The following is a 72089-nucleotide window of genomic DNA, read 5'->3' on the forward strand; positions in this document are numbered from 1 at the left end:
ACCTGAGTCTCAGCCTGCAGAGGTTGGGATAGGGTTTCCGCTGGATGAAACGGAGCGGGACCAGGAAGCCTGTAGGGCACGTCTGTTGTAAACAACGGCTGGGGTTTGGATGGTGTGGCAGAGCCAAGACCCGGCTGACGAGAGTTCTGGAGTCAAACTGTGTTCCACCCTCTCCCACCCTCGCTCCGACTGAGTCTCATATTTTAAAACAAGTGTGTGTGTGGATCAGAGAAGAGAAATCTCAGGTTTTCCCTTAGAGGTGAGGGGCATGGGGCTGGAGGTAAATGGCAATGAGATGATTGCACCTTGGGGTACAAATTACTCCGGGGTGGCATTCCAAAAGCAGCTCGAGACAAATGGGGTGTGAAACTTCCTCTGGGAAGTGCCAGGTGGAGCTCAGCAGACCATCTCTCAGGAGTACGTGTGGCCGGGCTTTCTTGTGGCTTTGGAACAGAGCACTGTTTCTTTCGTTGAGCAGCAGATACAATAACTGGTTCATGTGGTAGCACCACGCTGAGTATTTAAATACCGGAAGAGCTTCATGAGGGAACTGAGAGGGTTCAGGTCACAGCAGCCTCATGCCTCCTGTCTGCCCCTGGGGAGGCTGATCGTCCAGGGTGCTGGAGGCAAGACTCTTTTCCCATCTCTCTTTCTCTCCCAAGCAAGCATAGCTGAGTTTGCATAAATTATTTAAGATAATTATTTAATGTGATGATGCCTCTACCTATCAGCCTCGGTCTGGTGTTCGTCGCTACTGTCAGTGTGCCCCATTGCTCCCTCTGCCTGTCCCAGCGATTGGCTGACCTGCACTTATCTGTTTTTGGCTGCTTTACAAAGCTGCCAATTCAGGGACTTGTGGCATTTGCCCTTTTTCACTGTTCAGGAGGGTTATCTCTACCAAGCTATTGAAACAAGACTATCACCTGTATATTTTTCTCTTGGTCTGTTTCATTTGGTTCAATAAAAATGAGTTAAAGAAAAAAATTAAGCAAACTACCACAATTCACTTCTACCCACTTACGTCACACAGACAAGATCCAAATTAAGAGAGCTGCTGGAGACGGTGAAGGAATTTAGGACAAGTTCACAATATCATGAAGCTGGAAGACCCTCTGTTTAATTATGAGCAAGGATTATTCCGATTACACATGCATCAACTTCTAGGGGATAAGAAATAAGAAGATTAAGTTGCCTTTTTCTAAGCAACACGTTACAAGCTTAACTGAGATTAGTCACATTATAACAACTAAGATTAAACATTCACGATTCCAGTTACTTAAATATTTCAAAAATTGAAGCCATCTCCTCAAACTAAAAAAAAAAAAAGTTTTTCCTTTGTGATTGTTTTGTGCATTGTGATTGTGTTTAATTAATTAAACACAATTCTAAATAAGTTTTCTCTTTCTTTCTTTCTTTTTTTTGATGGGGAGGGACATCAAAGTTATAGGAGAAGCAGTTGAAGTTGAGTTTTTCTCCCAATAGCATTCCTGAAGTGGAGACTTCTTGAAAATTCTCAAAGATAACTATGTCCCCCAAATTCTCATCTTGGCCTCAATGCTAGTACCATTACGCGCTTTAAGTAGACTTCTGAGAAATCTGCAAAGTTTAGAAATGGGGAACATGAATTCTTTTCCAAAAAAAAAAATAAGACCTTAAAAGTACTGCTCCACCTGGAGGACTGCCAGGGCTCCAATTTTCAGCAACTTTTCGCAAATAGGATAACCCTTACTAATAACTAAGTTCACGTGCATTTGGGATAGAATAACTGAGCCAGTCCACTGGATTTAGTATCAGGGATTAGTTGCTTAAATAACTGAAGGACTACTTTTTTAAATGGACATTTAGGAAGGAAGTAGTTTTCTAAACAGGAGTGCTATGATAACCTGAAAAAGTTTTAAACCCACTTGTAACCCAGACATGGGCCAAGGGAGTGAGGAGTGATCCTCGAGAGCAGTGCTCACGGGCACACACAAGTCCTTTAGAATCCACTGTTCAAAATGACCCGGAGAGCCGGGTGTGCAGGCCCTGGAGTGACACCTGGGTCGCGGAAGCCTCTGCAAGTCCTGATGCTCCACACACGTCTGGAGAAGCAGCAGGGCAGTCTTGCCGGCCAGAGAGTTATTTGCAAGAGGAAGCACGGAGCCTTGTGGGAAGGAATTCGCCCTAAGAAGGTTGAGGTGTGCAAGCTTGGTCCAAAGACAATGGGTCGTTGTCAGAAGGGAAGGGGCAATCTGAGGTTAGCAAGGCTTATGTTGCTCAGATTTCCCTCTGGCCCTCACAGCATCCAGAGCCCGGTGCCCGAGCCTGGGGTGGAAGAGGGTCTGATAAGTAGCTGCTCCCCAGCATCGTTGTAAAATGCAGGCAGGCACGGTGGCTTTGTGGCCTGTAACAGAATGTAACCCAAGTGGGGGCGGGGCAAATTCCTCAGTGCAGCCTAAGGCGATTGGCACACGCTACAGCAGCTCCACACTGGAAATGCCATTCAGGTCAGCCTCCTGGGATCCCCGTGGCCATGTTGTAGGAGTGAAAGAGCAAGGACCACGGCCACTTGGTGGCTGGGCATCAGCCCAACAACCTGACACCCGTGTAAGTCGGCTGGGGAGAGGAGCTCGAAGGCAGGAGGATGAAGTCTGGAGTCCACGTCACAGCACACCCTCTGAGGATGCCCTCAGCTACTCCAGGAGGCCTGGGACAGGCAGGGCTTCCCATGGGTCATCTGAGGGACCAGACCAGTGGACACTCTTTCGTTAAAACTCTTTTGATCCTCTTGTCTGGCTAGCCTCCCCAAGGCTGGTGTGGCTGGGGAGATACAGGTTACTATGTAAGTGCCTTTTATTAAAAAAGCCCAGCTCTTCTGCGTGCTCTCTCCTCTCCACCCCCACCCCGCCCCCTGCACACACATGCTCAGTGCCGCAAAAGTGATAATGCTTAAGAAGCACCTACAGCATTCGGTAGGGGACCAACAAGAGGCACGATGGCTTTACCTTAGAGCTGTTTAACCTAGTTAGGGAGATATCATTTCTTTTAAAAAATGAAGCAGAATGAATCAAAAAGAACAAATTACGATAACGCATTTTGAATAGCCATTGTGTGAGAACGAACAACCTGGTGGATTCATTCAGGAAAAGTTTCTTGGAAGAAGTGAGGTGACACTAACATTGGAGGGAATATTGCTTTGTTCTTCCTCCTTGTGCCTGTGAAGTCCCAGCCGCCTCTGTGCAGTGTTAGTTGAGGCAGTAGTTATATATATATATATTTTATACATACACGCACTCTTGCACACACACACACCGAAAAGGAGTTATGTGAAGTGGAGCAAGGCCACTGAGCAACACTTCCAACAACTCCCCTGGGTGCAATCCACAGTTCCTTGCCTTCCTCGGGAGATGACAAAGTAAGTAATAGCCATGAAAACTTTAAGTGCCCATACTTGAATCTCCTGGGCACTGTGAAGAGGGAAGCAGGCCCACAATTCATTCAAAATTCATGCCATAAAAGCCAAGCACCTACAAGGTGGGAGCTGGAAGCAGCCTGGCTGTGCGAGTCAGGACCCAGGTCGAAATCCAAGTTCTCCCCCGTGTGACTGTGAACGAGGTCCTTCTCTTCTCTCTGAGCCAAGCTCCTCATTTGCAGGAGGGGACCAGCACGCCCCTTAAAGAGAGGCGCAGGTGGAGTAGATATACTCTAGCACAGGGCCTGGTGTGTGGAAAGTACGCGGTGCTTAGGATTACAGTTCTGCACGGGGAGCAGGTGTCTCCCCAGCCAGAAAACTGGGGAAAGCCAGTGGTGCGTGGTTAAAGGAAATGTAAGAATTCAGTGAAGCCAATAGTTCCTGACTGCACCCCGAAGACTCATTCTGGACTCAGCTGCCCTCCTGCCCCGGCCGGAGGCTCTGCTGTTTTCTTCTGAATCAAGGGATACTGAACGAGCGGATAGGTCACTGGTTTGACCTGCAGCAGCCAAGAGCCGATGTCAAGGTTGAGTTGGCTGCACTAAGTGCCTGGAAGTCGGGAATCTGAGGAATGCTGCTCTCCCTTGGGAATCTTCACTCCCTGGGGCCTCGCTGGGGCTGCGCTGGGGCTGGGGGCAGCTGTCACTGCTTCTTTCTCTTTGATGCTTTTCCCATCAGTGTCACGTCATGTGGGAGCCTCTACTGCTGCTAGCTCTGGGCTGTGGCTTGATGCTGGGTAGGGTTAGGAGGGAACAGGCAGGTGTCTCCGCCTTGGGTCGGACTGGCCTCTCAGGGCTGGGCTGAAGTCTGGCATGGGAACGGCTTCTCTAGTCTTTGGTGCTGCTCAGTAGCCTCAGCACTTTCATTTCCTTGAAAGGAAAAGGGTATGTTTCCAATTAAAATAGAGAAAATTCTAGGACATTTGCATGCCCCATCTCTTCTTTCCCTAATCCACCATTTAACAATGCTTTGAAAATTATGTCATTTAATCCAAACACTAGAACATGGATATTATTTTCCCTACTTTATATATGACAAAACCGAAGACCTGACAGGTCAAGCCTTTCACGGCTGATTGGAGGCAGAGGCAGTACACAAACCGAAATTTTCTGGCTCCAAAGCCTCTTTGCTTTCCATAAGTCTATAACTGACACAGAACTCTCGCTGGGCAAAGATCCACAGCTATGAGTTATACCCCCAATATCTTAATAGTCCCTAATATATATGAAGTGCTAAATCATAGTTTGTTGAGTCAATGAATGCATAAATGCATATTGAGAGCAAGGACAAGGCAATAATCAAACTACTTGCTCAGCGATAATAGGCTGCCCCATTTCCATTAACAATGTTCAGAGATTTATAACACAGGGCACAGGTTGCTTCTGAATGCTGGAGGCTCCAGTGGATTTCACAATGCCTCGCAGAAGGACAGGTGAGTCCTGGGCGTGGTGGCATGTCCAGTCTAGGACACAATATACACGGAAGGCCTGAGCAAAGACAGGTATGGCTTTGTGCACGGCAGCTTGGACATGAACCAGCGATGAGAACACACAGGAGTAACAGTAGCTGGCAGGCCTGACAGGCGACTTTGCAGTGAAGCACATTGATATCAAGCAGTGCAAGAGAGCTGAACTGTAGAGAAACAGCTAATGTGCTAAATATCAGGGAGGAAATGAAACATATTGTGGTGGAAAGGAAAAAAGACAGAAACAAGCTCATTGTGTAAGGGGGAAAGGAAGTTAACGGATTGCTTTATAGATCAGGAAATTAAAAGAAATTCTTTTCAGAGGCTTCTCTTCCTCTGCCCACACTACAAAGAAATGATAAGATCCCCCTAGCATTGTGGACCCAGCCTTCCCCTCTTCGTCCTTTCCCCCCTAATAAATTACTTGTTTGAAAAAGATACCTTAACAACAGCTTTAGAAAATAGAAGTGTTTCTCCACCAACAGAAGATCTGCCATAATAGTTAGATTACAGGCACAAAAGAGCTCAGGAAAAGACCCAGAAATCTGAGTAACAAGATCAAAATGAAAGCTCCATTCTATCTCTGGTTATTGGCAACTGTATGTCTTAAAATTTCACCCTCTCATGTGACTCATTCATAAATTCATCAGTCACCCAGTATTTACTAAATCTTACTGAGTAACAGGTGTAAGGCTGGTAGCTTGGGACAACGTGGTACTGTCTTGCCTTCAAAGGGCTCAAATCCATTCGGGGATGTAATTCTATATCTCATTACAAATAAGACATATAAACGCTTCTCTGAAAACACTCTGCCTGGGAGATGGGTAGGAGTGGAGGCTGATGGGTTTCACAGAGAAGGCTACCTGTGAGTTATGCCTTGAATGAGAAGTAACAAAAGGGGGTGGTGGCAGGTGCAGGCACAGGGAACAGCTTGAATACAGAAGACTTGGCAGCCAGCGTGAGTACTGTAAATTCTAGAGGGGCCTGGAGATGATACATTTGGGGTCTCCTCTTTAATAAAAATTATGAATATAAAATGAAAAAGTAAAGTGAAGATTTATTTAGAGTGAGAAAGCCAGTGACTACTTATAAATGTAAAAGCTGACAAATATCACAAACCTCCCAAAATCCAGAAAAACAAAATAGCATTGACTTACAGAGCTGCCCAACAGAACTCTCTAATACTTTTCCCCAACATTTTTAAGGAGTTTATGCTTCTTGCTAGCCTCTTCATATGGCAACAATTTTATAACATAGTACATGTGGAAAAAAAGATAGAGAATTCATTAATTTTTCTAGTATGGCTGATAAAATTTGACTTCTATTGTTATCTATTTGGAAAAAAATATGTTTCAATTTCACAACTCTTTGTTGTTAATGTCATGTTAAATTTTTAGGAGTGTTATGAAATTTGAGGCATTATCAAATTTCTTTCATATATGAACTGTAAGCTTTAAGGACATTTCAATTTCTTTTTGGCAGTGACTCATCTTCAGTTCTCTTTGAATTAATGACATTATCATCCTGTTGTCATTAATGTTGTCCTTGTGCTGGCATATCGTGAGTTTTATTTTATCTTCCTTGATGTCAGTTATTTTATGTCAAATCAGCAAGAGATTTAATATTTATTTCACTATATTCACATGCTTCACTCCGCTTCATTAATTGGATTATCAAAAAATATCCATGAGGAGCTGGCCCTGTGACACAGTGGTTAAGACTCCCTGCATCCCACTTCGGCGGCCCAGGTTTGTGGGTTTGGATCCTGGGTGCAGACCTACACCACTCATCAGCCATGCTGTGGCAGCGACCCACATGCGAAATAAATGAAGATTGGCAATAGATATTAGCTCACGGTTAATCTTCCTGGGGGAAAAAAAATCTGTGAGTCTGTTTATTACTTTTATTCAAAACTTATCTCTTCCTGTGAATGACTTTTCATATCAGAATAATTTCTATATGTTGTATCACGTTCCATATTTCATTAATTTCATCTGAATTTTTTACTTTTCTTTAATAAATAAACTTAAATATGATAAAAGGAGGTACCATTTATGTGCATCCAAATCAGGAGCTCATGGCACATATTCTGCAAACTTATTAATGATCAATAACAAGATCTTTGTTCTCAACTTTTATGACAGCTGTGTTGTCGCATCACAATGTTTGATGGCAGATGTTGCTTAGTGGCAGATTACAATTGAACAGATTTGTTTCACTTTGTTAAATAAAGTCTCACATAAGTGCCCTTCAGGTGGCAAAATAAAGTTAAGTATAAATATGTAATATTTATTCAACATAAACGTATTCCACTATATCCAAACTAAATATAACTGCAAGTCATCTTCTCCTTAGCTGGATCCCAAAAATGTTGATGGCTACTCCAATGTCACTCAGCACTAGGAGTCACATGACAGAGGGGAAGCTGTGGTGGGAAGAGACAGTGTTCTTACCTGATTGTGGTTAAAAATATCTTACTTTTCCAAATTTGTGAAAGCATAAATATCCTTATTTTATAAAAACTCTTCTTCTCTCCCTCTCTTATTTTTTGAGTAATTTAGTCAAAAAAGCATTAATTGGAGCGAAGCAAGGTAGGCATCTGTGAGGAGCGGTAGCAGTGGTGGGGCGGCAGCATAAGGTATCAAAGCGGGTGAAGGAGGAGAGTGTGTGAGGGGGAAGCAAAATAGATAGATGTGGACTGTCAGAGCCCAAGAAGAATGAGGACGTTGTCTGTGAGGCCCAGTGCAGGACATTGGAGTCTGACAGCGGTAAGAGGAAATCTGAGCTCAGGGTTTGGAGCAGGGAAATTACAAGGTAAGCTTGGGAAAATTGTTATTTTAGAAAGCAAGAGGTGCTGGGGCAGATCGAAATTCACAGAAGCCAGCTTGAAGGGGCTCCCACTGGCCGAATCTAGGACAACTTGAGATCAAAATAAAGTATGATAATAATAGATTATTGCTCATTGAATAAAATAACAGTCATGAATTTACACCAATATAAGTTAACTAATGAATAATAAATGGGGGGGGAAGAAAAAGCTTTTACTTATGGTAGAATGCCAACCAATAAATGTAGAAGGAATGAGGAAATTAGAAAATCATCTTTGGGCAACCATTATAGTGATGACTCAAGTCATAAATGTACACTAACAACAGTGGGTGGAAGGATGGGAAATTCACATAGTCTCAAAATACCTCCCCACAATACATTAATTACAAAGGGGAAAAGAGTGACTTTAGACTAGAGAAACCCAATGAACACCACCTGATTCATCGTCAGAGTTGACAACCTCAGTAGCAGGACAAGCAGAAATCATGCACTGCCTGAGAAGATGCAAGGAGAAGAACATGGCATTTCTTGTGTGGCGTTCCTCTCAAAATGCATGAGCTGACTCTAATCATGAGGAAATATCAGATGGACCCAAACTGAGGGCTATTTTACAAAATTACTGGCCTGTAATTTTCAAGAGCATCAAGGTCATGGAAGTCAGGAAAGGACTCAGGAGCTGTTTCAGGCTGAAGGCGTCGAAAGAAACTTAAAGTGCACGCGATATATAATCCCAAAGTTGAATCAATTTGCTATAAAACACATTATTGGGCAACTGGCAATAGCGATGTATCTAATTTTGCAATTTTTCTGTCACTTTTAAATTATCAAAAAATACCCACACCGGCACATAAACGTACAGCAGTGGCGCTGCTGTGAACTCAGAAAGGACCTGTGCCCGTGGACTCCTTGTGCTCGTCAGCTTTGTTAGCTTCATGGTAAATCTGTTCTGCCTGCAAGATCACGAAGATGGGATGCCTTCCTAGGAATAAAAGCACTATCTAAATTGATAAATATGGGTTATTACAGCATAAATTTGGGAAGATATTCTTCCAGTATCATCCCCCAGCTGTTTCTCTTCATGTGTCTTCAAATCCCTGAAGTCATGATATGTCTCCAACTTAAGCGTGTTCGGACTTCAGTCAAGGCTGATTGATCCTCCTGGTCTGCAATGACATTCATAGCGCTTCTCAAATGTCAGAGGACTTTCCCCAATCCCAAATTAGCTGATGATTGCTACTCTTTTTCCCTCTATCTCCTTGAAGGTGCTTGAGCCTCCTTGTAACCTGCATTTTATACTGTATGATCCCACTTATATGTGGAATCTAAAAAAGCTGAACTCATAGAAACAGAGAATAGAATGGTGGTTGCCAGGGGCTGGGATTGGGGGAAATGGGGAGATGTTGGTCAAAGGGTAAAAACTTCCCATTATAAGTGCAACAGGTTCGGGGGATCTAATGTACAGCATGGAGACCATAGTTAACAAAACTGTATTATATACTTGAAAGTTGCTAAGAGAGTAGATCTTAAATGTTCTCACCATAATAACGACAACAAAAAATGGTAATTATGTGAGGTGAAGGATGTTCAACCAACCTTATTGGGGTGACCATTTCACAATATACACGCATGGAGTCATCACAGTGTACACCTTAAAGAAGTACTGTGTTGTATACTTGAAACGTGCTAAGAGAATAGATCTGAAGTGTCCTCCCACACGCAAAAATTCTAACTATGTGAAGTGATGGATGTTAATTAGCTTGATTGTGGTAATCATTTTACAATGTGTGCACATATCAAAACATCATGTTGTATACCTTAAATATATGCAATTTTGATTTGTCAAGTATACCTCAGGAAACCTGGAAAAACTAAACAAACAAACAAAACCCCTGCATTTTAAGTCCTGGGAGTTATTTTCCCCGTGCTCTGTTGTGATCAATCCAAGAGTATAACGTGCATGCCTTGAGTTAGCCATCATGGTCCAAACTATTCGCCAAATCACGAAAATAAATTACAGACAGAGAGGTCGTGGTGGAATAAACCATACACATTGCAGAACAGCCATAATTTGGGAAGGCATATCAGTGTCTCATTGGCTGAAAGTGTTTGGCAACCTATGGAACAAGAGGAAAAATACATATTAACAGCATATTGTAATATATTATCAAAACAAAAATCACTAAATGAATCGGTTCTACCCGGCTTCTCTAAAAGGATTTGGTCTGATATGATAAAGTGCAGACAGTTGGCTGGGGTCACAATATCGAGAGCTTTGATTGGCATACTAAATGGCTTAAGCTAATTTGAAAAGCAATCCAGTGCTATTGTAGTTCTTTTAGTAAATCAGAGTTAAGTTTGAGAAAGAACCTGAAGGTAACGTGGGGAATAGACCGAAATAAGTCTGGATACAGAGAGGACTGGAAGGAAGCTATCACAAGAGTCTAGATATCACGAAGGTCAGATCCAAGGCAGAGGCAGTGGAAATGAGATAAAAGAAAAGGTTTGTTAATCTGTTGCAGACAAAATCATCAGGGCTCAGTGTCCTACTCAATGTGTCAAATGATAGCAAGCAATTAAAGAAGATGCTTGGTTTCTAGCTTGGATGGCTTGGGGGATGAATGGTGAAAGTAGCAGACACGACTGGCTGCTTGTAAAACCATTTATCCCAAAGCAGACTTACTGGTTGCCTCCCAGTAGAACTTCTTCCTTGGTAACAAAGCCCTGGACAATGTGTCAAGTTGAAAATGAGATTTACCAGCCTCCTTTGCGATATAAGAAGAAGTCTTGCCTGGGACATCTGGGAAGTTTCTTTCTCTTATTTCTGGAACCCTACTGCCTAGAGAGAAGACGCTGGCTGGACTGTGGCGTAGAGCCTCATACAGACAAGCAGAAAGCTTAGAGGGAGCTGGATCCTTCATCACTTTGTGGAGCTAATACAACTGTCCTGGATTGTCTGCTTCTGGATTTCTTTATATATTTAAAGCACTGTTGAATTGAGTCTTTGTTAATATCAGTTAAACCTAACCGTAACTGATTCAACTACCTTCTCTCTTTTCTAACAGAACTCTGGCTCTGTTCAGACATCCACATCCTACAGACAACCACGCAGTGTGGGAGAAGCGGGTCTGCCACGTGGTCCCCCTCCTTCCATTTTACATTAGACCATTTTGGAAAGTGCATGTGACACAATTCCAACAAATGGGATGAGAGAAGTGTTCTAGAGGGCTCCTGGGAAAGGTTTTCTTTGTTGAATTGAAGACAAACCAAAAGAAATAGCCCCAATCTTCTTCCAATGGACACTGCCCTGTCTTGATATGATGCCAGGAACTGCAGTGTGATCTCATAAGAGGGCAGCATGAGGATAAACCAATGGGCTGAAAATGGCAGCATGGGGACCATGATGTTTTGATATGTACACACATTGTAAAATGATTACCACAATCAAGCTAATTAACATCCATCACTTCACATGGGATTTTGCGTGTGGGAAGACACTTCAGATCTATTCTCTTAGCAAGTTTCAAGTATACAATACAGTACTTCTTTAAGGTGTACACTGTGATGACTCGATGCGTGTATATTGTGAAATGGTCACCCCAATAAGGTTGGGCAGGAAGTAAAAGTAGAAGCTGGGTCTTGCTTGATGTCATTCAGCCTCTGAGTTAACCAATCAAGGGATTGACCTATCTCCAGAATTCCCATTGCGTGAAATAATACATTTTCCTTATTGTTCAAACTGATTGCATCTGGAGTTTCTGTTACTTAAGGTTGAAAGCGTTCTCATTGATATCTCGTAAACTCAAAAATAGAGAAACAGGTTTGGGGGGAGAGACTATGGAGAGGATTCTATTTTTTAAATGTTGACTTTGATAATTTGGAAGGTTGGAAGCTTGAACCTAAGAGGTTCAAGCTAACAGGAAGCTTGAGATAGAGGTAGAGCAGAACACGGGTGTTGGGGATCATAGTGTACAGATGGGACTTGGAGCCATGATTTAGAAGAACTCCTCGGGAGCACACGTAGATTGAGAAAAGGGTCATGGATGCACACCTGGGAAGCAGTTTCATTTAAAGCACGAGCAAGTGAAAAGTCAGAGAAAAGGACAGAGAAAGAGGAGACAAAATAAGGAGGAAAATCCCCAAAAGGTGGTGATTTCAGAAAACGAGAGGCTAGAACTCTAAGAAGGGGCAACCGCTGCCGAGAAGAGCCCATGGGAGTTGGCAGTGTGGAGTTCTCTGATGCCCTCGGAGAACACAGCTTTGGTAAAGAGGGGCTGGGAGCTTGCTGACAGGGGACTGAGGGGAGCATTGGCTGCTTCAGTGGTTCTCAAATCTTACAGCAGCTTCCTTTTAAGAGACAAAAATGAGAGATTGCCACACAGATTTTGATTCATTAGTCCTGAAGTTGGAGCCCAAGGGGCTGCATTTTAAACAAGGACTTGGGCGACTCCTATGCAAGTTGTTCATGAACCACACATTAAGGCACACTGGGCTACTCTTGCCGTGAGTTATTGGTGAAAGAAAGAAGGAGGGTGGCAGCTTGAGGCCAGACAAGGTGGATGGAAGGCATTTATATTGGGGAAGATTCAGCATCGTGGAAAGGATACAGGAGAGACAGAGATACAGGAGATAAAGAGGTGATAAATGGTAGCAAAAGGTCCTGGAGAAGGACGTGGTTGGTAAAGGATGCAGGATTCCCAAGACATAAAAGAGACATGTAAGGAGGGTAAAGCTATCTGCCCAAACAGCTTGCAGCTGGATTTTCTGTGCTTTTTCCTGTACTGCTCTTTCTGCTTTCTCTGTCCACCTGGAGATGTGCACACTCTTTCTTCTTCTGGAAACCTTTAGAGTTACTCTTAAAGATTCTGCCCAACTGTTCCCTCCTCAATAAACAAATAGATGAAGAAAATGCCACAAGTACAAACTAACAGAGGATTTTGATTCAATGGAAATAAATTCTTTTAAACAGTTATAGTGAAATGGGCTACCTCCAGAGGTAGTGAATCTCTAATTTTAGGAGATTTCAAGCAGAGGTTGGAAAATATTTTGACAAATGTTGTAGGCAGAATTGATGCACTGGATAGAGGTTTGAATCAGATGAGCTTGTGGTCTTTTCTAGCTCTGAGATTCTAGGATTCTAGGCAATATTGGACTAGAAAAACCTTCACAGGGGAAGAGAAAAGAGCCTAGGGCATAGAGCTGAGAAGGAATTGGGAACTGTGGACAGCATGAGCACCCTGGGGGAGAACACAAATAGAAGGTATATGATTTTTGCCTCGGGTTGGCTCAATATTTCCCCAACCCCCAGCTAAGTGGTGGTGCCAACGTTTGATGTAATTTCCAAGACAAAACTTGAAATTGCCTCAGGTTATGTCTATGCCTCCATTTGGCACTGAAGAGAATTTTCAGTCCATCACTCAGGCTAATCTTAATGTTTTCGAGGTGAGTGAATTGTTGCATAAGACACGAAAAAGATAATCAAATGCTGTTGGCTTTCGGTCTCAGATTTTTATGGGCAGAAATGGCAAGAACAATTATCAACAGCCACTGCATTAAAGCATGGCAGAGAGAAGACTGGGAGGGAATATTTTTTTCTCAAAAATAAAGGAATATTTTTAATGATTGGTGACTATTTATGTGTTTCTTTCTCCATGGGAGAAGTATGTATGGTTGATTACAAAGTAATCAAAGTAAAAGCAAAGTAGAAGGCTGAATGCGAATAAGAAGTAATAAAGACAAAAGAGGTGCTGGGCTCATTTGAAAAACAAAGTGAGTACTACTAATTCTATTAATTAATTGACTTGAATAAAGTAACAAGAAGAGAGGCTGATTAATATCAGTAGTGATGAACTTAAATTACGTAACGGTCTCTTCAAAGCATTCCCCAGATTTCACAGACACTCTTTTACACACATACCTGCCTCAAACCATCAGTTTCTAGTTTATAATAGAAAAACAGGCCTGGGTGGGCAAGTGTCTTGTGAGAAGTCGTGCAGCAAATGGCTGGCAGAACCCAAGCTAGCAACAGAGTTCAACCACCATCCTGCCTAAGCCTTCAAATGTCAGTTTGTATCTTAAACTCTTTTCAGCAAGGATTGTACTATTGGAAGGATATCAAACAGTTGGCTGAAATAGGAGTGATGGAAATACTTGAAATGGCTTCACAGCACCTGATGGACTAAAAGAAATGATTTCCTGGTGGAGTAGCTTGGTGAGCTAGTGCTGAAAATGCTTGGTTGATTTCTTGCCCATCATTAATGGTGTGAAGCATGAGTACATAATGGGCACAATTGAACTCAATCTATTTTATGCACCCATGCCTGACATTACAACAAGAGACCTGGATGCTATTTCAGAATATGTTTCAACGTCTCCAGCATACTTCTCTGTCTCAATGGATTCCAAACATCCCCAGAATCCTTGAGGGGGCCATTGATGAACTTCCTTGGAGCAGATGATTGTCCCCTAGAACAAGTCCAGTAAATTACTTTGCAGCTTATAGACTGCTGTGCGGCGGCGGCTGAACGGCAGAGTTTGAAATGAGTTTAAAGGAAACAAACCAATTATAAAATCAATCCGAAAAAATATGGCCCCCAAATTTTGTTGCTAGGCTAGAATGAAAAGCTCCCCATGTCTGAAATACTGCTTGGAAATATCCATGGCTCAGCAATAGGGAGGAGAGAAGGGTTCCAGAGTATGTACCTTTCTAGTCTAGAAGAAGACAGTGGTCTTGTAGCAGAGTAGAGTGTCTTCAGCACAGAATGGACGGCTAATCCATTTGGTTGGAGAGCAGGCTATGTGGGGGGCAGGTAACAAACATATAGTAAAGAATAAATGCAGGTGGGATTAGAACATGAGAGTTCGGAAGAAAAGAAGAAATTTGGATTTTATTTCCTCTCGTAATTTTTCTCTGATCGTCCCAACTAGGTTAAATGCCCCTATTAAGTGCTCACATGATACCTTTTATCAAACACATATCACATTTTATTGTTTCTGCTTCTCAAATTGTGTGATTTCCCCATCATACTCACATGCTCTGAGGACACCTTCATTTCCCGAAGCACCCAGCAAAGACTCTGGCACATGTAAGTGCTCAATGCAGATTTGTTAAGTAAATGGAGGAATGGACAATGGGAAGCCATTGACGGTCTCTAAGTTGGGGAGGCGTGTGCTTTAGATGAGTTACGGGGTCTCTAAGTTGGGGAGGCGTGTGCTTTAGATGAGTTACGGGGCAGTGAAATGTAGCACACCTGGGCAATAAGATCGAGGATTCTCCCACCCCTTGACCAGCTGCTGAGCTAGGGTGTATCTCACCTGGAGTCAAGCCACTGGCAATTGTGCTGTCACTGAGGAGAGTGTGGGATCTGAGGGAGTAGGGGAAGCTACAGGGATGCTCCTTCCATCCCTTCCACCACTGGGGGACTTTATTGTGTTCCTACTGTGACTTGCTCTTAAAATCACTGGGAGGAAACTGAGTCTTAGGGGAGTTTGTGAATTCCGTGAGGTCACACGGTTTGTAAGGAGCATAGCTGAGACAAGATCCCCAGTTCCCAAATTCCTAACCGTGAGCTCTTCTTGTGATGCCTTTCTGCAGCGCTTTAGTAACATTCGCCGCCTAGGATGATTGAAGATGGGTTTGGGGAGGCGATATCGTAAGCGAGAAGTGGACTGTCTCCAGATAGTGCATGTGGAGGGTGCATGTGGAGGTAGTTACAGTGTGAGTGAAAAGAAATGTGCGACTCAGAGATTTTACAAAGAGAGCTTGTCACGTTGACATTAGGTTAGATCTAGAGGGGAGGCTGAGGGAGCAAAGTGACTGAGACTGTGCGTTCCTGAGCATCCTGATAAATGTGAGGCAAGAAGATGGTGTTTTGCGCCCCGTGTTCTTATATAACAATAACACATATGGAGGTCTCTGTTGAACAAAGAGTTTAGGATGGAGACTGTAGTAGAAGAAGAGAAAGGACAGGAGAAAAAGGAAAGATTGTGGGGTGAAGAGCAAACAGTCAGTGAGGGTGGCAGATAATACTAGCGTCATGAGGTGCCTCCAGCAAGACCCCTAAAAGGAAGACAGCATAGCCATCGCGCACCGTGCTGCCTGGAACATGACTGTGCTGGCTGGAGCTCCGTCAGCTGTCTTGGATCATGGAGTCAAGGACACCCTCCAGGGATGGCAGAACGATGAGTTGGAAGGACCTTGTGGAAGTTTCTGAAGACCTTGTGGAACTCCCTTACTGGTCCGTGGACTGCCCGCCTCTGGACTCTGTAACTTAAACTTCCCTAAAATAGCCAGCGCTACTTGGTGTTGTGTTTTCTGTTATCTTGAACCAAAGCTAATCCTGACAGACGTAGGTGGATAGTGATAGGAACAGGGACTCTACCAACGACAGGAGTATAAGTCAGGCTCTAAGAGAATGAGCATTGGAGACAGGCACTTGCACAGGATGAGCCGCAAATGCAGGGCTATTTATTGTAAAGGGGAGAAAAGTGTCACTAACTGCTATTGTCAAGGACGTCCTGAATAACACTAACCCAATATGGGTCCCCAAGTCCCCTAGGCAAAAACTTTATAGAAGTCTTGTGTTTAAAAATATTGAAATACATAACATCTCTGAAATTTAAGAACAACTTAAGTTCAACATGAACATTTTTTTACACACGACTGCTACCTCTTTCACTTCCATTTTATTAAACAAATATTTGTTGATCATCCATTAAGTGCTTGGCACTTAAAATATTATCATTTTGTTATTATCGTTATTATTATTAACATTATTTTATATCTGGTGTTTAGGCAACTTAAAACAGTTAATACTAAAAGGTATTAAATAAATTATTAAAATAGGTACTGCGTTGTCTTTATTTCTAATAAACGGAAAACATTTCTTCTGAATATTGGCAAATCAACAAAGGGCCATTATGTCTCTACCCCTAATCCTATCAGAGTCCAAAGGAAAAGAAATTAAAACGACTTTAAATGTGGCACGGCGTTAAGACAGCTACTACCGGGAAAATGCCTTCTTGACATGGTTTCCTGGTGATTCTATCTGCCAAAAGGCAAGGGGAGCAGTGATGGGAAAATGCTGCCGTGGATCCAATCACAGCCTATGCAGGAGGGTTTGTTGATAGAGAGTAAGAGCCAGAGCTTTGGAAGAATGAAATGAAGTGGTTCAGGTTCCCCCACTATCCGAAAGTTCGCTTTCTGCCACTTCGCCTTAACGAAAGACCTACATTGGTACCTGTTTTATCAAAAGACATCCAAGGAAGGTTTTCACTTTTACGGAAAAAGGCAACAAGTGAAAATAGTGTTGAGTGTTTGTTTCGCAACAAGTGCTCTGGAGGCAGCGTGCATCCTGAGCAGAGACAGCAGTGCCACCAAACTCCATCCCTGGGGACCACTTGCAGCATCTCAGCATCCAGCTGCCGCAGCTTCCAACTGTGTGAGCATCTGTGCTTTATCTCGATTTATTTCGCTAGGTTACTGTTTGGGTCCAGGAATGCTCAAAAAATTTTCCCATATAAATTAGTGGTAATTGCTTCTTCACTTAACACCATTTCGGCTTACAAAATGTTTCATAGGAACCCTCTAGTCTCAGGTAGCGGGGAAATCTATGGAATATTTTGTGATAGCCAAGGAGGGGAAAGCTGAACATATTCAGTCATGTATCAGATTATGTTTTTATTTATGATGATTATTATTTTTATTACAAAATAGGTGTTCATTGTAGAGAAATGCAGAAAATTACAAAGGAGGAAATAGTATGGTGACTAGAGATAATGCTGTTAATGTTTTGATGTACATTCCTGGCTTTTTAGTACCTGCATCATGTTTTTTCCTGTTATACAATTTGTATTATATTTTACGTAAAATTTTATACCCTGCTTTCTCCCATTAACAGTACATCATAAACGTTTTCCCATTTTATTACATGGTCTACTGAGACATTATTTTAATGTCTAAATGATACTCTATTAAAAGAAAATACTGATAGTTAATTTCCATGGGCACCGTGTGCTAGACACTACATCATGAATGCACGGTTGCATTATCTCATTTAACGCTCATGTCAGTCATGTTAAGCACTTTTAGGATCCCCATTTATACTGAGATTTAGGGTAAATTAGTAACTTGCCCAAGGCTCTAAAGGTAAGAATTATAAGATTCAGCTTTGAATCCAGCTAATTTAAAACTAGTCTGTTCTCTTATTGTAGGAATTTATCAAAATTGATTTAACCAAATCTCCTGTTGTTGGACTTGTGAAGCGTTTCCATTTTTGGGCTATTACAAATAATGACATCATTAACAACTTTGGCCATACATTTTTGTGACTATCCATTGTGATTGCCTTAAGATAAAGTTATAGAAATGAAATTGCTGGATGAAAGAGTATGCATACTTCTTAGACATTTGATATAATTAAAAATATATGTGCCAATTTGACAGGAAAAAAGTCATTTTTCTTTAAATTTATGTTTCTTAGATTACTAGTCAGGTAATATATTTATTGGCTACTTAGATTTATTTTTAAAATACCTGATAATGTTTTTAGCATAATTTCTACTGGCTTTAAAATTTTTCTTGTTGACTTGCAGGAACTCTACATGTTATTGATAGCCAAATTTATCATGAATTTTTCTTCTAAAATTTGGCCTTCAAATTTGAATTTATGGTGTCTTTTCATGTATGAGATTTAAAATTTTCAGTAACATATCAATGTTTTCCTTAATTTTTTTTGACAGATTTTTAATCACCCTTCACTCCCTGTAGTCCCAGTGTGAGGCTTTTTTTCCCCTTTTTTTTTGTGAGGAAGATTGGCCTTGAGCTAACATTTCTGCCAATCTCCCTCTATTTTGTATGTGGGACACCAGCACAGCATGGCTTGAGGAGCAGTTTATAAGTCTGCACCTGGGATCCAACACGCAAACCCTGGGTCACCAAAGTGTAGTGCAGCAGACTTACGCACTACGCCAGCACGCCAGCCCCTCTTAATTGGTTTTCAATTTGCTGTTATGTTTGGAGACTTTGTGCTCTCTGAGTAAGACAAATATTTAACTCTATTTTTTTGAGCAAATTTAAAAAAACTTTATTTAAAAAATTGCATTCAGTTTTTAGCTATGTGAATCTCACATTTTAAATAATATGACCTGCAAATTAAATCATACACAGCAGCACAGACGAGAAGAGAAATTGATTTATATGTTATGACCTCATTGTACTTTTGACTTTTTATTAGTGGTTGGTGAAACGTAATTAGGGTTATATTTTTGCTTAGAGAAAAGTCATTTTCACACTTTTCATTTGTTTCTGAAAAACAATATGGCGCACCTCTGGAAGGATTGCCTGTAAAGCCACTCTGACCATGCAGTTTAGAGTGGACGTCTCAGGGAGTGACAGACCCTTCGCTTTAACAAAATATCTTGGAACTGCCTTAAGAGGAAGTAAATAATTCCTGTTCCTCACAAGCATGATGATGCTTCTATTGGCGTGATCTTTTCATCCTGTCAGCTATCATTCTACATGTCCATGTATGAGACGTGTAGCATTATTATAAACCACGAGGTGTCTGCTCCTCAGAGGTGGCATGCTGACAGTGTAGCTCAGCATCCCCCTTATGCCACTGCATCCCCTGTCAGTACCTTTGTTGTTTTGCCATCAGCTTGCATGTGTCTTGTTGAAACTCTCTTCCAGGGGAGCTGTGGATTTCTGGATTAAGCTCCTTCAAGTGAATTGAAAAAGGACATTTTCTCTATCAGGATCCTACTTGTTGTCATGGATGCCTGCAAGTGGGTGATGCTGGGAGGTGCTGCCTTGGTGGGACCATGGAGAATTGATGTAGTAATAATCCAAGGATCAGACTTCCTGAAATTCAATTTTTAAATACATTTGGAATTTTTTTGGTGTATGGTGTGAAATGGGAATCTAACCTTATGCTAATTTTTAACAAGTAATGATTTATTTCCTCGATGATTTGAAATGCTGCCTCTTTCATACATTACATTTATATACTGATGTACACACACATATGTACATACACACACACACACCGGTTTCTGAACTTTTTATTTTCTTACTCTCTTCCAGTAATCAGTTTCTTAAGTCTTGTGCCACTCTCATATTGTATCATTATAGTTTTGAAGCATATTTTAATATCAGATAGTGATAATCCAAATAACCTTCTGTGCCAGTAATGAATTTATTGCTTCTCAGTTCTAAATTCACCCTTCATCGAGTGCTCTGGGAAAATGGAGCGGGGTCCTTTAAATATTTCCTTTGCCAGCTAGCATGATGTGAATCTTTGTCAGAAGAGGGTGCTCAGGAGACGCTGCAAGAGGAAGAGGCCTCCTCCTCAGTTCTGGAGTGCTCGTCCCGGGTCCCTGTGCAGGCACGGCTTCTCTAGTGCCTGGCTCCCACCTGCACAGTAGTCCGAGGTACCCAGCAGCCGCCAGACTCCCCCAGCACTGCCCTTGGGCAGTTTTGTGGTACAAGGCGTTTAGTGAGGCATCTTCCAGTGGACAGATTTCCCCAGCACTCAAGAGTGCAAATGTCCAGGCAGTTCCTCTGGAGCTGTCCCATGGGGCCTTCTTTGCATTTCTGGATATTTTGTTGGCTATTATGTGAACGTGATCTTTTCCCATTATATTTTCTATCTGGCTCCCTGAAATGCAAAGAAGTCCCAGTGGGATGGCTCCAGAGGAACTGCCTGGACATTTGCACTGTGGAGCACTGGGGAAAGATGTCCACTGGAAGATGCTTCATTAAATGTGACTATGCTTGCATAACAAATTACCCCAACATTTAGTGGCATAAAACACCATTTATTACACTCATGGATGAGAATTTTGGTCAGGACACAGTGAGTAGAGCTTCTCTCTGCTCCTCAGCGTCTGGGGCCTAGATGAAAGACTTGAAGGTTGGAGACTGAAGTCATGGGAAGGCTTGTTGACTCACATGTCTGGCAGCTGATGTTGGCTGCTGGCTTGGGGGCCTCCGTTCTCCACATTGGCCTTTCCATTTAGGCAGTTTGGGCTTCCTCACAAGGTCTTGGCTGGTTTCCCCAAAGCGAGCATCCCCAAAAGAAAGCACCAATTGGGAGCTCTGTCCTATTGTTGCACTAGCCTTGAAAGTGACACAGTGTCACTTCCTCTGAATTCCATTGGTCAGAAAAGCCACCTGCACTCTCTGGTTCAAGGGGAGGCAGATGGACGCTACTCTTGACGGAGCATGGCAAGGTCCAGAAGAGCGTGTGGGATCAGAAATACTGCTGTGGCCATTTTTGGATAATAGAATCTGCCACCGTCCCCAAATAATATCACAGGAAGGACTGGTGCTTCCCAAACCGTGAATGCTGAGGTGGCAGTTGGTGATGAAGGATAACTTTCTGTCATAATCTTGATCATGCTTGCTGAGGGACGGTTTCCCAGTTAAGCAGTTTATAAGTCCCATATCCTTAGGGCCAGGATCCCTCTCCTAGTATGTGACACCTGGCCCTACTAGATGTCTGTGTGCTTTCTCAGAACGTGAAGGGCAATATTGATCTCACAGACCACGCCGCTACTGCCATGTCTTCTCTGTGAGTTTCCTCAACAAATGTCATTGCAGAGGCCTGACTGTGTGCTCTCTCTGAGTTCCCTTGGCATGCATCGTTGTGGAGGCCTGACTGTGTGCTCTCTGTCAATTTGCCTTTGTTTGCTCAAAGCAAGATTTTTCTGGCATATGAAAATCTAATTTTTATTTGTTTATATTCACATTGCTGAACTTTTTTCTCTCTTGTAAAATCTTGTCATGTGATTCTCTTGGGTTTTCTCGGTAACGGATTCTCCAAATAACCATAGTTTTGCTTTCTTGCTTTTCATTGTCTTATACCGGCCAAAATTTGCAGAAAAATGGTAAATAAGAGTGCTGATAGAGGAAGTCTTTGCCTCTTCATTAATTCAAATTAAGAAATCTCTGTTTAGTCATTAAGCATGATATTGGTAGTTCGTTTCAGAGAGATTTTTCATTATAATTTTAAAGAACCACCTTCCTAGTCCACATTTGCTAAGAGTTAAAAAAAAAAAAAACAATCAGATTGAAAGTTTTCTGTTTAGCTTCTTTGGAGATTTTCTTTTTCAATCTTTTGGTGTGGATGCTTTATACTAGCAGATTTCCTAACATTAAATCTTGCTTGGAACAAGCTTATTTGGTCACTGTGCATTTTCTAGGAGTAAGTCCAATCAGCTGTTAACAACTCTTTGCCTATAGGGTTTGCAGCATTTTATATATTTTTATGATGTCTTCTCATTGTCGTCATTTCATAAATAGTCTGTACATACATTTTCTTCTTTACTCCAAAATTATTTTGGAGTTGTTATTAAAAAAATGTTATTGCTATTTCCAAGTAGTCGAGATTTGCCTGAAATTCTGTTATGACAACCTATATGATATGAAAATAATATATTAGTTTGTAGAAAAGATGTATATTATTTTAGGCTGTGTTAGTCAGATTAGGCCCTGTGTCCTGCACTAACAAATTAACTCCCCACTCCCAGTGGTTTTACAGAACATACGTTTATCTTGGTCACATTACCTGTTGGGTGGCAGGTTGGTAGGGAGCTCAACTCCAAGAACTCAGACTGATGGGATGTCCACCATCTCTTGGGGCTGCTATCTCAACTTGTGATTTCAGCTTTCCCTGGAACAGTGAAGAGAGAGAATAGAGAACTCACTCTTTCTTTTAAAATCTTTGACTTAAAACAACATGTCACTTCCACTCATAGCCCATTCCTTAGAACTAGTCTCATGGCCTGTGTAACCATAAGGATATGTGGCCAAGCAAACGGAAATCCAGAGGACAGTACATGTCTGCCAAAATATCCACGAGTCCAAATGGAAGATAGTCTCAGAGTGTTATAGTGATGGAGAGATTAGATGAAGTTTTAGATAGAGAGGTTATAATGAAGTTAGATTAAATTTTAGAATGAGTATTTGCAGAAATATTTTACCATAAATGAAGAAGACAAGTGGGAGGCATCTAAAAAGATAACGAGACTACAGAGGAATTTTTCTGTGACTTCAGGATTGATTTCTGGGTGCTTGTCACTGTCCTTCTGGTGTGGAGATTTAATATATTTTTTCATACTGTTTTATGGCGTGTATTTATGCTTCTGCATAGTGATAGTATCTGTTCGCAGATTCCACCTGCCACCACTGGGGCATCAGGAACTGTGTATTCTGAGCCCGCCATGATCCCTGCAGCTATGTCTGTCCTTTGGGGGCTGTGCTGACAAGGTCTGTTTGTCTTTGCTCGCTGGCCACTGCTGCTTTACACATGTAGGGTGCTGGCGCTCTGGCGGGGGACCTCTGCTCCCACTGGTGAACTGGTGTGCCAGGCAGGGGGAGGAGCGCTTTCTCACACGCTGCCTCTGCCCTCACTGTCTGCCCACCTGGGCTGCTGGGCTTGGTGAAAATGCCCCCACAATTTCTTGGCCTCCTTGGTGTAGAGCATTCCCATGGTCTGGGAGGCAACTCTGAGAGTGAAGGGCCATTCCATGGAGGGCTGCCCTTGTCCCCTCTCCTCTCAGAGCCCTGCCAGCTGCTGCATGAGATCCCATGCCCTAGATAGCTGCCATTTGGGGAGGGAGAGGAGATCCCCTTATCTCCTTGCACTGCCTCCCAGGGGCCCAGCATCTCGACCTTCAGATGTGTGGCTGTGTGGGCATCTCAGACATCTTTTGTCTCGTGTGAATGCCGACTGTCTGTTTATGAATGTTCTTTTTATTGTGTCTTAGAGGGGAGAGTCTAAGGGAAGAGCTCACTCTGCCATGATGCTGATGTTACTCCTCCCAGAGAAATTTTTCTAACGGGCCATCAGAGAACATTTTAAAAATGTGAAAGAAAGGATGGAGTAATAAGGACTGGAATTTTTCTCTCACCTAAAACAGGCAGACTAATGGACAAAATACATGACAAAGCTGTTTTCAAGAAATTGGACATCAGGCAACTAAGAACAGTGAACCCTGAGAGGTAGGTAAAATATGTGCCGAGGCCCCACAGTTGCCCCAGCTTGCTTCCCTAAGAGCATTTTCAGGCTGCAGTTCAGAAGGTGGAACCCAGGTCAAGTCTGAATTGAGGAGACAAAGTGAGGATTTTGGAGACTGGGTGTTTAGGATTCGTAAGATAGAGTAACAGAAAGGAGAAACCCACACAGAGATGGACCTCTGGAGGTCTGCAGAGCTCCCCTTGAGTACCCAGCAGAGTACTGATCAGCACACACATGTGAGGAAACTACCTGAGGCAGAGAAAGGAACCACTCAAAGGATGAGAGGTCATGGTGCCCAGTACCAGCACAGGGCTGGGCATGGTGCCTGTCCTCATCAGCCAGATGGGAAAACCTCATCATCGGTAGAGTGCCCAGAAGACTCTGCTTCTGTAGTTAGGAAAAATCAGCCCTAGACTAAATGCCGTTCTGGTGCTGCCTAATCAATCATAAAAACAAGAGCCAGAGGATCAAACTCTTTCCAAGTAACTTAACTGCATCCCAGAACAAGGTGCAAGAATATTTATAGGGATACGAAAATAGCCAATTCCCAACAAGGTAAAGTTCACAGTCTCTGCCTTCCAAAAAATAATTACCAGACGAGAAAAAGCAGAAAAATATGGCCCATGATGAGAGAAAAATCAATAAATTGAAATTGACCCTGAACTGATGCAGATGTTAGAATCAGCAGACAAGGACATTAAAAGAGTTGTTAGATGGGGCTGGCCCAGCAGCACAGTGGTTAAGTTCACATGTTCTGCTTCGGCGGCCCGGGGTTCGCTGGTTCGGATCCCGGGTGCGGACATGGCACTGCTTGGCAAAAGCCATCCTGTGGTAGGCGTCCCACGTATAAAGTAGAGGAAGATGGGCACCGATGTTAGCTCAGGGCCAGTCTTTCTCAGCAAAAAGAGGAGGATTGGCAGCAGATGTTAGCTCAGGGCTAATCTTCCTCAAAAAAAAAAAAAAGAGTTGTTAGAACTGTATTCCTTGAGTTTGAAAAGTTCAGCAGAGACATGGAAGGTATTAAAAAAAGACCCAAACAAAATTTCTGAAGATGAAAACCACAATGTCTGAGATGAATAATATGCTGGATGGGATTAAGGGTAGATCAGACACTGTAGAAGAAAAGTTTAGTGACTTTTAAAACATAAAGCAGTAGAAACTGTCCAAAATGAAACACAGAAAGAAGACAAATTCTTTAAATAAGCATAGCATCAGTGAGCTGTGAGACAACTTCAAGCAACCTAGTGCACATGTCATTAGTGTCTCCGAAGGTGAGGAGAGAGATGGAGGAACAGAAAAAATATTTGAAAAAATGATAGTAAAAAGAAGTTTTCCAAATTGATGAAAACTATAAACCCACAAATTCAAGAAGCTAAATGAACCCCAAGCACAAGAAACATGAAAATAACCACACCCTAGTACTTCATAATTAATTTGTTCAAAGCCAGTGATAAACAGAAAATCTTAAAAGCAGCCTGCAGAAAAAGATACATTACGTACAGAGGCACAAAGATAAGGATGTCAGCAGATTTTTTGTTGGAGATGATGTGTGTGAGAAGACAGTGGAGACAAATCTTTAAAGTGGATAGAAACATTTTTGACCTAGAATTCTATACCCAGCAAAAATATATTTCAATAATGAAGATGAGATAAAGACTTTTTCAAACACAAATGCTGGAAGATGTCACCTCCAGCATACCTGCACTACAAGAAATGATCAAGAAAGTCCTTCAGGCAGAAGGAAAATAATTCTGGACAGAAACATGGGTTTACACAAAGGAATGAAGAGTACTGGAAATTGTTAATTATTCTCATGGACATAAATGGCTGGAACAGTTCCTTGCATCATGTTCAGAAAAGATAAAATCCAGCCAAAGTAAAGGATCTTTACGTTTTTCATCTTTTCCAATGAAATTCTTTAAGAGCAGGAATTCTTTCCTAGAAGCAACCCCCATATATACCCACAGACTTTTTCATAAGTCACACTGGCCAAAATGGCAAGAAGAGGACCACCATGATTGGCTCAAATTTAGGATTTACTCCATAGTCAAGTGGGAAAGGAATGGAGGAAAGGACAATTGAACTAAATTGGGAGCTGCTGTAAGAAAAAGAGCAAATGACTGTTAGGTAGGCAACAACATTGTCTGCTATTGAGACCACGATATACATCTTGTGCCTAGCGCAGGGTCTTATGAGTGGTTAAGAATTAAATTATGTATGCATATATAAAACTACTTGTGATAATTGGATTATAGTATAAACACAGATTTGAAACCTGTGTTTTTAATATGTTGCAAACATTTCCTACACCATTAAATATTTTTCTGCAAGATTTTAAATTTAACAGGTTTGCATAATTCCATAGAATGGATGCACCATAACTCATTTAACCTAACTCACACTCCCTGCTGTTGGACATTTAGACTGCTTTGAATTATTAACAGCCCTATGATAAATATGCGTCTAGATGTAACTTTGCGCACATAACTGATTATTCTCTGAAGATAAATTATTTGAAAGGGAAGAGCCAGATCAAAGGTATACATCAAATGTTGCCTTCTGATAAGGTTGTAGAAGTTTATTTTCCCACCACCAGAATAGAGTAGTTTCCATAACCAACACCCTTACCTACACTAGCCGTTAAACCTCTCCAAATTGATTGGTAAAATGTGTCTTTTCATTGCTTTAATTTGTATTCCTTTGACTACCAGTAAGATAAACCATGTATTCCCATGTTTTGTCCACATTTGTATATCTCCTTTTGTGAACTACTATTCAATATCCTTTGCCTCGTAAATAAAATGGCATTTTAATACAAATGAACAAGCAAAATAAGAAAAGAAGAACACAGAATTTAAGACACATTGAAGAATGGCATGGACCAAATTATGATAATATCAAAAAGATAAATGACCAGAATGAATTGAGGCTTATAAAAAATAATCAAGGGCATTCTTATTGGATCGAGCTTAAAGAGAAGAATAAGAGTATATTGATTTTACTTTATATTCTCTGTGATGGAGATTGATGGCCAGACTGGAAATGTAGATTAGACACTGGCAGAAAGAATTGAAATCTGACCTAGATTAAGAGTTACCAGAGAGAGCTTACTTTCAAATGAGTTTAATCCTCTGGGGCCCTTTGGATTAATTGCCCAAGTACTGGTACTATGAATTAGATAGCTGAACTTTAAGGAATCTTGTAGAAGAGGAGAGTTCCTGGATATCTGGAAACGGGTAAATGTTGCCTTGAGTTTTATAAAAGAGAAAAAAAAAGAATTTGCATGATATACTAGTAATAAGGAGGTATGCAGATTTCCATAGGATTATATGAGCGACTACAAGCGTTGGTCTCTGGCGGAGTGCTACAGGACTCAGTCTTCACTTTATCCTGTTCAAAAGACGGATTACATGCTAACAGAAGGAAATTTAAAGAGAACATATGTGCTAATAGAATCAAATCACCTAAATAATATAAATTACGTATGCACAGCATTTGGGGTGGAAGTGTAAACCACAATATACTTTAGAAAAATTTATGTTTCTTACTTAGTCTTGTTTAAGTATAATATGACAGAGATTGTTTAAATAAGCAAGAAAAATCATTTAAAAATCTATCTTAGAGCTACAAATAAACAACTCTGCTTTAGAACGGGAAAGGGGCTTCAACATTATCTTGTCTAAGCCTTCATTTTATAGTTGTCAAAACAGACGTCAAGAGAGGTAGAGTGCCTCTCCCAGCCTCTGAACAGTTGGCTGTACGATTTCATTCTGCATCGTCGGTCACTGGCGTTCTCTCTCTCTCTCTCTCTCTCTCTCTCTCTCGGTTACTGTCTCTCAAAATCCCCTCTTCAGGGAAAGGCTGAGGTTTCCTCTGCTGAACATAATGGGTCTTTTCAGAAGAAAAATATGGCAAACGTCTTACGCTGAAACATGGATTTCCAACTTTGGATTTCCCACTGGATTTAGGATTTCTGTAAAAGGGACTAAATCAATGATTGGCCCAGTTGGTCTGACACTTGGTGTCACTTGATCCCCCCTTGCGATGCACTTGGCTCTTCCCAAGGAAAAGGAACCCTGCAAGGCAATGACCCTGGCATTCATTCTCTTCCCCCGGCACAGGATGCCATCGGACAACCTTTCTTCACACCCGCTGCTCCCTTTGCCTGAAGGCTCTGCCACCAGAACTTCTCAGGATTGACTGGGGCTCAGTGTGGCTGTGACCTCCCTGGAGAAGCCTTCCTTGATGATTCATTCTAAAGCATTTGCTCACCTCCTGGCTCCTTCCCATCCCATTTTTGTTTTATTTTTTCATAGCATAAATCACCATTTGAAGCTGTACTTTTCCTTTAATATCTTTATGTGCTTATTGTTTGTCCCTCCACTCATTCTAAAACGGAAGCTTTTCCAGAACAGGCCCTCGGACAGTCTTGTTCACTGCCGCATCTGCAAGCCTGGAAGAGTAGCTGGCTTACAGGAAGACCTCAGTAAATATTTGATGAATGAATGAATTTCCCACTTAGATTCCCTGTCCCACTTCCTAAGTGGGAAGCATTATACTCAGCTTTGTTTGGACCCCCTATTTATGTGCACGCAGGCACATATCAGAAATCAGGCACAGTGGAGGGGTTCCTCTTATTAAACTAGCAACTGTCAAACTAGTACAGACCTTTATATTTGAAAGAGAAGCCAGGATTTCAGAGCTTGGAAAACTTCAAGGATGATGATGACGGTGCTGATGGACAACTTAAATCCAGAGAGTAAAGTGACTAGCTCACAGATGTTTCTGGATAAAGTGAAGACATAATTCAGGCTTCCTGACTCCCAATAGCACGATTTCCTATTGAACTATACTCCCCCTATAAACTGTGAGACCATACACAACCTAACAGTGGTGGAAGGAGGGTATTTGGAAGGAAAGGCAGAAACATGATAGGTTAACAACGCCTGCCACAGAAGCAGGGGGTGGTGGTGCACATGCCTCTAGTGTAAATGGGGGGTAAACTAGCCAACAGACCATACTGTCATAAACCAGGAAACCCTGAGAGAGCACGGTTAGGTCAGTTATAAAGGGTGTGAGGGAGTTTTGTTCCCGTGGAGAAGAGCCACGAGCCTCCTGTAAGCAAAGCTACTCTGTATAAGAGCTTTGAGGGGTTTTGTGGCTTCCCCCCTGTTTTGATAAATCAAATCAATTTTCTATGCTCATGGAAGATCTCCTCTTAGGAGAAAAGTAATGCAAATGTAAGAAGCCATGATTTTTCACAATTGTCACATAAAAGTCTATGTTTTGTATAAATGTCAGGGTTGTAAAACTAGAGATAATCACGGATAGAGGGCTGGGTTCATTCCGCATGACTTGGGCAGAGATGAAGGATATTTGACGAGATGGATATATGTGCTCTCTGTTATAACACTCCGCTCTAAAATGATTGTTTCCAAACACCTGAGACTATGCTCAAAAAGTAATGTTCTTGTAACTCGCATTCCTGGCAGGGCTTTCTTAAGTTCATAAATGATTAAACACGGAATCTTTCTGATAAGATTTTGTAAAGATGCAGACTGCATTTTCATTTATGCCATATTTTTGTAAGCTCTACAGTGGTTTGACTGTCTTCAAAATGATGAATTTAATGTGTTGCTTGTTTACCACATCATTTTGGACAGAACCTAAGGATGAGAAACTGTATTATTCAATAAAAGCTTAGAAATAAAACAGCTCAGATCTCTCACACATCCCGTGCGTAGGTGTGGGTTAAGCTGGGAATTGAGTAGTCACACAGCTGTGAAGGAAACTCCTGACCTCCATTTATGTCACCTGTGCCCGGAGAAGTGTCCAGCCAAGTTCAAGGACCAAGGCGCTTTCCTGTGTGGAAAGTGAGGAGCTATGGAAACAATACTAGACTTGGGATTGTAGGCCCTTAGTAGCAATGTGACCTTGAAATACTCACTTAACTTTCGTTTCCTAGAGCTTTCATTTCCCCGTCTATAAATTGATGGTAATGATATCGCCCTGGCCCTATCAGAGGATTGTTATGAGGGTCAAAGGAGATAATATCCATGAAAATGCCTCATAAACTATGAAGTACTCCATAACTGCATTTACGTAGGTGGGAAGATCTGGCTAGGGTACCAGGGGCAAGCTTAGGAACATGGAAGAAGAGCAGTAGAACAACAGGAAGCCGTATTGTAAAATGATGCTCTCTCGCCTCCGGATGTCTGTGGGGTATCTATCTATCCATCCATCTATCCATCCATCCATCTATCTATCTATCTATCTATCTATCTATCTATCTATCTATCTACAAATTTTCATCTCAGTTCCTCAAAGGGCTAGAAGTAAGGGACCCCAGTAACAAGGACCACACATGGGCCCCAAATTTGGTTTTTTAATACCATCTTCCACCAAAAGCAACCAGGGTACCTAGGAGAAAGGTGATTTCAGGCATGCAGCAGAGAAAGTAAAATGTGAGTCTAGTCCACCTTGTGTGAAGGTAAGGAGGTGCCAGAAATTATGGATCACAGCAAAAGGACACAGAGGCAGCTTCAAGGGACTTCCGTTGGCCAAATCTGGGGGGTACTGAGCATCAACATAACTAAGGAAAACAATGAAATTTTGATCATTGAAAACCTATGGGTTCATACTGAGAACAGATAGATGGATACATGAGGAAGAAGGAAGGAAAAATGGTATAAAGCCCATCATTGAGAAAACTGATAAAATTAGAATATGGACTACAGACTAAATAAAATTATTGCATTCATGTTAAATTTCTGGAATTTGATAGCTGTACTGTGGTTTATATAAGAATACATTTTCTTAGAAAAAACACACTGGAGTATTGAGAGATAAAAGGGCGTGCTGTATATAACCTACTGTCTAATAGTTCAGAAATATATTTATAATAGAGCCTGAAGTCTTTTATTAGACAAACATGGGATATGGGTTTGCTTCCTGGTTTTACCACTTATTAGCTGTTTTAATTTTTTCTCATTCTTCTTTTGCACTCAAAGTACAAAGGGACATGCGAATTGGAGGCATACGAGGTATGGAAAGTCTATATAGAGGAAATATTACTTTCAGGTAGACCTTTTAGTTAAAGTACAACATTCATGTGGAAAAATATACACATAACAAGTGCGTACCTCAATGAATTATCACAAAATGAACACAGCCATGTATCACAGCATCGACATCAAGAACTGGACCATTACCAGCCCCCAGAAACCCCTAATGTTCCCTGCTAGTCACGACTCCACCAGAATAATCACCATACCGACTTCTAACCGCATAGTCGCCTGTTCTTGAACTTGAAACCATCAGCTTCTTTCTCTCCACATTGTGTTTGTTCCACGCTGTGTGTATTTGTAATTCATTGCTGTATGACATTCTATTTTACGAATCAACCACAATTTCTTCTTTCATTTTCCTGATGATGGATATTTGAATTGTTTCCAGTTGGGGACTATTATAAGTAGTGTGACTAAGAACACCATGGGACGCGTCTTTTGGTAAAAATGTATGCATTCATTTTGGTCATGTATCTAGGAGTAAAATTGCTGAGTCATAGGAAACATATAAATTCAGTTTTAGGAGATGCTGCCAAACAGTTTTCCGAAGTATCTGAACCAATTTACAGTCTCTCTGGTACTGTATGAGAATTCCAATTGTTCCACATCCTTGTTAACACTTGGCATTCTCTGTGTTACGTTTTTGTCATTTTGGTGGGTATATTAGTTTTCTATAGCTGCATAGCAAATTATCGCAAACTTAGCAGCTTAAAGCAATCCACATTTATTGTATCACAGTTTGCCTACTTTAGGAGTACAATTGACCTGAGTCCTCTGCTCAGAGTCTCACGAGGTTGCAATCAAGATGTCGGCCAGGTTGCAGTCTCACCTGGAGGCTTGACTGGGCCAGAATCTGCTTCCAAGTTCGTTCAGGTTGTTGGTAAAATTCATTTCCTTCCCACTGTAGGACTGAGAGCCCTAGATGTTTGCCGGCTGGTGGCTGGAGACTGCTGTCAGGTCCTCAAAGCTGTCCACAGTTCCTAGATGCCACCTTCAGTTCATTGCTACGTAATTTCTCTAACTCAGCTGCTTACTTCTTCAAGCTCACAACATCATCTCCCATATGCAAATAGAGTCTTATATAACATGATGTAATAACAGGAGTGACGTCCCACCATCTTTGCCGTATTCTATGAGCCAGAAGCACATCACAGGTCAGCCTGCAATTGAGGGGAAGGGGTTGCACAAAGGTGTAACCTCCAGGATGTGGGGGTCATTGGGGGCCATCCTAGAGTCTGTCCACCACAGTGAGTATGGCATGGTATTGCACTGTAATTTCAATTTACATTGGAAGACTATATTCTCATCAGAATAGAATAAGAAAACAATGTTTACTTAGGAATTTGTTCTGAAATATCCACATTACTTTTTCTCTCCATCTGGTGAATTTAATTTTCTGTCTTGCTTTGCCAGTCTGGATATGGGCTCACAGCGTAGACTTCAACTTTCATGTCCCGGATAAAGCCAGGCTTGTATATAGGTTTGACATTCTGCCAGCTCCAGGACCCATGCCATTTCCACTGGACACAAGGGACAGAACCTTGAGTCATAGCCTGAGCTACTCCGGAGATTCTGGAGACATTGCTGAACTATAAGAAATTCTTATTCCATTGCCTGGAAATGTGACTCGGCCCCTTCTTTCTTGCTCACTTCCTCTAAACAGCGTGAAACATCACTCTGCACTAGTACGCAGTGGCAATTTCACCCTGGGGGAGACAGCCTTCTAGGAGTGGATGCTGTGATCCCTGAGACTTGTTTATCTCGTCTCTTCACTTTACAGAGTGTTTGGAACCTTCCCTGGGAGGAAGGTACCTAGTAACTATCAAACATCATTATGGATAGGATGCTTGCTGAATTGCATGTTATAGTGGAATTGCCGATGTTGACCACAAAGAAAAAAGTGATCATTACTCCTTCAAAATTAACAATTTATAGCCACCACTAGATAAGGACTGCATTTTAAGTGTTTTCTTCACTATAGAGAACACAGATTAAATAATACAACCAGCTACAATAATATACAATAGAGTGAGAGGTTTTGAACAAAATTATACTAAGGAGATTTGAGAAAATAATTGTTTGAGTGAGCTTAAGGATTCAATACTTCCTAAATCCAGAAAACACAAAATTTCTTCTAATATAGAGATTTTTTTTTTTTTACCCCTAATGATCTTTTAATCTTTTGGAAACTTATTAACAGAAATGTACGGAAGGAAATGAACATCACTGGAAATAAATCCCCAAAATCTAGTGATATCTCCATAGGAGAGTGATTGCATCTAACACAGAAAATGTCACAGGGGTAATTTCACCTGGAGCTGTCTTTGAGTCATCTTTATAATCAGACTGAAGAGAAATTCATTCAGATTTGAATTCCTTTGCAAGGAAGTGGAAAATCTATGCCAAAATATTCAGCACTCTGAAAGAAACACCTGAAAATTATTTATACTGAATAAAGTTCAACTATGATGAGCGATGACTTTGAATTTCTGCTGAATAGGGAAATTTTTACTCCTTAAATCTGATTTTATAAGTAAAAGTCATAGGCAACTGTTTATCCGTGCAGCAGACCGGAGGGGTGGCATGAGCGATGATCAAGTTCTCTTTTATTTCTTATACAACTCAAGTAACCAATCCACTTGAGAGTACATATTTTTAGCATTTTACCTTCTTTTTTGCTTTTTTGGAAAAAAGCCCTTGGAAGTAATTTTTCAAGATGTATTTATTCTATTCTGTTGGATATGCCAAAAGCAAAAAACTTCCTCTGAAATATTGCTCTTAGGCAAGACTATAGGGGTAGAGCAAACAATTTGGAAAAAAAGTCATCTTGCTGAGGAATAAGATGAAAACCCAATAACCAAATGTAAATCTCTCTTTTAAAATAATGGCAATTTTTATTAACCCTGGCAGAGTATGCTAAGGGCTCTGCCACCATGATATGGCGTCAGAAAATGGGGCTTAGGGATTGAAATCCTCTCATTTTCTAGCTAAAGGCAAACTAATGTTGTAGACCACCCAATATGGCAGGATTATATACATCCTCATCTATTTATATATACATATATATATATACGCATTCTCATCTAATCTTCTCAAGGATTTTGCAAGATAAATATTATCTGTGTTTGCTAGATGAAGAAACCAAACCTTGCAAAGCCCCAGAGTCACATGAGCAATCAGTACCAGAGCCAGAATTGAAGCCAGCTGTGCGTAGTCCTCCAGCGCATCTCATTCCACTGCTCAGGAAGGTCCTTATTTTATTGGTGGGTATCAGGTGAGGTCCCTGTGGAGGTGATCCCCTCCCCGCCGCCCCATCCTATGTCCCATCACCTTATCATGAGAAGCCCCTGTGATTGGTTTAAATCAATGAGTATAAATTCCAACATTGTTTCCAAAGGGCACTGAGGGTAAGCCTGTGTTCACGAGGTCCTTGAAGCTGGCCTATGCTAACCTGGCTCTGAGAGTGCTCTTCCATTCAGCTCCAATTCCTCTTGCCCCTATTTAAATAGGGTAGACACCAGGGGTGAGATTATAGGAAACACGCAGACTAGTCGCTGCCCCCAGTTCCTGGCACGAAGCTCCTGAAACCCTTGTAATCTCCTGAGTGACAGGAGTGACTTTTGTTCTAATGAGGTGACTCTGGGTGATCTTCTGGGTGGTTCCTGGATGAGGGCTGATCCCCAAAAAGCCAAGCCGTGATTGGAAGCTTGGAATTTTCAGCCCTGCCTCCATTCTCTTGAGAAGGGAGGTCTGAAAAGGGAGTTAATGACTGATCATGCTTATGTGAGGAAGCCTTCATGAAAACCCCTAGAGCACGGGTTCCAGGTGGGGGTTCACATGCACACCAGGAAGGGGGATGCACCCCAACTCCACGGGGACAGAAACTCCTGTGCTCTGGACTTTCCCGACATTGCCCTAGGTATCTCCTCATCTGGCTGTTCCTCTGTATCATTTATCACATCCTTTAATAAACTGGTCAGCATAAGCAAGTGTTTCCCTGAGTTCTGTGAGCTGCTCTAGGAAATTAATGGAAGCTGAGCAGGGGCTCATGGTACCCTCCCATCTCCAGCCATCAGTCAGAAGCCAGGGGATAAGCCAGGCTTGCCATTGGCATCTGAAGTGGGAGTGGAGAGACAGTCTTGTGGATGGAACCCTTTCCTGTGGGATCTGATGCTATCTCTGGGTAGATAGTGTCAGAATTGACTCACATTGTGGGATACTCAGCTGGTATTGGAGACTTGCTTGTTGTTGTGGGGAAACCCCCACACATTTGGTGACCAGGAGTGTCAGAAGTGAAGTGTTCTGTGTGAGAGTAAAGGAGATGCACAGGATAAAGAAACACAGGAGGGACAGCTGGGTTTTCCCTGCAGAGGAGGTGGAAGGCTCTACACCAGCTCTGTCACGGATTATAAGAGCCTCTTCCAACGCTTCCTCTTCTCACCTTCCTTCTAGAACCAATGTGCGAAATCCAGGTAAGGGAGGTTGCAATATTTTTAAGTATTTTTTTATCTTTGGATTTTAGAAGTTTGATTATGATGGGCCAAGATGTAGTTTTCCTTCTATTTATATTGCTTTGGATTCACTGAGATTGAGTTTGTAGATTCATATTTTTTCACCAGTTTCAGAAACTGCACAATTATTTCCTCAAATATTGCTACTGCCACATTCTCTCTCCTCCTTGTTGGGACTCCAACCGCAGGTCTGTGCGGTCTTCTGGCCTGGTCCCACACGTCTCTAATACTCTCCATCACCCATTTTTAAACATTCTCTTTGTGCCTCTTTTTGGATGTGTTCTATTGACCTTTTCACTAATTTTTTCTTTTTCTGTGTACAATATGCTTTAGAAATGAAAACAACTTTATTGAGATTTAATTCATACACCATGAAATTTGCCCACTTGAAGTGAGATAAGCTCGGGAGAGAACGTCATTTGAGAAGAGGATCCCGGAACGAGCCGTGTTCACAGGCAGAGCTGGAGAGCCTGGATCAGCCAGTGCATCATGCCCAGGGACCCATCACTGCTCCTGGGTGCAGAGTCTACGCGGGACTTGTGCCTTTCCTGGTACCTTCACCTTTCTGACACACTGACACTCCTCGCCAGGCGGCGCTTGCTTTATACTCTCAGTCTATCCTGACTTCTGCCTTTTACTCCAACAAAAGATAGTTTTCCAGATCCCTCTCTGCCAAGGATCTTAAATGACCATCAAAACTCATAATTGATTCACATGAATGTATAATGTGTTAGCCTGCTCTGGAGTGTTTAGAACTCAACAGAAGATTCCTAGAGATGAAATAACATAACCTACATTTTCTCAAAGAGAGATTCCCGGACCGTCTTCAGTAGGAGTGAGTAGAAAAAGGCAGGCACCTGGCCCTCATTCTGGACCTACCGAGTCAGAACCTTTACTATCTTAAGCTCTCCAGCTGTTTCTTATGGACCCTAGAGTTTGAAAATGAATGCCTTAACCCATCAGTATAAATCTCAAATATCTGCGGGGAGGACTTCAAGCTGAGGGTGGACTGGCACAATGGAATTGCAGGGGTTTCCTAGTGTCTCAGCTGTGTCTTTCCAACCACACTCTAGGACCCCCACGGATTTCAACATCAAGAAAAACTAATCTAGTTTTAAGGAAATGAATATTTATGTAGCATGTGTACAAAATCCACCTTTATGTGGACTCTGGTGAGAGATGTGGAAGCAAATGAAGATAGTTTTATTTGAGTGGTAGAAAGAATTTGCAACACCAGACTTCTATTCTGGACCAAATAGATATGGAAAGAGATTTGGAAATGATTAATTGAAAATGACACAATCCATTTGAAGCCCCAGCCGAGAGCACTGATGCAGTGGCCAGAGCACATCACACTGACCATGAGCAGGGCTAGCACAAGGTTGTTGGCAGCTTTGAGCTTCCAGAGATTTCTCTATGCTGCTCCTTCATTCAGTACTTAACCTTCAGCCTAGAATTCTCCTAGGGGAAATTAAACCTAATCTTAGGCAGACATAGCGCTATCTCCTGAATTGCTGACCCCCAGCTGTCAGATGGATACATCTAAAACCTGTGTGAGGGGTGTTGGCATGTGATTGGAAGGGCTTTAAAAAGGCAAGACACTGTGTCTACTAGATACTTCACAAAGGCCCTAGGAAGCTGGACGCTTGCCAGCCTGGATTATCTGTCTTTCCCGATCCTCTGCCTCTTTGCTTCCTGTGTCCTAGTGAAATGGCGTTGCAGTTTCTGCACAGACGATTCTGCTGCACTCATTGTTAGTAAGCCAGCAGCTGAGAAATAATGGAAAGTTACTATTGCTGTAACCTTTTTCATAATTTATTTTTAAAAATCATGATCCATATCGTAAAACACTAAAATGTAAAAACAGAATGCTTTCAACCTCTTAGGAAAAAAATAGGATAATGTATTTATGACCTCAGGATAGGAAAGAATTTCAATGAGGCACAAAAAGCCTGAGAAAAGAAAAGCCTAATAAATTGGATCACATCAAAACGTAAAACTTCAGCGTGATAAAGGCACTAAAAAGTTAAAGGCAAGTGACAGACTGGGAGAAGATATGTGCAGCACGGAAAGCCAAAGTTGAGCATCCAGAATATATAAAGACAGCCTACAACTCAATAAGAAAAAGGAAAAGAACCCAGTAGAAAACACACAAAAGCTGCTAGCCAGCGATTCACAGAAGGCAAAATTCAAATGACCAACAAACATGAAAAAAAAATGCTTAGCCTCACTAGCATTGAGGAAAATGCAATAAAATCCATAAGATACGATTTCTCATCCATCACATTGGAAAAAATAAAAATATTTGAATAGCTCAGACACGGTTCTGTAGTTGCAAACTACAGAAACCAATTACAGTCAGTTCAAGCAGAAAAAGAATGTATTACATTATGGTAGCTAACATTACTGATCGCTCACCACCTGCAGGCACTGTTCTAAGTGCTTTATATGTATTTGCTCATTTAATCCTCACAACAACCCTATAAGACGATGCTCTTATTTCCCATATGGTACAGAAGAGACAGCAGAGACTCTCAGGGGTAGTTTGCCTGAGGCTACACAGCTGGGTTGCCAAGAAACAATGGCTTAAACCTGGGCAGTTGGTTTCCAGCATCCACCCTCTCTAGAGCTACATTCAACTGTCTATTAGAAAACTCAGTCTACGGAAAGACCAGGAGCCGTGTCCCAAACCACATCACACCAGGCCACTGAATCTCCACCACCATTCAGAAATCCTAAATCCCGGCTACTGTTTGTGTCACCAATACTAGCACAGAATCTTATTCCTGGAACCTCTGTTTCTGAGGTCCCTGAAAAGTGGATGTAGCTGCAGCCGATAAGAGTGGATTCTAAGAAGCTCCTGTTTCCTCTTAGGACACTGGCTCTCCATTCATGATCTGGTGTGAGTGAGTCTGATTGGCAAAATCTAGGGAGGGTGGGAAAGAGAGTGTTGATGTCTATTGCAGGAGGTGAAGACTCGTAATTGGAGAGTCTCCAAATATAGGAAGATGCTCGGGGTGCTGGGTAGCCAAAAAAGAATGACAAATGTTCACTTCACTGACAGTAGCATGTGCTGGAGAGGATGCAGAGAAACAGAACTCTGGGGTGGAGCTGTAATTGTACACCTGATGTGGAGAGTTTTGGTGATTACACCCACCTGGCAGTATATATTTTTGGAGAAACTCCAGCACATGTGGAAGGCATGCAGAAGACACCAACTGCAGCAGTGTTTAAAATAGCAAACTATTAGCAATGACCCAACTTTCCACTGGTGAATAAGTAAGTTGTGTTATGAAATGAAATACCTTATGGCAATTAAAGTGAATGCCCTACATCTACTAACCAACAAGGATGGCTCTCAATAACAGGAGGGTGAAAAAAGTTTCAAAAATGATAGAGACTATATGAGAGCACGTGTGTAAATTAAAAACAAACAAAAAGAGTGCAAATGTGAGCATAAAAGCTTGGACTGAAGGATACACGTCACGTTCACGATAGTGAAGTAGAAATTGCCTCTGGGAAGGAAAAGAGATTGGAACTGGAGGAGGAGACAAAGGAATTTTAACTTTATTTGGAACATTTTATTTCCTTTATTAAATTTTAAAAACTGCAGCAAACATGTTAAAATGTTAACAGCATTTGTTAACTTTTGGTAATGACTACATAGGAGTTGGTTAATGATTCCCTGTATTTTAATAATTTTTGAAAGGAAAAATCATGGTTATTCAATTATATTATTTGAGGTCTGGGATCCAGCTAATTCAATCCATTTTTTTTTCAGGAATTTCTTATTCTGTTCCATAGGTTTCTCTTTTGGACAAATAAGGGGCACAACTTTATTACTAATGCTGAAGCTATATAATTCATTTGATTAGCATTCCTCTTTGATGACTACAGAGATTTGTACATTTTCCAGGTTATTTAATATTAAAGGTTCAGATATAATCTTTCTCAAGGGTATAAACTATATTTAACTCCTTTCTCTTTGTACAATCTGCCGAAAGTGATTTGTCTGTTGCCTCTGGCTAGTGAAGATAGAATCCATTTGGTAACAGAGACTAAAACCATTTTTCTTTAATATGGAAAAGATACTTTCAGAATTAATTTTATTTCAGTTGCAGCAGTATCTAAATCAAACATCATTTCTTTGAAGAGTCTATTTTAAACAGCAGAAAATTGAAAATATTTTCTCCTAAAATATATATTTAGATTATCCTTGAAGCTACAGTGTTAAGGACAGATCTTGAGCTGCTTATCTTCTCCCAGGTAATCTATGTTGTTGATCAAGTCCTTTGAAGAATTTGAGATTTCAGTAGAATCAACAGTTCCTGAACATGGGAAAATTTAGTCAAGTCCTACTAGCTTTGGAACAGACAATTTGTGATATGCGCAATCACTCAGGGCTCCTCAGGAAGCTCACAGAGATATCTGCTAGATCCGGCTGGGAGACGAAGCTATTAACAGACTTCCAGCGGCGCAGAGATATGGGGGAAATTTAATCTTCCCAGGAGAGGCTCACCTCACCAAACTAATATCACCTCTGATAATGGGAAGTGATTACAGTTCTCATGGCTCAAACTTCCTGAAAAGAAAACACAAAATGGTCGTGTTTAGTACCCATCCAGACTGGTGAAGAGATATTTGCACAGAAGATTTAAACCATGTCTTCAAATTATATGAAAAGATTACATCAGAAGGGGGAGAACAAGTTTTCTCCATTTCCACTGTTGTCAGTTCTAGATTTAATTGTCTTAGTTGATAATAGTAAGAACTTAAGCTAAACATTAAAAAAAAATCATTGGAAGGAATGATCATGAAAAGCTGGAAACAAAGATTAAGACCTATTACCTGCACTAACTCTCTTCTGAAAGGTTTATAAAAGCAAGATACTTAGTTATCAGCTTGAGATGGCATGGGCAGCAAAAAGGATGATGAAAAATGGTCTATGGTGGCATAAGACATACATTGGAATGGTAAACAGTGATTCTCATTCTGTTGATGACAACGGGACTGTCCTCCAGTGATCACCTCTGGAGGGTAAGAGGAAGAGGCTGAGGGGGTTTATATAGGAGGCCGTGTCTATTTGAGGAAATTCTGTTTAAACTTGGTGATAGGTACACAGATATTATTTATAATATTCTTTATGCATCTTATTTGTCTGGAATATTTCATAATCACTGTTAAAAGGAAGATGTGTTTTGAAGTCCTGGAAGATCATATGCCATTGTGGAGGCCGTACTTTAGGAGAGATTTAGACAAACTAGAGAGCATTTAGAAGATAATGACCCAAATAATGATGAGACTGGAGACCTGATGTAAGGAGAAGCTGATGGATTGGGAAGGATTAGCCAGACAGAGAAAACTTGGGGGTAGAGGAGGGACTTGGCACAGCAAGGGACATGACAGATGGCAAATGCATTTGAGGAACAGTGCCGTGCAAAAGGAAATAGATTTGTTCTGGATGAACACAAGGGGTTAAAAAAAAAAAATAAAACCACAGGACAGATTTAGTAGAATCAGTGTAAGTAAGAGTTGTCCAGAGACAGAGGGCCCACTTTTCCACACTGGTCGTGCAGACACCTGTCTTGGAGGACCACTTAATATGCTTGTAATGGAGTTAAATTCAAGTAAAGTTGAGCTGCTCCAGAGTTTTCCAATACAATTAGTTTTTTTAAATGGTAACATCCACATTTTTCATCTGATCAGCACCTCCCCTGTGGGGAAGGTTGTTCAAAGAGTTGGCCAGGCTAGTCGTTCCCACAGTACTGAGGGTCCTGAAGGGTGACTTAGCCACCAGCAAGATGCTCGGTGCCTGAGGACTAAGAGGGAAAATGTCAGTCTAGCCAAATTAGATTATTCAAAGGCGTTGTCAGATAATGTAGAATCAAACAGAGGCTGGAGAACAAAATTAGTTGAGTGATTGATCTGAAAAGAAGACATCAGATTAAGTCTAAAAAGTTCTGTACATATAAGCCCATAGACTCTTCTAGCTTGTCTAATGCTTAGCTATACAGCTGACTTGAACTCATTTGAAGAGCTCACGATAGGATGGAATTACTGTTCTGGAGAGCAGCTAAACTAATTCCCATCACTAAGAAGTACAATGGCTTTATAAGAGTAGCTGACATAGTATGTTACGGCATTCATGAGCCTTGACCTCAGTCTGAACCCAAATCTGAGCCTTAATTGCATTATCTGCAAAATAAAGATATTGTTTTACATGCCTCATATGTTAAATGAGAACGTGTGTATACATGTCTATGTATCTATCAGCCTGGGGCCTGGCACATTGTAAGTGCTCAATAAATGGGCTCAAAACTGGAGTGGGGCAGGAGGAAGGCATGATTACCTTTATTTATTGCTATATTCTTGGTGCTAGGTAGATGCTGGGTGTTCAATCAATAAAATGAAGAAAATAGCAATTGTTAGTGTTGTGTTGGGCCAGAGGTATTCTGTTGGGGAAGTAATGCAGAAAAGGAAATGTGTCCTTTTTACAGAGAGGGTGCCCATCTGTAGAGTGGAGTTGTGGCTATGGAAAAAAAATGAGGTTGGAAATGAAGGGCGATGACGTTGTGGGGGCATTTGAGTTTGTGAGCAAGTCCAGTGTCCCCCGACTCCTGACAGATATGGCAGAGAACAATGTGCTAGAGAGTTTCAAATCAAGTGAGAGACCACAAAAAATAATAGTGGATTACGTTATAAATTTTAAATGTCTTCTGTATATTAGATATATTTGGTCTGGGTGTAGAGGTTCACCATTACTCCATGGCTTAAGGACGATCCTAACATAGAACTGGGTTTCTGCCAGACGCTGCTGCCCAGGCACATTATCTTTATTAACTGCGCTGGTGTCAGAGGATTTCCTGGGGTTGGGTCTTTCTTCTGTTCCCTGATACTCTGACTTTCATAGTCAAGTCAGGCAGGTCTATTTGCCCAGCATGTAACACAGATAACAGCATGAAGTGGTCCATTTCAATTGGCATGAACTGAATTTCCAGGTTTGCCTCAGTTATTCATGGTTTTCTAGGAGCATCCTTTAGGGTCTCTGAGAAGACCCACACATTTCAAAGGTGGCTGTGACCGCTGATCCCACTTGTTCCCAAGCAGAGTAATTGGTCTAGGCTGGGATCAACTTCTAGCAGAATCATAGAGCAGAGGCCACCAGAGCTTGGATCTGCTTCTGAAAGAATATGCTTTCTTCCGCTGATGTTTGATGCATCATCAAGGTTAATGAAGAACCAGAGTAGATAAGGTTTAGAGCTGAGATGAATGAGATTTTCAATGACTGTGAGGACACAGTCTTGTCTAGGTGAAGAAAATCTTTCCCACATAAAGAATTCCAAAGTACAGTCAGGTTAGAGCAGTGGTTCTCAAACTTGACCACGTATCAGAATCATCTGGAAGTCTGTTAAACACAGATGGAGGGGCCCTTGCCACCAGAGTTTCTGATTAAGTAGGTCTGAGATGGAGCCTGAGAATGTGAATTTCTAACAGCTTCCTAAATGATGATGCTGGTATGAGAACCATTGGATTAGAGAAATGAAAGACAAATGACCAGAAAACCCTGAAAATCACTTGTAGCCAGAAAAAAACTTGGAATCACCTTTCTCGATTTTGTAGGGCAACCCCATATTAAAATAGCGGTCACTTTCTCTGACGTCATTGGATCATCTCATTTAGACAAAACCTGATAATCCAGCTACAATAGTGAACCAAGAATTCATGTCCGTAAACAAACCTTCCTATCTAGAAACTCATTGGGAGGCGGGGATGTTGGAACAGCTGAACAATATCACCAAGTAAATGAGCTAGTTAAGATATTTCTGCAAAGACGTCATCACTTACTATTCTTTCTGTTTTACCCAAAGCTGTAGATTCCATGAAAGTCTTCCTTTGTCAAGCCTGAGGTTTCACAGAGCTGGTCTATAATACAGATTAGTAAGAGTAATTAATTGTCTCAAATGGTATTGCTGGGCATTAGCAATCCTAACAGGACTCCATCGTGCCTATGCGCTTTGGCCTGACAGACCGCCACCGCAGTGAGTGCCTTTGAACTTGCAGAAAGCCTTGGTTTTGAGCAATGAGAGTAAACGTGTTTGCCTTGCTGAACCTGGGTACTAGATCTAATGTCCAGTTACACATTTGAACAATTACCCAGAAGCAGGTCCCTGCCTCTTAGTTTGCTGCAAACTTCCATAAGTTTTAGTGAATGGGGAGCAGGTGAAGTGGAGACTCAATGAAGGTGTAAGGAGTGCTGGTGGCAGAATTTCAAGGTAAAGAAGAGGATATGGGGGCGTGGGTCTTCAGTCCTTTATCTAACAAATATTTATGCGCTAAGCTCTTTTCTAGGAGCTGGGAATATAGCAGCAAACAAGCCAAAATTCTCTGCTCTCAAGCAGCTGACATCTTAAGCAGGAGAGGGTGGGATAAAGGGGAATTTTGGTAGTGGATAAAAGGACTCCGTTAGTTTTTTGGTATCTCCACAGGCTTTCCAACATGCAGCTCATGAGGAGGGCGGGGTGAGAGGGATTGATTTGCACAGTAATGGCACTCAGTCAAGTGGGCCTCTTAGTTTCCTGGATGAGGCCATGATCCGTGAAGCTACATAATGTCCTTGGATCTACCAGTCTTCAGCTAGATGTAGGAGGGAGCCAAGTTTGAATCCATGGAGCACAAACATCTCCTTTTCCAGAGGGCTTCAATATGGATATGGGAAGAGGGACTGGAGTGTCGGACAGAGCCGGAAGTGGAGTGGATGGTGCCGAGGGCAAGTACCATCACTGTGTCCAACAAGTGTAATGCCTATCTGACATGAAAGATCAGAATTTGAAGTAAAAATCAGAAGGGGGCAGCAGGGTGCCCAATGGAGGCCGTAAAGTGAGGGGAGATGACAATAAAGACTTATGCCTGGGAATGAGCACATCAGGATATGTTCTGGATGAATTCCAGGGACCAAAGCTAATATCCAAGGCTGGCTTTTATGAGACTTTAACGCATTCTTACTTGGGTGGGGAAGTTCCCTTTAAGGAGGCCAGAACAGAGCAAATAATCTCTGCCACATATACTAGGAACAAAAGCAAGCACAAGTAAGGTAGCAGAAAAGAAAATAGGATTTAATTGCTGTGCTGAGAAATAGAATAAATGTATATTGAACAATTAATACACGTGTACTGGGGTTCTCCAGAGAAGCAGAACCAATAGGATGGATTTCTATAGAACAAGATTTATTATAGGAATTGGCCCACATGATTGCGGAGGTTGGCAAGTCCCAAGATCTGCAGTCAGCAAGCTAGAGACCCAATGGTATGGTTTCAGCCTGAACCTGAAGGCCTGGGACCAGAGAACTGAGGTATAAATTCCAGTCCGCAAGCTGCAGCCTCAAGATCCAAGAAGAGGCGATGTTGCAGTTTAAGTCCAAAGTCAGGAAAGACCAATGCCCCAGCTCAATTAGTGAGCAGGAGGAGTTCCCTCTTACTCCTGGGAGGGTCAGCCTTTTTCTTCTATTCAGGCCTTCAACTGATTGGATGAGGCCCATCCATATTAGGGAGGGCCATCTGCTTTACTTGGTCTATGAATTCAGATATTAATCTTGTCCAAAAACATCCTCACAGACACACCCAGAAACATTTGACCAAATATCTAGGCACCGTGTGGCCTGAGGAAGTTGACACGTAAAATTAACCATCACAATATGACAGGACTGTGTTAAGCGCTTTACCTCATTTAATCTTCCCAATAATATAGAATCTTAGAATTACTATAATCTCTGTACTAATTAGGGTAACACCAGGTATATAAGAAGTAGACTTAAAAATTAAAAATAGCTTAAACACTATACAAGTTAATTTCTCGCTCACGTATCAATGCAAGGTAGGGCTCCTGATCAGCAGGCAGCTCTTCCTATCTTCCGGTTCCATCATCCTCTAAATCCTCATTGTTCTTATCTACATCTGGCCAACAGAAGGGGAAAATAGGGCACATCCACTTCTTACAAGCCCTGGCCCAGAAATGGTCCATATCATTCTCACAAACATTCACTGGTGAGAAGTAGTCACCTACCCACACTTTGTTGTAGGAGGGGCAGGGAAATATTGTCCCTTCCTAGGGACGACTCCATGCTCTGAAAGGGGAGCTCAAATTTGTGCTTCTCTAGCTCTCTGCCATCTGCCCCTCTAGCACTAAAAATCTGTGCTCACCCTTCTTTGCGCCATAGTGCATGCTTACTCCTCCCCGAGGGAGTTCAGCATCGGTTCACCCTCCAGTTTCTGCACCCAGCTCAAAGTCCACGATCTCTTGGTGATACATGGTCCTCTTCACCAGGTCTAATGGCCTTCTTTTGGTCTGGCAACCTATAAACTGAACAAGAAAATATGCAGTGGTAGAGCAGGAGCAGGATATATGCAACTGAAGCTCTCATTTGGATAAAGAATGAATGGAAGCACACAGCAGTCAGAGGCCCGTAGCAGAGATGGACTTCTGTGAAGAACTGCTGTGTTGGCAATGGGGAAGTTCCTTAACTAGACCTTGCTTCTGCTCTCCCGGAAGCCTCTCTTGTTCTTGTTCACCTTTGGCTCTCTCTTCAGAGGTTCTTCCTACATCTGCAGTAAATGTTGAGGAGTCTGCCATCCTTGGGAGTTTTCCAGATTTCATAGCCTTCTTCCATTTTGGGATCTGGCATTCCTTTTCAGAGCTCAAACAGTCACAGGTTTTTGACCCAGGGTTACCATTTCTTTACATAATAGTCAGCTATTGCTAAGTTTTGTTGTGGTAATAAACAACATTCAGTAGCTAACCACAATAAAGATTTATTTTTTGCTCACAATAAGTGTTGACTGTAGTTAGGCAGAATTTTATTCTACGTGACTTGTTCATTCTGCAATCCAGACTGAAGGATCAGCTCCTATATGGAATTTGAGAGCCTTATAGTGGCTCCTAAGACCTGTGATAGGACCTGATGGCATTCATTACCTCTTTTCACTTTGCAATGGCCAGAGTCTGACATCCACAGGTGGGAATTATAGTCCTCTCTCAGGAGGCATTGCAGTCTTAAGGCAGTGGGCAGAGCCCTACAGTTCCCTGTGTGACCACACCCAACTTCTTTCCTATGTGAAGCTCTCAGCTCTGCTTTGTTTGTTTGCTCCCTTACCCACAGGCCTCTCTCTTGAATTAATGAGAATTATCCTGAGGCCTCTGAAGCCACAGGCTGAAATGAGAGGCAACACCCTCAATGGTATCTTTGATGTGGAGCTGAGTCACTTTATTGGACTGAGGAGTCTCCTTGGACCTTTGTCATTCGAGACCTGTTTCAGTCTTATTTCCTTTTGTTTAAGGTTCATAAATGTTCTCAAACACTAGACAGCCTCCCATTTCATCCCTTTCACTTCTCGCTCTAATAGGACATCCTTTGCCTGAGCTCACAACTTTCTTGCAATATCTTACTAAAGGCAGCAGTCAAGCAACTAACGCAACTGCCAAAACACACCAGGAGTCCGGTTCTTCCAGTCCTTTCCCATCCCCAGCGATGCACAGAGCTGAGAGCTGTGGGCTCAGTGGGCATCTCATCTTCTGTCCGAACTATTGCTGGTGACGATTTTGCCATTGCAATCTCCGTTATCTAGCATTCGGCATCTGTTTCCTCGGTACCCACCTCCTGCCTCTAAGCGGCTACCACACAAGTTTAGGTTTTTTTTGTTACGGTAACATTGCACTTCAGTTTACCAATTTTCATTTGATGGGATGATACCAGGTGCTGCTACAAATAGATCCTCCTAAAAACATGTATTAACTCAAACTAAAAAGAAATTTGTTTCTCACCAAGCAGCTGTCCGAAGTGGGTTTGCTGGTAGTCGGGAGTCTCTCTTTGTGCAGTAATACGGGGATGTAGTTTCCTTCGCCATTGTGGCTCCACCATCCTCCAGGGCAGGAGTCAGCAAACACAGGCAGGGGCTGGATCTGGACACTGCCCCTTTTTGTAAATGAAATGTCGTTGGAGCACAGCCACGCCCATCCATTCGTGGACGTCTCCGGCTGCTTTCACATTATGATGGGAGAGCTGAATAGTTGTCACAGAGATACGGTGGCCTGCGAAGCCTAAACCATTTAATATCTGGACTTGTACGGAAAAATTTTGCTGACCGCTGCCCTAGGATCTAATACCTGTCATCTAAATCCAGCTGGGAGAAGGCGAACGAGAGGGTGGAGAAGGTACAATGCTTCTTAAAACCCTGCTGCAGGAGAGCCACACAGAACTGGCACTCCCAGTCCACTGTCAAATCTAGATGTGGGTGGGCTAAGAAATGTAGTGTATGGCTGGGCAGCCCCTTTGCCACCTTCCAGCAACTCTCTATTATGCAAAGGGAGTAAGAATTTTGGTGGTTGGCTGGTCAACTCTGCTTTAATGCATCACATATTAGGCCACAAAACAAGTCTCAATAAATTTAAGAAGATTGAAGTAGTACCATGCATCTTTTCTGACAACAAAGGTATGAAACTAGAAATCAACGAGAGGAAGAAAATCAGAAAAGCCACAAAAATGTGGAGATTAAACAAAATGCTGGTGAACAATGATTGGGTCAATGAAGAAATCAAAGGAGAAATCAAAAAATTCCTGGAGACAAATGAAAATAAGACATGTGTGAGGACCTAGAATTGGCCACCCAAGATCTGTCTCTTTGGCATGAGGATTTTTTTGGGGGGTTGGTTACTTTTAATAAAAGCAACTCTGTGGAGCAGAGTTTGCTTGCCCTTTGTTGGGAGACATTTAGATTGTAAAGGAAATCTCCATCTGTAAAGATACCTCCCTCTCTGTACCAGGAAGAAGAAGGGATGACCTTATCTCTGGAAACTCTTAATCAATGCCAAAGGCAAGGACTTAAATCTGCATAATAATCTTATTCCTTTTTCTGGTAACCTCCTGTAACTGACTCCCCCCACCCCCAACATCCTCCTTTGTCGTTAGCTGAAGATGATATTTAAGTTGGGGGCTTCAGCCATTTTGGCGAGTTGCTCAGCTTGCCTGAGCCTCTCCCATGTATACATGTTATAAAGCTTTGTTTAATTTTCTCCTGCTATTCTGTCTCATGTGAGTTTAACTTGTTCTCTGGCCAGAAGAACCCACATTGGGTAGAGGAAATGTCTTCCTCCCCTACACATGCCAAAATCTATGGGATACAGCAAAAGCAGGTCTAAGAGGGAAGTTTATAGCAATTCAGGCCTACCTCAACAAAGAAGAAAAATCCCAAATAAACAATCTAACAGTGCATCTAAAGTTACTGGAAAAAGAAGAACAAACAAAGGCCCAAATCAGCAGAAGGAAGGAAATAATAAAAATCAGAGCAGAAATAAACAAAATACAGACTAAAAAAAGATAGAAAAAATTAATGAAACCAAGAGCTGATTCTTTGAAAGATGAGCAAAATCGACAAACCCTTAGCTAGACTCACCAAGAAAAAAAGAGAGAAGGTTCAAATAAAATCAGAAATGAAAGAGGAGAAATTACAACAGACACCTCAGAAATACAAAAGATAGTAAGAGAATACTACGAAAAGCTATATGCCAACAAATTGGATAATCTAGAAGAAATGGATAAATTCCTAGACACATACAACCTTCCAAAACTGGACCAAGGAGATGTAGAGAATTTGAGTAGACTAATCACCAGTAAGGAGATTGAAACAGCAATCAAAAACCTCTCAGAAAATAAAACTCCAGGACCAGATGGCTTCCTGGTGAATTCTACCAAACATTCAAAGAAGACTTAATACCTATCCTTCTCAAACTCTTCCAAACAATTGAAGAGGAGGGGAGGCTTCCTAACTCATTCTACAAAGCCAACATTACCCTGATACCAAAACCAGACAAGAACATGAGAAAAGAAAATTACAGGCCAATATCACTGATAAACATCAATGCAAAAATCCTTGACAAAATACTAGCAAATTGAATACGACAATACATTAAAAAGATCATACATCATGATCAAGTGGGTTTCATTCCAGGGATGCAGGGATGGTTCAACATCTGCAAATATATCAACATGATACACCACATTAAGAAAATGAAGAATAAAAATCATCTCAATAGATGCAGAGAAAGCATTTGACAAGATACAGCATCCATTTATGATAAAAACTCTAAATAAAATTGGTATAGGAGGAAAATACCTCAACATAATAAAGGCCATATATGACAAAACCACAGCAAATATCCTTCTCAATGGAGGAAAAACTGAAAGCTACCCCTCTAAGAACAGGAACCAGACAAGGATGCCCACTTTCACCACTCTTATTTAACATAGTATTGGAAGTTCTAGGCAGAGCAATCAGGCAAAAAAAAGAAATAAAAGGGATCCATATTGAAAAAGAAGAAGTGAAACTGACACTCTTTGCAGATGACATGATTTTATATATAGAACACCCTAAAGAATCCACCAAAAAACTTTTAGAAATAATAAATGAATACAGTCAAGTCACAGGATACAAAATCAGTATACAAAAATCGATTGCATTTCTATACGCTAACAACAAAGCAGCAAAAAGAGAAATTAAGACTACAATCCCATTTACAATTGCAACAAAAAGAATAAAATACCTAGGAATAAACTTAACCAAATAGGTGAAAGATCTGTACACCAAAAACTGTAAAACATCGTTGAGAGAAATTGCAGAAGACACAAAGAAAGGGAAGATATTCCATGCTCTTGGATTGGAAGAATTAACATAGTTAAAATGTCCATACTTCCTAAAGCAATCTACAGATTCAATGCAATCCCTATCAAAGTTCCAATGACATTTTTCACAGAAATACAACAAAGAATCCTAAAATTTATATGGAACAATAAAAGATCCCCAACAGCCAAAGGAATCCTGAGAAAAAAGAGCAAAGCTGGAGGTATCACACTCCCTGATTTCAAAATATACTACAAAGCTATAGTAACCACAACAGCATGGTACTGGCACAAAAACAGACACACAGATCAATGGGACAGAATCAAGAGCCCAGAAATAAATTCACACATCTCTGGACAGCTAATTTTCGACAAGTGAGCCAAGAACATACAATGGAGAAAGGAAAGTCCCCTCAATAAATGGTGTTGGGAAAACTGAACAGCCAGACGCAAAAGAGTGAAAGTAGACCATTATCTTACACCGTGCACAAAAATCAACTCAAAAGGGATTAAAGACTTGAATGTAAGACCTGAAACCATGAAACTTCCAGAAGGAAACATTGACAGTACACTATTTGACATCGGTCTTAGCGGCATATTTTCAAGTACCATGTCTGACCGGGCAAGGGAAACAATAGAAAGAATGAACAAATAGGACTACAACAAACTAAAAAGCTTCTGCGCAGCAAAGTAAATCATCAACAAAATGGAAGAGCAACCTAACAATTGCAAGAAGATATTTGCAAACCATATATCCGATAAGGAGTTAATATCCAAAATATACAAAGATCTCATACATCTCAACAACAAAAAAACCCAACAACCCAATTAAAAAATGGGCAAAAGATCTGAACAGAGATTTCTCCAAAGGAAATATATGGATGGCCAACAGGCACATGAAAAAATGTTAAACATCATTAAGTATCAGGGAAATGCAAATCAAAACTACAAGGAGATATCTCCTCACTCTAGTCAGAATGGCTATAATTAACAAGACAGGAAACAACAAGTGTCGGAGAGGATGTGGAGAGAAGGGAACCCTCATACACTGCTGGTGGGAGTGCAAACTGGTGTAGCCACTATGGAAAACAGTATGGAATATCCTCAGAAAATTAAGAACAGATCAACCATATGATCCAGCTATTCCACTGCTGGGTATTTATCCAAAGAACATGAAAATACAAATGCATAAAGATACATGCACCCCTTTGTTCATTGCAGCATTATTCACAATAACCAAGACATGGAAGCAACCTAGGTGCCCATCAAGGGACGAATGGATAAGGAAGATGTGGTATTTATACACAATGGTATACTACTCAGCCATAAGAAATGATGAAATCCAGCCATTTGTGACAACATGGATGGACCTTGAGGGTATTACACTAAGTGAAATAAGTCAGAGGGAGAAAGTCAATACCATATGATCTCACTCATAAGTAGAAGATAAAAACAACGACAAACAAACACAGCAACAGAGATTGGATTGTTGGTTCCCAGAGGGGAAGGAGGGAGGGAGCAGGGTGAATGAGGTGATTGGGCACATGTGTGGGGATGGATTGTACTCTTTCTCTGGGTGATGAACACGATGTAATCCACACAGAATTCAAAATATAATGATGTGCTCCTGAAAGTTATATAATGTTTTAAACCAACGTTATTGCATTAAAGAAAAAAAAGTGATTGACAATCGATACCTTATTCTAGGAAGTTTGGGAATACCCCAAATGCTTTTTATTTCATTGATCCTCTTCCCCTCACTATTCCCTGGACCAGACTTTTGAAAACTAGTCCTCGGAACTCTGGGAGGGCATGGATATGGTCTGTGGAATCTCAGTTTCTGGCAAAAACTTTTTTTTTTTTTAAGATTTTTTATTTTTTTCCTTTTTCTCCCCAAAGCCCCCCAGTACATAGTTGTATATTCTTCGTTGTGGGTTCTTCTAGTTGTGGCATGTGGGACGCTGCCTCAGTGTGGTTTGATGAGCAGTGCCATGTCCGTGCCCAGGATTCGAACCAACGAAACACTGGGCCACCTGCAGCGGAGTGCGCGAACTTAACCACTTGGCCACGGGGCCAGCCCCTGGCAAAAACTTTTTAACTTTATGTTTTATTTCACTGATAAATTTAAAAATTAACATAAGCGTATTCTGGCTTATCAGAATGACGACATTCTAGCGGATTAATCCCTTGTAATCCTAGCACCTGAGCTTGTGTATGTATTTACCATCGTGTTTGCATCAGATGGCATCACAGAGTGCTGACTGGCTGCAGGCGTCAGTCATCAGAGTAGAGAAAAGTTGTGGGAGAACTGGGTCATCACGTGGAATGCAACGGTGTAGACATGCAGAGTTAAAGAGAAGAAAACAACGTATACTGAGTGGGTATATTATTGTCTAGTTACTAACCAGGAAAAATTCATTAATAATAAACATGCAATGAAGTATTCTTTATTTCAACAATTGGATTGAATACCCATACACAGATTTTTTTTTTAAGGCTACAATGTTAAAATTATCTTAAACAATTTGCAGAGTTGCCACCTCATGAAAATTATTCTAGGGCTATTACTCACCGGAAGTTTTGATTCTATAGGAAGACTGTTTATCCTGAACTAGGAACATCACACTTAGGAGAAAACACATTTTTTTCTTGCATTAGTATTGTTGAAGTCAAAATATAAAAATTGATTCTATACAAAACCTGACCTGAGGCTGCCCCCTTATATATTAAAGCCTGTGTCAGCAGTGTGCTTCCAGTAAAACAGCATCGTGTATCATATTAAATTAATGCTGTTAATTTGAATTTTAATGGGTTTGGGGTTTTGTTAGTATTTAATTTGTACCTTGCTTTCGTTTCTTAGTTGGATAGGAGCTGTGAGCACATATTTCTTTAACATTCACACAAAATATGTGCATATTTATTTTCCATTATAATAAAATAATGTAAGGCAACAAGAGAGGGAGAGTCTGTGAGCCTGCCTTTCTCTTTAAAATGAGAATACACCTTATTCAAGTTGTAGCAACACTGCGGTAAACAGGCGACACTCTCAGGAGCTCAGAAGTCCCAGCCTTTGAATCAGCACAGATTGAGAATGAAGGCTTGATGCAGTTGAGGCAAAATGGGCAAAATAAGGACAATGTAGTGGGGTTTGAATCATCCTGAATAATACTGCATTTATGGGAATGTCCATGAGCTGGTGTTCCTACTTTTTTGGAGGATTAAAACTATCCTATAAAATAACGTGCTAACACATGGTGGGCTTACTTAACGCTTTGACTTGACAAACTCTTCCTGTGCGATTTGGCCAGTTTGTGATGTTCCAAAGCTACGAACTTCTGCTGGTTTTGGTCGTCTGTAGCCACTGGGATCTCTGATTTGCTGTCTTCAGCGCTTGGCACTGGATCACTCACTCCAGCACTTTTGACCTCAGGCGGCTGCCTCAACCACACAGGAGCTTGAAAACCAATCAGCACAAGACAGTCGATGCCGTATTTGTAATGGGGACTAGCAGGTGGTCAGTTCATAGAAACAGAGTAGATTAAAACAGGGACACAAAGTAGGACACACACATACTATAATTACTTTTTCTCACTTAATACAAATGAATGTATCCTAATTCACCAATATTTTGATGCAGAGTCACAATAGTATGGGCCCATCACTCGGTGTATCAATTCCATCCAATTTCAAACTCTCTACTGTGGACCAGGGATTTAAAGGCACACGCCATCAACCTGAGTGCAGGACCATGTTTGGTTCCTTACCCAGTTTTTTATAGTTGTGTCACTTACATTTATTTCAACAGGATATTTTTACTGTCTTGGCTTTATTAATAGTTTCTAAATAATTCCGGTGTTTTTCATAGAAATGGCCCATTTCGTATCTATTTTATTGGTGTATACAATATTTAAAACACACAGTTGCGATAGTGAGTACAGTTGGATTTGTAGGACTTTGGGAATCTGGCCAACTGGTTCTTGTCAAGCAACCAGCTCACCTGGGGAGTAGCATTGAAGAGTGGAACCTTTGAGCAGTAAGTGTCACGAGCATCAGTCAGCATGTTTTACAGACAGAATGGAGAGAATCATCTACTTTGGCAACCTGGTTAAATGGAAGTCAGGTCAGTTAAAAAAAACTCTCCCGCACGATATGATTAGCGTGAGAAAAGATTTAAGTACAAAGTGCTGTGGAAGCCCAAAGGAGAGAGCGACTACCTACCTGTGATTCTAGGTGTTTTTAACCCTTTATGAAACAACAGCAGAAATAAAAAATAACTTCTAAAAAATTTATTTCAACATCTTCACTAGTTAAAATATTAGTGAGTTGGGGCTGGCCCCGTGGCCGAGTGGTTAAGTTCGCACACTCCGCTGCAGGCGGCCCAGTGTTTCGTTGGTTCGAATCCTGGGCGCGGACATGGCACTGCTCATCAAACCACACTGAGGCAGTGTCGCACATGCCACAACTAGAAGGACCCACAACGAAGAATATACAACTATGTACCGGGGAGGCTTTGGGGAGAAAAAGGAAAAAAATAAAATCTTTAAAAAAAAAATAGTGAGTTATTCCAACACCAACAGTTAATCTGGATTTCTATTTTCCCCTTAAATTAGGGGGACAATACATACTATATTTTCTCTTATTGTTTTGAATTATCAATAATTAATATGTCAATTCTTGTTTTTAGTTATCTGATGTCCTGTGTGGTGAAGAGATAAATTCCCAGCAAAAGGTTTTTCATCCTCGCAGAAAGGGCAAATTCTGTGCTCTGCCCACACAGGTCTCCTTGTGAATGATTCTCCTGCTGGAGTACCCACCGCCTCCTTTCCTTTAGCCATCCTTGGCACCGATCAAGTCTCTTCACCTTATTTTCCCCTCCTGGCCCCAGTCATTGCTTCTCCCCGCTTATCAGAACTCCTAGAGCACTGCGACGTTCGGTGACACCCTGTCTTGGACCATCCACTGCCCATTCCATGTGTTTGCGTCTTTTCTCTTTAAAGCTGACAGCAAGTCTCTTGGCAGAGGACCGAATCTCCCACGTCTGTTTTCTGATGACAGCGTCTTCACATCACAGGTGCAAATGATTGTTTGCTGAGTTGAACTGAAACGACCAGCAGACTGCCAAAAAAGGAGCGTAGGTATATTTAATAAAGTAACTAGACTTTTCTGAGCAGTTATTAAATATTTGTTCTATAGTAAGCGCTGTGAAGGATATAAACCTTCACCCCTGATTGCAACCACATAAACCATTTTCTCAATAGGACCACAGAGGAGTTAGTGAAATTCGAGGTGGAAAAGAAATAGAAAAGTGAGGTAGTTCATTTATCTATCATCCCAGATTAAGAGCCAAAAAATTTGCATACTACGCCTGCTGCATAAACAAACGTAAGGAAGGCCGTGGCATGCTTGCTTATGTGGTTAGAGCAAGGCCTGGCACATAAAAAATGTTAGTTATTAGAAAAATATTTGTTACCATTATTATCATCATCATCACCAAAACCATAACGAGAACACTAGAATAGGACTTGGTTATTGGTGTTCAGTCAACAGCAAGAGTCGTAGAGCTTGGATTTGGGATTCACAACGAAAAGTCTAAATAAAATCTTTGCAATGCAAACTTGTCTTTATAAATTCTTTCTCCGTCTGTTTTTCTTGTTTGCTGAAATTAATCATTTAATAAATTAAAAGGCTTTTCCTCTAAAATGTTCCTTTGCTTCCTCTTTGTCTCGGAAGCAGTTTTCCCCTCCTTGGAACACTGTGTAGTGCGGCCTAATGCATCTTCAGTGCAAACTCAGGACGCAGCTGGACTTTCTGAAAGAAAGGTACACTTCTTCCCTTCTCTCTATCACTCTGTAAAGCCTTTCTATTTATTGTCTTTTTAATATGTAGGTATTCTGGCTCAAGATCACTAGGTGTGCTAATCCACAAGGAGGAGAAACACATTTTTCTTTCTGTTTTCCTTGTTCCGGGTGGCAGGAATCAGACACCAGCATGAGAATTTTATTTCCTGCTTCAGATTAAAGCTGTGTGGTTTTTTTTCTCTGAATGGGAGTAACTCTGGGTGGAACATTAGTGTTAGGTTTGGAGAAAGTGCACCATTGATCCTGTGGTGAGAGGAGACTGAAATATTAACATGCGAGAGGTGGATTTCCCCACTGCTGAGTCCGTCTCCCACTACTGCCATCGAGAGCCCTTCTCTGATGGGAGGGACTCACTGAAGACTTGGGCTGTTGGAAAGGGGGTACCTACAGGTGAGCACAGAGGATGCTCCCAACTGCACCCAGAACTGTAGCTAACAAGGCTCCGCACAGGAGAGAAGGGAGGACCATTCCAAGACAAAAGGAGTGGTTTGCAGGCTTGATTCTTCACCTGACTTCCTGGTGCTGACCCAGAGGGGCTCAGCCTTCTATGGATGTTAACTTCTGCGACATTGTGATTTATGAGAAAAGTACAGATTTGGTCTTCATCAGTGGCTCCTCAAACCCTCCAAGGTTCCTCTGATAAGAACGACAAAGTCATCTTTTGTTATGTTAATAAGGTGATTCTTGGAAAGCCCTTAGGTAACCTAAGAATGAGGGGCTGGTTGCCAGGAGAACCAGTAGGGTGATTAGAAGGTTGGAATTTTTATTCCTTCCTCCCGCCCCACGTCCAGGGAGGGAGAGCCGCTGGAGATTCAGTTCAGTTGCCATTGGCCAATGATTCAATCAACCATGCCTGTGTAATGAAGCCTCCACAAAACCCAAAAGGACAAGTTTCAGAGTTTCCAGGTCAGTGAACTCCTGTAGATTGGGGAGAGTGGCGAGCCTGCAGAGGGTACGGGAGCTCCAGGTCCTTTCCCCACAGCTTGCCGTACGCACTGCTTCCAGCTGGCTGTGCTTGAGTTCTATCCTTCCATAAGAAACCGCTGCTCTAGTAAGTAGAATGTTTCTGTGAGTTTTGTGAGCCGCTCTTGCAAATTAATCAAGCCTGAGGGTGGGGTCTTGGGAACATCTGATTTACAGCCACTCCATCAGAGGTACAGGGAACAAGCTGGGCTTGCAATTGGCACCTGCAGTGGGGCAGCGAGCAGTCTTGTAGTACTGAACCCTTAACCCATGGAATCTGAAGCCGCCTCTGGGTCGCCAGTGTCAGAATTGAGCTGAGTGTCCGGGAATTGCTTGGTGCTGCGTGGGAAGCCCTTGCCCTCACCCTATACACACTGGAGTCTGTACCAGAACCCGTTGAACTTCTCTCTCCCATCTGACCATCCAGTTTTGAGTCTTTATAATTCTACATCCTCTAAAGTTCTCTGAGATCACCAGCCCACCTACCCCCACCACACACGCACACTCACATGCACACTTGCACACACCATGCTTCCCTTTCTTTTCCTGCCTAAGAAACTCTCATCAGAAATTTTCAGAGAGAGTGTCATCCACCACTCACTCCTCTCTGTTTCCTTCCGGTTTTATCTTTGTTGCAGGTTGGGTGTTGACGCTGTCAGTGTGCGGGATGTTTCCTAGGTATAAGCCCCTCGATCCACACTTGTGCCAGGAAGGGGAGGACGTGGGATTTGGGCAGAGACAAGTTGAGCCTTGATGCAGCCTGGCCACAGCCTCAGCTAAGCCCCGGGGGCTCTGGATCCAAAAGGGCTGGGCTGGTGGTCCTGGGATGGGGCAGAAGGGACAGGCCTTACTCCCCCATCTTTCTCAGCCACTGGGTGGAACATCTCACAGAGGTGGTGACCTGAGGGAGGGAGGTGGCTCCCTGCAGCTGGGCAGTCCTCAAAAGGGCTGACGGCTGAAGGCTCTGCAGATGGCACTCCCAGCCCGCCCTTGGAGGGAGATCTGAGTGCATCCGTGTCCACCACAGTGGGTACCCTGTAAATGCTATGTCCTGTTCTCCTTAGGAACATCTCCTTTGAATCTCAAGGGTCTTTTTTTGAAAGTTAAAAAAGAAAATCTAGGGGCAGGCCTGGTGGCGCAGTGGTTAAGTGCACACGTTCCGCTTTGGTGGCCTGGGATTCGCTGGTTCGGATACCGGGTGCGGACATGGCACCGCTTGGCAAGCCATGCTGTGGTAGGGGTCCCACATATAAAGTAGAGGAAGATGGGCATGGATGTTAGCTCAGGGCCGGTCTTCCTCAGCAAAAAGAGGAGGATTGGCAGTAGTTAGCTCAGGGTTAATCCTCCTCAAAAAAATAAATTAATTAATTAAATAAAAAATAAAGTAGAGGAAGTTGGTCACCGATGTTAGCTTGGGGCCAGTCTTCCTCAGCAAAAAGAGGAGGATTGGTGGCAGATGTTAGCTCGGGGCTAATCTTCCTCAGAGAAAAACAAAAAACAAAAAAACCCTAAACATTAGTCATTTCTTTCCCTCTGTATTCATGCATGCCATAACAAAATTTTTTCAAGGCAGTATGAACATCTTTTAATGACTAGAAGAAAAGTCCACATAAGGATGTGCTTAAAAGGGAAAAACTGATCAAAGATAAGTATTTCAAGATAGTGTAGAGAAACATTCTTTTATAGTCAAAATGATTTGACTTAATTTGAGTTTCTTTTGTTTCCTAGCTGGTTTGCAATTCCCAAGGCCCTTATTTGGCCTAAGCTATGAAAGAGTCCAGGTTTTTGTGAGTTGTCCCTACAATCTATGACAGAGCTGAGAGTCATGGTAAAATCATCTCCATCCTAGATAAAAACATAATCTCCCCAAATAAGAACTTAGTATCTTCAGTTTAAAAGAGTCACCTAACCCTAGTGCCAGACCTCACTCGGTTGGTGAACGGACTCAGTGTAGATTTCAATTCCAGATGTCCTGCTTGGTAGCAAAAAGAAGAGAGCAGCCACTTGAGTTACATTTTAATATTTTCTATCCATACTGAATACTTTGTATCTAATAGCAGAGCATAAAAGCCCAACTCAGATGAAATATGAACCACCATTTGTTATTATCGATGCTGTATGTCATCATTTCCAGCCTCACATTTCAAGAGGACAGCTGGTACTTGCAAGGTCAATGACAGTTTTATATAAAAACCCAAATGAAAGGACTACGGAGATCAAAGATTTGGGGCAATCATATAGAGAAAGATTGCCATATGCTAACTCATCTACTCCAAAAATTGGGTTTTTATTTTTGGTACCCATGATGGAGAGATGGGAGGAGACTGAAAAGGAGGATTTAGTAAAAGCCATCAGTACGAGACCGTAGGGTTACGTTGGCAAGTCGAACACTCCAAAGGGACGTTGCTAAGGTGAAACACACCCCGATGATTGTTTCTGCCGTATGTCCACTCCCTGTCGCTGAAGTCATTTTGAGAAAGCTTGATGCTAATACAGAATGATTCACTTATACTGCAGGATAGTAATGATATCACAGACTGATGAAAACAGATCAAAATCAGCTCAGTGGTACCAAGGCGTAGATATGGACATGCTGTGCTAGGCTTTCAATGACCTTAGTGTATTTACAGTAGTGGAAGAGGGACACCAAGTTTTCAAAGCTTTTTGATTTTCAGAACTCAGGAATCAGAGTTATGATAGCTATGACTGATATGTCTCACTTTTTCTTGCTTCAGGGGAATGGTGGAGTTATTCTGAGAAATTCAAATCCAGGATATTCAGTCCAGATGATGCCAGAGTCTGCTTCAAAGATCTTGGTCCGGTCCATGGATGAAGTAGAAGGTTGTGGGCATTTGGGAGCAGTGGGAAGAGACACAGGATGTTCCCAATTATTTCAACTTTCCAAGCTGCACACTGTACATATTTATCTTCATTTTGAGGTCATGAGGCAAAGCTATTAGGATGATATTGTGGAAGGGAGAGAGTGACTAGGCTAGAAAAATGAAGAACGTCGCCAGGACCCAGGAAAAAATTGTAATAAGCAAAGTTTTATTTCAAGTCCCCAAACTTTCTCTACTGAACACTTTCTTGCCTTGAGAATATCTGGTCCTCCCTTTCAGGCCTCATCAGAATTTGTGTTCATTCTTTGGACCCACCCCACCCCCCTTTCTGTTATCAAACTGTGTATTCTGGTTTGCTAGGGAATTGTAGGGACACACATAACACACATACACAAAAGTCTGTTTTATTAATGAAAGCAATATTTTATTCAAAACATTGAATGAAAGGGTTGAAAATTGAGTCATTTCCAACCCATGTTGGACATTCAGCAAACCCAGCTAAGCCTGCTCTGGATGATGCTTCTGTTATTGCTGAGGTTGTGATTACCTTGGTCCCAGGGCATCACACCCAGGATATGTGAGATCATGGCGAAAGGTGATCAGGAGTTCTCCCAGTTAAGCGCTAATGGGCAGAATGCCTCAGTTACTGCAGATAACTCCTCCCACCCTGCAATTTCTTCCCCAAAGTTCCTTTCACACCCTCATTTCAAATTATCTTAGGGTAAACCTGATGCCCTGCTTCAGCATCCATCTCAATTGCAGCCCCAGCACGTACGCCACACCTTCCAGCAACAGGACAGACACTTTCGCCGAGTATCTAAGAACTCTAAGGTAAGTTGCATGATCATTTGTTTTCTACAGCCCCCGTTGACCTCCCTCCACTGCTGATGGCAACACCAGAAACCAGTGCTTACCTGTTTCTCTCCATATATTTTCAGGAAAAAAAGTCTAACTTGGGTAATTTGAAATTAAATATAAGTTCAATACAGTGTTACCTCTCTAAGACATTTTTGCATTTTAAAAGTAAAAGCTGTGTTTCTTTTTAAGAAGATACATGCAGCCACAAGCAGGAGACTGAAATGTGTGTGTGCACACAGGGGAGGGTGTGGAGGGGGAAAGGTGCAGCTCGCGCACATCTTAGCAATGGCTCAACCACCCCAGACTCAGAACAGTCACCTGTGAATGAATGACAGTGGACACCTCTGTTTACTGACAAACGATGTCACTTTGCTGTTTTTCTCCTAGGCATCCATCACTTCTTAACATACTACGTATGTTTTATCTGTTATCTACTTTATTGTCTCTGTCCCCACTAGAATTTTTCCCATTGCCTAGACCAGTGCCTGGTGCATAGTAGATACTGATTAAAACTTTTAAATGAATTGTTTATATGAATATTACACTTTTGTCAGTTATATGTGTTATATTTTCCTACCCTGTGCTCATCTTCTCGTTGTTTCTGTGGTGGTTTTGGAATAGTAATGGAAGTTCTTAATTTTAATGTAGTTGCATTGAATTATTTTCCTTTATGGTTATTGCTCTTTATGTCAGTGAAATAATTCCTTCCCTCTTCCAAAGCCTTGAAGTTACTCTCCTACGTTACCTCTTTAACGTGTTATTGGTTTCCCCACCCCCGCCCCCAACTACAGGTCTTTAATTTGGTGATTGATGTGAAGTAGAGGTTTAATTTTCTTTTTAGCCTGTAGGAATAACGAGTTGTTTTAGCATCATTTATTGATATTCCAACCATTCCCACTGCTTTGCAGTGCTTCTTGCCAAATACCAGGCATCCATATATTCTTGCAGCTAATTTGTGGACTCTACTTTGTTCTGTTGATCTAAGTATCTTTCCCACCCTTTTAAATGAAGCATTGCTATCTGTTAGAGCAAGTCCTTCTACTTTATTTTTCTAAGGGGTCATGACAGTTTTAGCTCTTTGCATTTTCATATAAATGTAATATTAGCTTTAAATTTTCCCATATACGTGTACACACAGCATCTACTGGAATTTTCCTTAGAACTACATTGAACCTATAAATCGGTTAAGGGAGGACTGAAACCTTAATACTGAATTCTTTCAGTCTATGGACATGGTATAGTTGTCATTTTATTGAGGTCTTTTTTAATGTCCCTCATTCAAATTTTATAATTTCCCCTTTAGAGGTATGCACGTCTTTTAGTTGGGTTATTCCTGTATACTTCATACTTTTGGATGCTTTTGAGAATTTAACTTTTGCTCTTAATGTCAATCATAAGTATTATTGCTTCCATGTAAAACTGCAATTTAATTTTGCGTGTTGTATGTACAGCCACCTTGTTAAACTCTACTATTAATCACAATAATTTATGAGCAGATTCTTTAGTATTTCCTATGTACACAGTCGTGTGATGTATGACTGTGTACATAGAAATGGTCTGGGAAAATGACCGTTTTGTATTTTCTTTCCTGATTTCCTCGCCATTTATATAATTTTCTTCTTCACTGTGATATTGAAGCCCTTCACTACAATGTGGGATAGAAGCTGTGATAGCGAGCATCTCTGATGACTCATTCCTAATATCATATCCTATATATCCTATATATATCTTGTATCCTGTATATAAAGATATATATTTGTATCCTAATGTAAATATTCCTAATATTTAATACATTGCTATTAACTATGATGTATACGGTAGGTATTTTTGTAAATGCCCTCAGTGGATTAACAAAGCACCCTTTCATTTTTAGATTGCTAGGAATTTTTATCATGAAATGATGCTAATTTTTACTAAATGCTGTTTCTGCTTCTTGGTATGATAGATTATACTTTTACATATTACTGGATTTGGTTTGCAAATATTTTGTTTGGGTGTTTTACATACATTTTCATGAATGAAATTGGTCTATAATTTTTTCTTATATTATGCTTTAAGATTCTGATATCAAGGTTTTGCTGACATCATAAAATGAGTTGGGAAGTGTCCCCTCTTTTTCTGTTTTTTCTAAGAGTTTACAGAAGATTGGATTATTTCTTCCTTGAATATTTGGGAGGGCTCACTGATGAAGCCGTTTAGTTCTGACATTTTCTTTGTGGAAAATTTTGACTATAGATTCAATTTATTTAATAGGTATAGGAGTATTCAGGATTTCTATTTGTTCTTTTCCCCCCCAGCTTTTGAGATATACTTGACATATAACATTGTGTAAGTTTGAGGTGTACAATGTGATGATTTGATGCATGTGTATTATGAAATGATTACTACAAAAAGGTTAGTTAACACATCCGTCACCTCACATAGCTACCGTTGTTTTGTGCGTGCAATGAGAACGTTTAAGATCTACTCTCTTAGCAGCTTTGAAGTATATATTACACTAATGTTAGCTATAGTCGCTCTGCTGTACATTGGAACCTCAGAAATTATTCATCTTGTAAGCGGAAGTTTGTACCCTGTGTTCCCACATCTCCTCATTTCCCCTCCCCCCAGCCCATGACAACCGCTATTCTACTCTCTGTTCCATGAGTTCGACTTTGTTAGATTCCACATACAAGTGAGATCATACAGTATTTGTCTTTTTCTATCTGACTTATTTCACTTAGTGTAGTACTCTCAAGGTCCACCCTTGTCACATTTGACAGGATTTCCTTCTTTTTATGGCTGAATGATATTCCATTATGTGTGTATATATATACACACACACATATATATACACATATATACTTATACACCATATTTTCTTTATCTGTTCATCTGTTGATGGGCATTTAGGTTATTTCCAGGTCGTGGCTATTGTGAATAATGCTACAGTGAACATGGGGGTGCAGATACCTCTTCAAGATCCTTTGGATGTAGACCCAGAAGAGGGATTGCTGGATCATATGGTAGTTCTATTTTTAATTTTTTGAGGAACCTCCATACTGTTTTCAGTAGTGGCTGCACCAATTTACATTCCCACCAACAGCACACAAGTGTTCTCTTTTCTCCATGGCTTCACCAACCCTTGTTATTTCTTTTTTAAATTAGTTAAGTAATTTATTTATTTATTTTGAGGAAGATTAGCCCTGAGCTAACTACTGCCAATCCTCCTCTTTTTGCTGAGGAAGACTGGCCCTGAGCTAACATCCGTGCCCATCTTCCTCTACTTTATATGTGAGATGCCTACCACAGCCTGGCTTTTTGCCAATCGGTGCCATGTCCGCACTCGGGATCCGAACCAGCGAACCCTGGGCTGCCAAGAAGCGGAATGTGCGCACTTAACCGCTGCGCCACCGGGCCAGCCCTTATTTCTTGTCTTCTTGATGACAGCCATTCTAACAGATGTGAGGTGACAGCTCCTGGTGGTTTTGATTTGCGTTTCCCTGATGGTTAGTGATGTTGAGCATCTTCTCATGTACCTGTGGGCCATCTGTGTGTCTTCTTTGGAAAAACACCTATTCGGGTCTTCTACCCATTTTTAAATTGGATTATTTATTTTCTTGATATTGAGTTGTAGGAGTTTCTTACATATTTTGGATATTAACCCCTTATCAGGTGTACGATTTGCAAATATTTTCTCCCATTTGGTAGATTCCCTTTTCATTTTGTCGATGATTTCCTCTGCTGTGCAGAAGCTTTTTAGTTGGATGCATATTTTTGCTTTTGTTACTTGTGCTTTTGATATCAATCAAAAAAATCATTGCCAAGAGCAATGTCAAGGAGTTTTCCTCTATGTTTTCTTCCAGGAGTTTTACAGTTTTAGGTCTTATATTTAAGCCTTTAATCCATTGTGAGTTCATTTTTGTGAGTAGTGTAAGATAAGAGTCCAATTTCAATTTCTTTTGCATGTGAATATCCAGATTTCTTAACACCATTTATTGAAGAGCTTATCTTTTCCCCATTGAGTAGTCTTGGCTCCCTTGTGAAATATTAGTTGACCATTTATGTGTAGGGTTTTTTTTGGGCTCTTGATTCTGTTCCGTTGGTCTGTGTATCTGTTTTTACGCCACTACCACACTGTTTTTATTATTATAGCCTTGTAATATAGTTTGAAATCAGGGAGTGTGATGTCTCCAGCTTTGTTCCTCTTTCTCAGGATTGCTTTGGCTATCTATTCAGGGTCTTTTGTGGTTCCATACAATCTTAAGATGTTTTTATATTTCTGTGAAAAAAAAATGCCACTGGAATTTTGACAGGGATTGCATTGAATCTGTAGATGGCTTTGGGTAGTGTGGACATTTTAGCAATATTAATTCTTCCAATTGATGAACATGAGATATATTTGCATTTATTTGTGGGGGTTTTTTCCATCAATATCTTATAATTTTCAGTGTGCAGATCTTTCACTTCTTTGGTTAAATTTATTCCTAATTGTTTTATTGTTTTTGATGCTATTATAAATGGGATTTTCTTTCTTTCTTTTTCAGATAGTTCGTTGTTAACGTATAGACATGTAACTGATTATTTATACCCTCTTTTTAAAGATTTTATTTTTTTCCTTTTTCTCCCCAAAGCCCCCCAGTACATAGTTGTATATTCTTCATTGTGGGTCCTTCTAGTTGTGGCATGTGGGACGCTGCCTCAGCGTGGTTTGATGAGCAGTGCCATGTCTGCGCCCAGGATTCGAACCAACGAAACACTGGGCCACCTGCAGCAGAGTGCGAGAACTTAACCACTCAGCCACAGGGCCAGCTCCTATTTATACCTTTTTGAATGCTTTCTATGATGTCTAATGTTTTCTTGCATCTGTTTTTTCTTTTTCTTTTCTTTTTTTTTTTTTTGATGAGGAAGAATGGCCTTGAGCTAACACCTGTTGCCAATATTCCTCTTTTTGCTTGAGGAAGATTGTCGCTGAGCTAACATCTGTGTCAGTCTTCTTCTGTTTTATGTGGGATGCTGTCACAGCATGGCTTGACAAGCAGTGCTAGGCCTGGGCTCACAAGCTGAACCTGCAAACCCTGGGCTGCTGAAGCAGAGTGAGAACTTAACCACTATGCCACTAGGCTGGCCCTTCTTGCATCTGTTTTGACAAGTTCTATTTTTATCTCGTAATTTATCAATTTTGTCATAAAGTTATTTATTAAACAAAATTGATTATATTTTAAATGTCTGAGGCATCTGTAGTAATATTTGCCTTCTCACTCCTGATATTGATTAATAGCACCTTCTCTCTTAATTTCTTGATCACTTTCACCACAGTTTGTAATCTAATAATTATTATTTTCAGAAAACTTATCTGGCTTTGTTGATTCTCTCTCATATGTTTATTTTTAATCTCACATATTTCTGTTCTTCATTCTAATCCTGCTTTCTTCTTTCTTTGGGTTTATTTTGGTCTTTTTTTTTTAACTTCTTCACCTGTTTGCTTAGCTCGTGATCAGCATGTTTTCCTTTCTAATATTTGCATATAAGAGTATAGCTTTCCATTTGTACTGCTTTGGCTACATCCCACAATTTTTGCTATATAGTATTTTTATTACTATTCAGTTCAAAATATTTTCTAATTTGCATTATGATTTCCTTTAAACGATATGGTTGTTTCAGAAACAGTTTTAAAAAATTTCTGAACATATGAGGACTTTCTAGTTCTCTTTTTCATTTTCATTTCTAGCTGAATTTCAATGTGATCAGAAAATATACACTGTATGATTTCAATCCTTTGAAACTTGATGGGTCAGTAATCAATTTCATAAACTTTCCTGTGCCTTATATATGTTCAGTAGATGTTGGTGCTGTGTTCTTTATATGTCCATTAGGTCAAGTGTGTTAATTATGCTGTTCAAATTTTCTATTTCTATGCTAAACTCTTGTTTCTTTGTGGAACAAATAACCAAAAGAAGTGTGTTTAAAAGCTCCTACTATGGTCATGAATTTATTAATTTCTTTCTTATATATGTATCAATTTTTGATTCATGAATTTTGACATGATATTATACATTTCATACAAATTTGAAAAAGCAATACCTATGCTATATTATCTTAATCTCTAATAATGCTTTTTTGTCTTGAAATTCATTCTTTATATTAATTTGTTATACCAGCATTTTTGTGGGAAAGGAGTTGTAGTCTTTATATGGTATATATTTTTTCAGTCTTTTACTTTTAACCTTTTTGTGTCTTTGTATTTCAGATATATCCATAGTAAATAGCATATAATTGGAATTATTTTCAGGCCATCTTTATCCTTTATTTAGAGCATTTACTGATAAATTTAGTTTTTTATCTAATTTATTTTTTTAAATAATTTGTTTTATTTTTCTCTCTGTACTGCCTTATTTGGACTTTTGTTTTTCTTATGTATTTTAATGCTATCATTTGATTAACTTCCAAAAATATTATTATTGTTGCTTATAATATTCAATGGTCATTTAGATTTATCCCCTTTTCAACACTTCCTTTGCTCTTCATTTCTTCTTGCATCCCAGACCTTTTCTCTAGGACTATTTTCTTCCTGCCTGAAGTATTCCCTGAGAATTTTCTTTTGAGAGGGTCTAATGGTCACATACTCCTCAGTTTTTGTATAATTGAAAATGTCTTTATTTGTCTTTCATTCTTGTAAGATTATTTTGCTGTGTGTAGAATCTGTTGACAGTTGTTTTTTCCCCAACACATTCAATAGATATTCTTCTGTCTTCTGGCTTCCAATATTCTTATGAAGAAGTCTGTCAGTATAATTGGTGCTGTTATGAAGGTAATTTCCTTCTTTCTTTTTTCTAAATTTGTCTGTTTTAAGATTTGCTTTGCTTGGTTCTCTGAGGTTTTACTCTGGTGTGTTTAAATGTGAATTTATTGTCATTTGTGTCACTCCAGAATCATAGGCTTCTGGAATGGGTTGATGGTGGCTTCCCTATCTACAGAAATTGCAGCCATAATCTATCCCTATGTGCCCCTGTCTCATTCTCTCTCCTCCAAAACTCCAATTAACTATGATTCAACATTCTTGCTTTATTTTCCATCACTCTTATCCTCTCTTCCATATTTTCCATCTTTTGCTCTCTCTGCTCTGCATTTTGGATAACTTCTCTTGACCTATCTTCTGGTTCACGAATTCTCTCCTCAACAGTATTGATCTGCTGTCAAACACACCCATCTTTTTTTTTTTTCAAATCTGCTAGATCACTTTTTATAATTATCTATTTCTTGCCAATATTTTCAAGTCTATTTTTTATTTGTCTAAATGGGATAAGCACCCTTTATCTTTATACCAAGTGTGTAGCAGTTTGGGACCCAAGTTTCACAAATGGATGGATGGGTTCTGGGTGCCCATCTGCTCCCTGTGCCGTACAGGCAGTGGAAGCTACAGCTCATTTTCTTCTGCTTAAGCAGATGTCCTCGGGACAAAAGGGGACTTTGTCTTTGACTTACCATTCTGAGTTTTTTCTTGTACTTAAATTTTAACCTGATAATTGTTTATGTCTTTTCCATGCTCTGAAGGTTTTCTTTAAAAAAGTTTAAAAACCTTATCCAGCATTTTTAGCTGTTTTCAACAGGAGAGTTTGCATGAATAACCAAGTCCTACATGTTTCCAGAATACACACATTCACACACACACAGCACAAGCTTATTCAGAATTCACAACTCATTGGTGCATAAACGTGTGCATGGTTGCTTCTTCAGTAAAGTCTTAGCTAGAGTCCATAACTTTTCAGTCACTTTTAGTTTCTAAAAAAATCTTATTTTTGTGTTTAAAATGTAGTTCTTAATTCTTGACTCAAAGCTTGGCCTCTCCCTTTCTCCCTGCTTGCTCAGGGTAAGGAGGAAGGGGTATGGCAGTGTGGTTAGGTTCTAAGACCTCTCCTTCCCCTTTCTCTCCCAGGCTCTGATTCCTTCAGTATAGGTGACACAGGGGAAAGAGCAGACAGAGGCCTGCTCACCTAAATGTTCACTACCCTACCTTTGCTCTGGCTCAGCCTGTTATCTGATATGGGGACCTCTGTTGATGTGGAGAGCTCCTCACGGGCTGTGAGTGTGATTTTCTTGGGGTGGTGATTGGCTTCACCTGGACACGTTCCGGCGCTCAAGAGCCTTCTCCAGAGAGCAGGAGTGTTGGCCCACCTGCTCTATGTATTCTCAATGCCCTCTCAAAGCTGAATACCTCATTACTTGGCCCTCAAAAAACACATCTGGACAGGCTCAAGGCTCCTGTCTCATAATTCCCATGCTTTTTTATGTGGAGCCAGAAAAATTACCAGTGTCTTTTTGTGCCCTACAAGGCACGGAGAAAACAAGAATGGAGTGGGGGTTGGACCACTCTTCTTTCCAAGTACTTTATATCCAGCACCATTGATACATCCTTTCAAAGATAGTCTCCTACTTTCAGAACTCTCCAAGCTAAGTGTACCCCCAAACCTCAAGGGACATATGGCAAGCAAATCCTCCTTCCCCCACAGATGGAAAAAGTTGCCAAAATCTAACTGCTACATTCCTAGATTCTCAGATCCCCAAGTGCTTTCCCAAGGAAAGGACCCTCAGCATGGTCTGTTCCCATATAGGAAGCACATACAAGAGTCTGTCCCTGAGCCAGCAGCTAGCTGAGAATAAGTTGCTGGTGTCCCACCTTACAGTCACCTCCAACACTTAGGGAGGATTCTTTTGGAGTTCCCCTCAGTGGGCTTCAGGCAGGAGAAAATACCCTCCTCTTCTTCCACGTGGGAGAGGAAGAAGCCTCCTCCTGCCTTTCCTCTTCATCTTCTGTAAAGCGTGGGTGGGGAGAGAGTGAACTTGGTGCCAGGGCTGCACCGGACTTCCCAGCGGGGCCGCAGGAGGAAGGCTGGCCCCAGACCTGACGGCTAGAGTGTGAAGTCATGACTGCCTTTACCCTCAACTGGCCTCAGCCTCAGCTGTGGGAGGTCAGGCAGGATCCAACTCATCATCTTGTTGACAGCTGATATACTCTCAATTGGTTTACCTCCAGATGGCGACAGTTGCTCTTCTCGTCTCCGTGGGGGGCTCTTGGATGATTTAAAAATATTTCTTCTCTTTTTTTTCTTTATCTGCATCTATATTTCCTATTTTTTCTCTGAGGGGCATATATTCACTGTATAATAAAAATAAAGAACTTTCTCTGTATGCTCCACCTTTATTGACAGAAAATTGCTGGACACCCTTAAAATTATTCATCGAATTATTATTAGTTACATTTTAGTTTACTGGCAACTTGCTTGAATCCTCAGATGTGGAAATGAATTCCTTACCTTTTGACTCTCTTTTTTGTTATGCACTTGAAATTCTGCCACCACATTTTGTTTTGACTTTCAATTCATACTTTAATAAAAGTAATTTCTGTTTCAAAGCTGTAAAGGAAATGGAAAACTGAAAATTAAATTAAATGTTATACTTAATCTCTGACTTAGCATGAAAATACCTCCTCCAAACAAGAGATAGGGGAAATGATAATTGTTCTGTGCCAGCCATCCTAAGAGAAAATTTAAAATATGCAGATATGGGCTTCTTCTGAGACAGCAAGCTCAGCCTTTGCCTCCCCGAGGTGGAGAGGAGCTCACTGGCATTCAACCGAAGGACTTCCTTGATTGGATTGAACAAATTCTTTGGTCGGTGCAGGACACAGAGCACTGGGAAATGGTTCTTGACCAGCCTGGTACTTTTCCACTTTGTCCTGGCTAGCTCTGTGTTCTTTTCAGTTGCACTTGTTGTCCCCCTACATCAAGTTCGTTGGGCAATACTTTGACTTTTCAGACGAAAATTCTTGATTGAATATCATTTGAATGTTTTTCATTCTGGCATCATGACCTAAACAAGGCAAAGGGTTTTCAATTCCATTTAGCATGAATTTATTAGGCATCTTCGCCGTGCCAAGCTCTGTGCTGGACACTATTAGAGATTGGGGGACAGGAGAAGCAACCCTAAGTTGTGCTGAATCTAAACAACAAAATGATGTCCTTCTGTGCCTCGTGACACTGATCTCATTTGGACATTCCTTAAAGAATGTAGTCTCTTCTCTCAAGGAAGTAACAGTTTAGTGCAGAGGATGAGAATTCCACATATCAAACAACTGAAAGGCAAGCGAAGAAGGAAATTACTCAGCGCTGAATCATTTGGTGAGGTTAACTGATGAGGGGCTCAGGCACGGAAGGATCTGGGAGCAGCACTGGTGGACAGTGGCTACTGTAGATGGAGGGAGTCAGATGAGCTGGAAGAATGGATGGGCGCTGGCCAGGCAGAGCCAGGCAAGGACTTTCTGTGTGTGGATAAGTTCTGTGACCCCATGCGCATCCACAAACGCTAAAAAATGAAACAAAACAAAGAACAACAACAACAAAAACCCAGAGGGGCCAGTTGACAAGTAGAAGAAGAGAGTTTGCAATTATTCGTGATATATATATGTGAAGTGGTAATATTTTAAAATATTTGTCAACCAAACATGTAAGCCAAAAACACAAAAACTAACTAAAATGACAGGGTTTTAATAAATTGATGTCCTGAGCCTTATTTAGTCCATAATGTTTTTTATGAATGGTATGAAGAAAGGATAATAGCACATATATGGACCCTTTATACATATGCTGTCTCATTTAATTTATATAACAATGCTGTGAAGTAGGAATTGCATTTGGTTACTGGTAAAGAGACGGGAAAAACAGCGACTGAAACAAGAAAGGGGTTTATTTTTTTCACATTAAAATCTCCAGAGATGGTCAATCCTGGTCCAGCTCCATGACTATCAGAGACCCAGGCTTCTTTCACCTCTCTCTTCACCAGACACAGTGAAGGGCCTCTAGTCTCTTGATTGCCTCATGGTAGCAAGATGGCTATTTTAGCTCCCACCATCACATCCGTGTTCCAGGTGGGAGGAGGAAGAAAGGAAGCTGAAATGCAGAGGGGCACACCTCCTAACTCTCTTTAAAGGAGATTCTAGGTTCTCTGTAAAGAGATTTCCAAAATACCCAGTTCAGTGATTTCTGAACCATGATCTCACCCCATCTGCAAGGAACGATGGGAAAGGCACTTCAGTTGATCATATTCTGACCGCATGGACAGAGTCTGTGCTGGGAAGGAGGGCGGGGAGGCGGTACCTCCTATCAGCCAGGCTGCGGGAAGCGAGCCCCCAAGGTGCCGAGTGGCCTCCCCGAGCCACACGCCGGGTCCCGAGCGCCGCTCCGTCCGCCCTCTGCGCAGGCCCGCGCCTGCCCTTCGAGGCGTGCGGCCCCCGAGGCTGCCCCAGGCCTTCCCGCGGACGTGCTGAGCTGTCCTCCTCGCGGGGTGGACCCTTTCCGGCTGCCGGGAGCAGCTGCATCAGTGGCTGGGGAACCCGACCGAGCGAGCTCCCACCTGTGCGCCTGGGCGGCCCGTGCGGTGGGGCGTGGGAGGCGCGCTTCCTGGGCGTCCTGGGAGCCGAGCTTCTGCGCAGACGCGGCGTCTGCTGTCCCACGTGCTTCCTTTCAGCTCTGCTGACCTGGCCCCTCCCTTCAGCCCCTCCCGCTTAACGTTTAGCCATTTGTCTTTCTTT

Source organism: Equus asinus, chromosome 22, assembly GCF_041296235.1.
Source record: "Equus asinus isolate D_3611 breed Donkey chromosome 22, EquAss-T2T_v2, whole genome shotgun sequence".
NCBI lineage: Eukaryota > Metazoa > Chordata > Mammalia > Perissodactyla > Equidae > Equus > Equus asinus.